Here is a 57,491-nt window from a genome sequence, read left to right on the forward strand (position 1 = left end):
GATTCCATATTTAAAATAAGATCAGAAATGGCATTCCGTTCTCTGAGTGATCCAATGTAGCAAGCACTGAAGTATGATTCCCTTTGTATATGTAGATATCATAATGATGCAACAACTCTTTAAAAAAATTTTAAAAGGGGGGCGGGAATTATACAATTGTGCATACAAGCCAGATGCATGTGTGATGTTTAAAGGAGGGGTAATGGCAAGAGGAGGGGTGGAGATTTGTGGGAGGGCTCTTCTGAAGTGCAAAAAAGCCTCTGCGTGCACTGATATGGTAGGATAATCAAGCGGAAAACCTGCATCAAAAATAAACATGGACCAAAACCAGTCTCACAAAAAATGCTTAAAAACCGGAATCATCACAACCCACTCATGCATGGGAAACTATGATGTGCGTAATGAGTAAGATAGCCCATCAGAGTTCTGTTGGTAGGCCGTCCCATTAAGGACATGTAGAAGTGGCCATGGTATGGGACCAGGGTACTTAATGGACTTATTCCTCCCATACTGTGCTGCCTGGATGAGATCATCACTACAGGTTGTCCTCTGAGCAGAATTGCCATGGGGGTGGGGGAACATTCACTGTGGTTTCCTCCTATCTATTGAATGCTCTCAAGCTGGAAGTCTGCAGATACCCCCACCCCTGGCTTCCATGCATTGGCAGTTAAAGATGAACCTATCTGAGCAAGCATTCAGTAGCGTGTCTCAATTTCTCTTTGGATTTGCATGTACTGTGGTAGCTGATTGCTGTTGACTTTGCTTTTTTGCTGATGGTTGTGGTTTTGCTATGGGGTTTTAACTGCTTGGATTTATTGTAATCCTCCTCAGACACATAGTTGGAGGGGCAGGGTATAAATACTTTAAATAAATAATTTGTCATGTATGGGAGAAAAGTCTGCATTTGGAGATAACATTGGGATGGGGGAGGGTAAACTTGTTCCTTGACTCATGTGATACCAGCCATTTTAATCAATTTTAATTGCTCCCAGCCTGATAATACATCAATTTAACTGATAATTAAGACTGCTTCTATTTACACAGCCTCTGTTCTCTGTACTGGGTGTTCTACAATGCAATGGAATGGCTGTCTTAACTTGTTAGGTACAATGTGTGAAATTGTTTAACTTGTTATGTACTTGTGAAAAAAGGAGAAAGCTGGGACTCTATGGTCTTGAAAAGCAATACCATTAAGTTTGGGTAACCTGGTGAAGATGATTTTGTTTTAATCAGATCAGTTCTTTGCCTCTTAATCTTACTTGTATGAGAGTTTCCGCTGTCTTATTTATCCAAGCTTAGTCTTAATTTTACTTTGTTAGGTAATAACTTTGTGTAGTGTGGTAGTGTTGTCTACTCTAAATGGCTCTAGTTCTTCAGAGTCTTATATGGAGATCTTTCATATCACCTACTGCTTTGTCTGTTCCATTGCAATGCTGGGAACTGAACCAAGTACCTACTGCATGCAAAGTAGATGATCTACCACCAAGCCACAGCTCTTCCCCAAACATGTATATCACTGTGACCTGGATGTACAGGATCAAAGTACAACGAAGTTTTGATTCTTTGAAACTAATCTGATTTTACAGACTGCTTTTGGCATCCATTGTAACCCAAAGAAGTCAGCATGAATATTTGCATTCAATAACAGGGAGAACTAGTAAACCTGGCTTTAGGCTAGAATCTAACTCGAAAAGCAGGAACTAAAAACAGAGCTTTCAAGTCAACTAAGGTCAAATACCTAGAAAATGTATGCTGTCTAATTCCCCCACATTAACCAGCAACAAAGGGAGGTGCCTACTCCAAATCAACGGCTAAACAGTGAAAACACACGAGTAGGAAGCAATTGCCAATTAACAAATTCAAGGATTCAAAGGCATATATTAAATACAAAATATTATCTTCATATGTAGTCAAAATTTCTCACATAGTCAACATAATATTGCAAGGTAAATTTCAAACAATTGCAGTATCATGATGGTGCACCACAGTCAGGAAGAACGTCCCACAGGTAAGCTTCCATGAAAGATTACAAGGTAAGTTGTAAAGAAGTCCTTTTTATAATCAAGGATGCTGACAGTAATTCACTTGACTTCTATATGGGATAATTGACTGGTTGGTGCTTGAAACTGACATTTCTTATTGACTTTTTGTATGGTGGATGTTCTTTTGCCCCTGATGAGGTCATCTGATGAAACTCCGGAGTCCAGCCTGTGTGGTGTGTAGGGCGATCTGACGTGCCTTTGGCTTGCACTGGCTCCACCTGAAAGCACTGCACTTAATTATAAAAAGGACTTCTTTACAACTTACCTCGTGTGTTTTCACTGTCTAGCTGTTAATTCTCCCATATTGGCACACAGTATTGTTGACATTGTTGTCAAAGTTATTCGAAAACTTGCTTTAGCCACACTTTTATGCTCACAAGAAGCCTACAGGGAAAGGTGTAGCCTGTCCTGTAAGAGAGCACTGAATAAAAGGCTGTGGTTGTTGTTGAGCTTTGTACAATATATGAAAAAGAAAGTGATATATTAGAATTCTACTATGTCTTCATCTTTATGCCTCCATGGACTTGCTAACTTTAACAAGAATACACTGTCATATTTATAAAACCCATCCTGCTTAGCTGTGTTCTTCAGCCTAGTTCACCTGGGGAGGGGGTGATGTCAGAGAAATGGAGCAGCCACAAACGTGGTTGCCTTCTTACAGCTGCACTGATTTTCTCTGCTTCCCTTACGCAATTTCTATTATTTTTTATTTATTTACATCGTTTATAGTCTGCCTTCCTCACTGAGAGTCAAGGCAGATTACACATCACCAGCAATGCTGCAATCAAAAATGCTCTATGTAGTAACATTGCCAGAAAAGTCCCTGATAGCACCTCCTGTTACCACTGAGCAATGGACAGAGAAGCCTCTTTATATCACTCATTCAGTGTTGGCAATAATTATCCTGTAGCAAGGAGTCTTCTAGGCAATTGTGAGAGACAATCCCTACAACCTCCCCAAAGGCAAGCAGGGTGGATAAAAGTTTTTTTTTAAAAAATTAAGATCAGATTTTTAACTTTTACAGATGTTTTAGCAATAATCAGTCTCTCTTAAAGTAAATTATTTGAAATGAAATCCAAATGTAATGCAAACATATCTAAAAGTTGAACATAACCTTATGCAGGGCTTTTTTTCAGCGGGAACGCGGTGGAACAGAGTTCCGGCACCTCTTACAAATGGTCACATGGCCGGTGGCCCTGCCCCCTGATCTTCAGACCGAGGGGAGTTTAGATTGCCTGAGCGGCGCAGAGGGCAATCTAAACTACCCTCTGTCTGGAGATCAGGGGGCGGGGCCACTGGCCATGTGACCATTTTCGCTGAGGGCAATTTAAACTTTAAAAAACTACCCCCCTTGTTCCAGCTGACCCAAAGTGATGTCATTGTGTGGTCTTGAGTTCCACCACCTCTTTTCCCAGAAAAAAAGCCCTGACCTTATAAAAAGCTGCTTTTCTTTGTGTTAAAAAAAAACCTATGGGGAAAGAGATCAGGTAACATAAATAGCTTTATTAATGGGAGGAAGAGACTGGCAAGTGATCACAGGTGTCACCTGGTGTTCCAACTGGCTGACTTTTTATTCCTATTTTATACCAATGAACTATCTCCTATCTGCAGTTGGCTCAGTATTTTAATTATAAATACTGATCAAAGAACATAGACATTTACTTTCCATCTCTTGAAGAATACTGATCTGTCTAGTAACTACTACCAGCCCTTACTTCTGGCTGAGATTATTTAGTTTTCTTATGGAATGGTGGAAAGGTAAGGCAGTTATACAGTAAAAGAGAAGAGGCTGGCTAGAGAAGGACTATTGGAAAGAAGAAGTGCTCACTCTTAAGAAACATCTGTTTCCAAAAACTTCTATCTGCATGTTGTAAAAGAAGACTCTGGGATCATGCGCACTAAGCTATCTAAAAATGCACAATGTATTGTATGTCATTTTGTAACATAGTAAAAATATTAATGGTTGTTGTGGGTTTTCCGGGCTGTATTGCTGTGGTCTTGGCAATACAGCCCGGAAAACCCACAACAACCATCGTTCTCCGGCCGTGAAAACCTTCGACAATACATTAAAAATATTAAGTTTAAGAAATTTACACTTAGTTTGAAACTTATACTGCTTAAGTTTATTCCATTTTATACTAATATGTTGCTATGTTTATAGCAACCAATTACTATGTATGCTTATGTAATAGGGGAAAGAGAGAGATCAAGATGGGTAGCTGTGTGAGTCTGTCTGTACTAGCAGTAGCAAAAAGCAAGAGTCCAGTAGCACCTATAAGACTAACAAAATTTGTGGTAGGGCATGAGCTTTCATGAGTCACAGCTCATTTTTTCAGATACAGGATCTGATGACGTGAGCTGTGGCTCACAAAAGCTCATATCCTACCACAAATTTTGTTAGTCTTATAGGTGCTACTGGACTCTTGCTCTTTTCTATTGTAATAGGCAGGGCTTTTTTTCTGGGAAAAGAGGAGGTGGAACTCAGTGGGTTGACCTCAGAGAAAATGGTCACATGGCTGGTGGCCCCGTCCCCTGATCTCCAGACAGAGGGGAGTTTAGATTGCCCTCCGCTCGGTGCAGAGGGCAATCTAAACTCCCCTCTGTCTGGAGATCAGGGGGCAGGGCCACCAGCCATGTGACCATTTTCAAGAGGTTCCAGAACTCCCTTCCCCCACGTTCCCCCTGAAAAAAAGCCCTGGTAATAGGGGAAAGTTTCCCTATAAATTAGGGATTAAAATCAGCCTTTTTCACTTGGAGACTTAAATTACTGGTCTAAACCACCTTAGAGCCAAGGCAACAGTGCAGGTACAAAGTCTGCATTTGACAGGAAGAGGCATCATCCAGTATCATGCTTAAGTAACTGAAGAAAGCAGGAATGGAGCTAGACAGGGAGGAATATAAGTAGGCTGAAGTGGGGCTTGGATTGTGGAAGGTAGCTGGGCCAGACCTCAAGGGAGGGAATAAATCTAGAGCTGTCCTCATCTCCCCAAATTACAGCCATCTCCTTCTCTGTTTGTCAGGCTGACAAGCCATCTATATCTATATGATGTTAGTTTCCACTGCATTCCACAATTCAGCATGACCCCAAAACTTCCCAGCAATGTCTTATAGGTAAGCTGGCTAAGTTCTCAGTGGTTCCCATTATGTTCTATGGGACAAAGCTCCTGTGGCAGGGACAAAATCTACCTACGATGACACTGGGCTGCCAGCACCCCTGACAAGGAACCCCATGTGTCAATCAGAGTCCCTCCTCCACCCACTCTTGCATGGAGGATTTGGATTGAACCTGGCTGCTGGTGGTGGTGGTGGTGGTGATACAGGCTCCAGATCGGGTGGGTGTACCTTGCTTAGGGCCAGGGGGACAAAATACTTTGGACCAGCCCTGGGAAGGAGGCGAGGTCGGGAACGGCCTGTTTTTTTCTGTGGCTTCTAGGTTGGAAGTGTTTTTCACCTCATCCCTGGGGTCTGAAAGCTATAATCAATTTGGAGAAACAGATTGAAGTTTGGAAGAGCAGGCTTGTCCATACACTTCTGCCAGAAGCAAGGGGCGCACTGAGTGAAGGGGGAGTGGGAGGAGTGGGATAGAAGAAACAGGAGTCGAAGGACGGGGAAGGAATGGAACACTCCATTTCTGGCTTTCCCACCTCCCCCGCCCCCGCCAATCAAAACTAACATGAAAAGCAATTAGATCAAGATAGGTAGCCATGCTAGTCTGTCTGTAGCAGTGGAAAAGAGCAAGAGTCCAGTAGGATGTGTAAGATCAACAACAACATTTATAGTAGGGGATGTGCTTTCGTGAGCCACAGCTCATTTCTTCAGCTCATGTATCTGAAGATATTTTGTTAGTCTTATAGGTGCTACTGAACTCTTGCTCTTTTCTACTACATGAAAAGCAATTTTTATCTTTATCACATTGGGCTTCAGGAGTTTCTTACATTAATGAAGAGTTATTTGTTTGGTTCATTTATACCCCTCCCCTTTCCCAAAGGGAGACCCAAATCGGCTTATGTCATTTTCCTCTTCTCCATTTTATCCTCACAACAACCATCATGCAAGGTAGGGTAGGCTGAGACTGTGTGACTGCCCCAAGGTCACCCAGCGAGCTTCTGTCGTAGAGCAGAGATTTGAACCTGAGTCTGGCAGGTCCTGGTCTAATGTTCTAACCGCTACACCACTCGCTTTCAAAGCTATAAACACAACGCAAGTCTAAGATGACAGTGATCCTTCTTGGGTTTGCATGTGAGATTTTACTTCATCCAAATTATTTTCCAGACCACACAAGCCTGAAGTTTGTTCCCAGTACTCCTGCCCCGTCCAGGTCACAGCCTCTTTACCGCCTCTCATAGAAGTGAATGGCCTCTCCAACTCTCTGTGGAAGAAAGAAAGCTCATTATATGAATAAGAATTTCACTTGACAAGACGTGCAATTTTGCCTAACTTGCCAAAACCACATGCTGATGACGTGCAAACTACCATTAAGTTTCATTTCGGTAAAATACAGTATTGAACTGATGTAACAAATACCATGGGAAATATTTACTACTGAGTAACTGCTCCGATCAAGTCTCCAAAGTCAAAATAGGTTGGGGGAAGGGAAAAGGTATTTATGATTATTATGACATTTTAAAAAATGGTTGTTAAAATATTTCTGTAAGTAGCAGTAAGTGTAAATTAAGAGTAGGAAGCTTAGAGGAATTTAGAGTTGATTGTGTTCAGCTGATTCATGGAGAAATAGGATTTAACTCTGGTACTGTGGGGAAGAGGAGTGACTAATCCATTTAATCATTCCCAGACTTTTCCTGGAATAGTCTATGAAAGAGTTGCAGGAAATCCCGGTTGTACTCTCCAGCTCAGCAATTAATACTGGCACTGTACTGGACTACATGTTGTGGCTAGTTTGTTATCTGGGTACAAGGGAGCTTCTTTCCCTAATTCTCCAGCGATTAAAATACATTTACTATATACATAGGACTGTATGTCACATTTGAGTTAATTAGATTTGCATGCAATCCTGTGCACACTTATTTGGGACCAAGTCCTATTGAAATAAAAGGGACTTGCTTGTGAGTAAGCATGCATTGGATTGAGCTGTAAGCATCTTTAGAACAGATGTGTGTTTTTCTTTGTCTCTCGGCTCTTTAACTTCCTCCTCCTTTCTTGTCTTGTTTTTTTTCTTTCTTTCTGGGAAAGAATCTGCAGTTTCCGAGTAGCCTGACAATTGTAAAATAACAGCGACTGAGCTGATCTCATAGGACAGGTCACTCCTCCTTCATGCTGCTGGTGAGATCAGAAGATGCTCCAGGGGGAAAAACAAAACTGATTTATTTTTCTATAAAAAATATCCATACCTTTTGGTTACAACCTTTTGTTACAGGAAGCAAAAGGAGGTAAGCTGAAGGGTCCAAACAATTAACCTTCTAATTTAAAAGTAATGGTCACTAAATTATGGGGCATGTCTCCTTCCGCCTTCTGCCTGGAATGGCCCTTTGAAGATGATACCAGTCTGTTATGTGAACAAGCAATAATGTGTAATTAATCTTCCTCTGAAAAACTTAAATCAGAGCTTAGCCTGGGGGATGAGTAGGGGTGGTGGCATGGTCTTTGAAAACTGTATGAAAAGAAGATCTAAACTTCCCTGTCATCCTTTTGCTATATATTTGCCCTCAATGGGTCTATTCCCTTTCCAGAAGATGTATATATGTTTGTATATACGAATGGGTAACAATAGGAAACATGTATGCGTAAACCGTGATGGTGAGTGGCACAGTCCAGGAAGAACGGGGTTTCAGTGCTATCCTGTCCTACTGCTACACCCTTATGTTCTAGTGTGGCTGCAGCCCGTTCTGTTAATGCCTGCATTGCACACTTCCTCTCATGTACTTGTACATAGGTTTCCTTTTACACACAACATGCATCCTCTTACACCTTGTACACACAGAGGTGCATTCTAAGTGTATGTGTTTGTAGAGTATGGATGAGCAGAGTAAAGAGGGGGACTGGACTCCGCAGCTTCTCTCCCTGCTCTGTCCCAGCTCCCACTCCAGTGGGCATTCTCTTTCCTCTCAATCTTGATTCTTTTCCCTGATGCCTCATCGTACTCTTTCTTTGTGTTATTTATTCTCCCCTTTTTTCTGGTCTCTGCCTCTCTTCTCCTACCCTGACTGTGTCTCCGCTACAGTATCCTTAGCAGCCTCTGCCCCTTTCAGATGAAGTATTTCCAAGAGTCTTCTAGCTAGTTTTACGAGGGAGATTGTTTAAAAAAACTAGCTGGAGAAATCTGTGTCTGTGGGACACCTGGAGTAGTAAGTTTCCAGAGATTAAGACAGCAACCAGAAGGTCACCTAAACTCTCAAGAGTGTGCATGTAACCTGCAGACTGCTGAAATGAAGCCTCCCTCCATTTGATAATTGTTGCATTTTGTTTCTATGGAATTTGATGTGGTGTTGCCACTTGGTTAGTTTGGAACCGAATTGGCCAAATGTTAAGCTTGGTTTCCACCAATCCTGCATCTACATCTGAAGACATTTCAGAGCAGAAAGAAATGCAAATGAGTATTGGGCTCTTTCCCTGTAGGAAGCAGGGCAGCCCAGAGCATCAACTTGAGGTACCAATTTGCTGTGATCTTACTGAGTATTATAAAGTGATTTTGAGGCCTCCTGTCTAAATACTCAGACAGGAGGCCTCAAAGTAAAACCTAAAATAGTTTCAGGCCATGATGTGATAGATGTCAGCCTTCGTGCTCTGCATAACTACAGCCTAACAGTAGGGTGTCGTCTTTTTTGCTATGCACTACATTCCAATTGATGAGATCTAAAGTTAAAGCCTTGCTTGTTTATGGCATTATTTGCTATGCAGTCTATAAGCCACAAAGTGAATACCGCTGCCTTTGCAGGGTGTATTAGATATTTTGTCACCTCTGAGAGCAATTAAATGAACCTAAACTTCTGGACTGAATTATATCTAGAGAATTCTATTGTATCCTTGTCTCTAGAGTGGAAGAGTAGCATTTGTGATTTTTCTGTTCTCCTTCACCTAGGCCGTTTCCAGGTGGCTTACCTTCTGCCGCTCCATGCCACAACGTCGCGGCTCGTCCTGGGGCGAACGCGAAATATCGTGTGAGTTTTGTGCGACGTTGCGCAAAACTCGCACGAGAAAACACGATATTTTGCGTTTTCCTTGGCACGAGCTGCAACGTTGCGGCATGGAGCGGCTTCAGGTAAGCCATCTGGAAACGGCCCTTCTGCCTGTCTTTCTCCTACTAGCAATACTCTCTGGTTTACAAAGAGACATGTTTGCCATCTCTCTCACCATTCTTAGCTAGCCTTCCATGTCTCAGGTCTTCTCATCCCAGTGTCCTACAAACTGTGGTCAGATGGCAATACTAAAATATCTTTTTGCACCCATGCTATCCAAAATCCTGTACTGAGAGAAACTGAATTCTGTAAAACTTATGCTAGTTTCATAAGTTTGCCTAGTGGATATTTTCTGTAATCAGTGGGCCCACTTTAAAAAGGAAAAAAGCCCTCATGGCTCATTTTAAATAAAAAGTATCATGATCCATGTGTGTCCAAAAGTACCATTACAAACAAAATAAAAAAGAGTATACGCTGACATCTGAATGGCTTTGGTGGAACAGTCTTTCCTATTCTTTTTGTCTGCATTGAAACACAGGGTGAAATATCAACATACGCTTTTCCAATGTTAGGCACATCTTTGCAATAACTAGTCACAAGCTAGTATAAAGGACGTAGAACATGGATGGGGTGGCGATGTGACACCACCTTTTGGCTGCTTCTTCTTCAAGGCCGCATCTTTAGTTATGGATGGTTTGAGTATTGTGTTGGTATAACTAAACTGGGCCGTTTCCAGATGGCTTACCTGAAGCCGCTCCATGCCGCAATGTTGTGGATCATGCCGGGGAAAACGCGAAATATCGCATTTTCTCGTGCGAGTTTTGCGTGACGTTGCGCAAAACTCGTGCAAGAAAACGCGATATTTCGCGTTTTCCCCGGCACGATCCACAACATTGCGGCATGGAGCGGTGTCAGGTAAGCTATCTGGAAACGGCCCTGGAGCTAACATGCTGCATACTATATTGGATGCCTAACCTATCACATAGGGTTATTGTGAGGATAAAATGAAGGAAAACAATGTAAATCACTTTAGGTCCCCATTGGGATGAAAAGTGGAGTATAAATGAAGTAAACAAATAAATGTAGACACACTTGGGCACTGTCAATGAAACTCTGCTTTCAGCGCTATCATGTATGGATTAGCGTCCACTGGTAGCACTTTTTAAGTAGTTGCCCCCAAATTGTGAAATAGCTTCCTTAGCCCCTCCACTTGTTTCCTTTGTGGGAGAGGGGAAAGAATTCTTTTTCTCGTCCTTTTAACTGGGATGTCTGTTTTGAATTTTATCCTGCTGTTGTTCATTCTGTTTTAGGTTTTTGTTTGCTTTAAAATTGTGTTTTTAATTTTTTTAAGTAAATTATATTTTTATGTTTCAAGAAGGGTCTGCAGTAGAACAGCAGGATTTGAGTCCAGTGGCACCTTAGAGAACAGCAAGATTTTCATAGAATAAGCCTTTGAGAGTCAAAGTTCCCTTCTTCAGATACCTGAAGAAAGCATCTGACTCTCAAAAGCTTATACCGTGAAAATCTTGTTAGTCTCTAAGGTGCCACTGGACTTATATCTGGATTTTTATGATGTCATCTGCTTTGGAAACAACAGCAGTGTATAAATTTAACAAGTAAATATTTCTCCTTCTCTCACACACAGGGGGGAACGCCTCTTCTCAGATGGTGCCAACCAGGGGTCATTTCCTAGAAAAAGAGCTGGAGGAACTCATTAGCATAAACCATTAGCATATACCACGCCCCTTAACATCACCAGAAATGTGTCATTAGCATAACTGATTTGCATATGCCACACCCCCTGACATCACCTATCCTGGCTATTTTGGACCCAATCCTGGCCATTCAGGGCTGAAATTGGGCCCAAAATGGCAAAAAAAGGGCTGAAAATGGCCAAAAAGGGGCCCCAAATGGTCAGGATCGGGCTGTTTCGGCCCCAATCCAGGCTGAAATGGGCCCCAAATGGCCATGAGTCAGGTGGGTGGGGCCACCTGACATGTGGCCTCTTTGGGGAACTACTGGAACTGCACTCCTGCGCATTCCCTCTCAAAATGAGCCCTGGCACCAACCATGTCACATCCATACATCCTGTAAAGGGAAAGTTTTCACATGCCGATTTAAACAGATTATTGAAACTCGTACAATTAACTGTGACTGTGCTTTAACAATTGACACCAACTCTCATCCTGCTCTTTCAGTCTTCCTATCAAATATATTGTGTTGCATTTGTATATAGTTGATTCTCCCTTTGAAAACAGGTATGAAGAATGATTTGCAGTTCTTCCTTAAAATGGAGAATGGTACCCTGGATGTCAGTTTCAGGTGGGTAGCCATGCTGGTCTGCAGTAGAAGAGCAATTTTCAGATCTAGTAGCACCTTAGACACCAACTAGATTTCCAGGGTATGAGCTCAAGACAGAGTCAAAGTTCCCTTCATCCCTTCCCTGAAGAAAGGAGCTTTGACTCTTGAAAGCTCACACTTGGAAATCTAGTTGGTCTCAAGGTGCTATGGGGCCCAAATCTTGCCCTGAATGAGCATTCCACTATCTCAGACATCAAGGAAGATACTACATTGCTTTGTACCTCTCTTGCAAATTGGTTGAGCTTAAGGTTCATAGATGAAACAGTGATTCTTGTCTTGAATACACACGCCACCTTTCATTCTGATTTCTCAGCTTTGGATACTAGCCTGGTTGGATGTGAGGTCCAAGCTGCATTTCATACCCAAAACACAGAATGTCACCCTTGATATGCATATTAGCTTTCATTCCAATATCTCACTCTCCAAGGCGGATACTACGTTACGTTGTTTTATATTAATCCAGTTAATGCAAGGGGTCAGGCTGTGGTTCATACTTGCAGATGTGATCCTGGATGTCAACATTCCAGTGTCCAAAGGAGATATCTCAATGCATTGTATTTTGCCTTCTCCTCCCCCTCCCCCTACTTTAAAAACTATTGTTAGAGCAGGGAGGGGTCAAGCTTGTACGGCAGTGAAATGTGCCCTGAATGTGCATACCAAAATTTGTTGATATCTCAATCAGAATTTGGGGGGTTTCATATTGACAGAATGCCAAACAGCCACCTTAAAGGAAAGGCCTCATACAAAGAGAAGGCTGCATCTGACACAAGTGTTAAATGCTTAACTTGATGTGGAAACTATGGCTGATTGAGATGAGCTGGTTTCCCAGACAAGGGATTGTGGATCTGAGTCCCATCAGAGGCGACTGTCTGTGGCCTTGTGAATGGTCTTGCCTAGGAGTGCCAGGTGCTGTAGCTTTTCTGAAGCAAAGCAACTGTAGACTAGATTAATGCCTCCAAAGGAGACTATTGGGGACCCCTGTGCAAACTGTTCCTTGCAGAGCTCAGAAGAGGAGACTTTGTATGAATAAAAATTAATATACTCAATTCATCCATCTTCCCCCAGACACCAAACTGGGATTGGCCAAAGAGCATACCTGATGCTTTTAAAGGTCTTTAAGGTAGAATTTTATTTGAGATGGAGTTCCACATATTGGCATGCTCAGTTTTTGTTGATTCCCCCCCCACCCGCCTTGCAAGCGGTGTTTTTGCATCCGCTCTGTGCAGAAGCTATAGCACAATAAATGCTGACCATAACTAGCTTCAGTAGCAGGCTCCTGCTTAGCATATCTTTTATTCAGAGGCTTGGTCCACAGAAAAGTTGAGGATTTAAGCCTCCCTTTTCTCCGCCTGCTTGTCCATCCCTTATTAATTAACTCTTCAGTTTGCAGTCTTTTCCCAGCATGCTCGCCTTACCGCTCCTTTAAGTCAGAGAGACAAAACCAGCTGCAGCCCCAAGGTGGTCTCCAACTGTTACAATCTGTGCTTCTTTCTGGCAGTTATTTAGTGCCCCTTTTAGGTTGTTTTTTCCCCTGCCTTTTCCTTTGTCTCCTTTTCTATAAGGCGGGAAGCCCATCTAGGCTTTCCCTAGAGTTCCCTTACTATGTGTTATTACTTCAGCCTGCAAGATCTGCAAGGATCCCTGCTTACAGAGCCTCAGGATCTGCAGTGGGGGCAAAAAAAAATAATGCAGCTAATCAATTCAGAAAATCATTTGGGTGGCAACCCCACTGACAGCCTATTTTCTTCCTTTCCACTTAGATATCAAACTGGCTGAGAAGGGCTCTGGGGAACAAGAGAGGCATCAAGAGCTACTTCTCTGTAAGCACATCTGTGTCTTTCATCAGCTGGGCTCAGGGAATAACCACTAACCAGAGTGGCGGGGAGGGGGGGAGAATCTTTGGAACAGATAGACTAAAGCTCACGCTTTCATTTTGTTGAGTGTGCCTGCCCAACAGAAGAGTGGTAATTTTAGCAGGGTTAAAATATTATGCATCTTCCTAGATCTCAGTTATATTTTTGGTAGCGTCAGAGTATTATTTGGCAATCGCATACCTACCTGCTATTGCAGAAAGGGGGAAGAGAACTGAACAGGAAACAGACAATTACTTTAAGCTACGTTCAAAATTTCTAATCACTGAAAAGGAGCAAGGCTGCAATGCACATTTTCTTTAGAGTAAGCCCCATTGTTAAGTAAGGTTGACTTCAGTGTAAGTAAACACACAGAGCACGGGGCTACATACTGCAGACTTGTTAAGGACAGTGAGATCTGGTCTATCGTGGTCGCTCTCCATCACGTTCTTCAGCTTTGGACTGGGCAAGTAACTTTCCTTCTGTAAAAGTAATTTGGTATCGCTGTTTGGAAACTGCCTTTGCATTTAAATCCTCTTTTGACATATGAAAGCATTAGGCTGCACATCAGAATGTTGTGATGCTGCAGCCCGTGGGAAGAAACAACCCCGTCACATCTGGAAAACCTTGTGCATGGCATTAATTGCTCCCTTTGGAGACCCAGGAGGCTATATGCATAGGAGGTCATCCTTTGGCTGACTGACAGGGAAGTGTCAAGTTTATATGGGCTAAGCTCTTTCTGCTATCCAGGGATGAGATGATTAATGTGTCATTCTAAAGATATTAGGCTGTTAGTGCTCTGCTGGGGGCAAGCACCATTTGTTTCAATGAGGGTTTTGCTCTGCAAAGTAGTTGGAGGATCAAGCTGGCCATCTGGTGTTAAAAGCGTTCTGTTAAAAATGTAATCCTGCCAATGTGCTACAAGAACTAAAGGCATATCTGCACTATAGGTTTTGGCTAGTTTAGTCCCTCTTCCCAGGGAACCCTGGGGGCTGTAGTTCTGTCAGATTGACTAATGGAAGATTCTTGGCAGCTCATCAGACTGTTGCCATAATTATTTGGAGGACACCAGCACAGTTTAAGTGGAATAGAAAAATGTTCACATTGTAGATATGCCCTAACTTCCAAAGTTCATTGCAAATTTGAGACTCTTCTAGATTTAACTAAGCATGGTATAGCCTGATCTCATCAGATCTTAGAAGATTAGCAGAGTCAGCTCCGGTCAGAACTTGGGACAGGAGACCACCGGGGAAGACTGGCATTGCTTTGCAGAGGAATGTAATGGCAAAGACCTCACTTGCCTTGAAAGCCCCTTGCTGGGATTGCTATAAGTCAGTTGTGACTTGATAGCACATACGTAGGTAGCTTTAACAACTCTTTTCTATGATCATTTTACAACTGGAGACAATCCTTCCGTGACATGATAGTATTATTGTCACACTGACTTCCAGGGCAATGAATTTTAGACTGTACACCCCAAAAACATTCTGTTGACATTTTTTCTATTATTATTTCACAATTATAATATTTGTAAGTCACTAGTTTAAAAGAAAAAAATGCATTTTGGGTTGTAACTCCCCTCTTCATCCAACTGAGGTGAAATTCGCAAGGAGTGTATTCCTCATGCAAGGGATCCAGCTTGCCAAATTTCAAGGAGATAGGAGAAAGCATTCCCATTATATAAAATTCTTGCCACCAGAGTGAGCAGAGGCAGACATCTGGCCAGCCAAAAATGAGCTGGGTACAAGATCAAGATAATCTACACTAAAGTATTTCCCATTACTGTGTATGGCTGTGAGTGTTGGACACTGAAGTAAGGTGACAGGAAGAAAGTCGATTTATTTGAAATGTGGTGCTGGAGAATAGTTTTGTGGATACTATGGACAGCCCAAAAGACAAGTAAGTGGGTTCTAGATCAAATCAATTAAGAGCCCCGTGGCACAGAGTGGTAAGCTGCAGTACTGCAGCCCAAGCTCTGCTCACAACCTGAGTTCAATCCTGGTGGAAGCCAGGTTCAGGCAGCCGGCTCAAGGTTGACTCAGCCTTCCATCCTTCCGAGGTTGGTAAAATGAGTACCCAGTTTCCTGGGGGTAAAGTGTAGATGACTGGGGAAGGCAATGGCAAACCACCCCGTAAAAAGTCTGCCAAGAAAATGTCGTGATGTGAGTCCCCCCATGGGTCAGTAATGACTCGGTGCTTGCACCTTTACCTACCTACCTAGATCAAATTAAGCCTGAATTCTCCCTAGAAGTAAAAATGACAAAACGGAGGCTATCATACCTTGGTCACATCATGAGAAGACAAGACTCTCTGGAAGAGTCAATAATGCCAGGAAATGTTGAAAGCAGTAGGAAAAGAAGAAGATCCAAAATCAAATGGCTTTGACTCAATAAAAGAAGCCATGCCCTCCAGTTTGTAAGATCTGAGCAAGGCTGCCAATGATAGGATGTTTTGGAGGTCTTTCATTAATAGGTTCACCATAGGTCAGAAGTGACTTGACAGCACGTAACACATACACACAAACAACTATACTAAGGACTCCTTGAGTATGAGTCTATCTGTTCGTATCTGAAGTGGGGATAGCAGGAAGCTGTTTTTTAAAAATAACTGAGCACATGGGTGAGGGGAGCCAAATCTTGCCTCATCCTAAGTCTTACCTGCCTTTAGTCTTGGATACGACATTTTTTCCCATCCAGGTGCCAGGACTGGAATGAAGCCAGGCAGGCTGGAACTTGCTGGAAGATACAGAGCACAGCAAAGTAAAATGAAGGAGAGGGGACAGAGTTTAATTTCCCTCACCTGCACACTCATTTTTGGTTTAAAATAGAACCTTCACCCCTCACTGCCCTCTGAACAGGACATTGCTTCTCCCCCTCCCCATCATGGCTAATAGCAGGTAAGGGTATGATTTCTGCTGGGGACATGGTGCAAGATGGACAGGTCAGCCTTCTCCCAAATTGCCTCCTGCAGCTGCTTTAAGGAAAAGTAAAGACACTCAGAGATCTCAAGTCCGCCCTTATCGCCAGTCTCTCATGTCTCATCTGGTTTGCCCTAGTCTGTCTCCATCTCTCTGTCACAGATACATCAAGATGGCCCAGCAGATGTTGCTTATTGTGGAGAGGAGGGGAGACATGTCATTTGCCTCCAGTCCTTCTCCTTCACATAGCCTGCAGCACATTAATTAAAAATTAAAGTTATTGATTAAAATATTTATAACCCACCTTTCTCCCATCACCAAAGTAGGGGACCCAAGGTGAGTACTCCTGCAGTGCTGCCTCCTTATTTGCCAGCACGTACAAGTAAAGTGTTTGCTTTTTGCATAGCAGCACAGCAAGAGAGAAAGTAGCAAGCAAACAGGAACCACTATGCTTATATAAAATTGAATTCTGTTTATTTATTTATGTCATTTATAGTCCACCTTTCTCACTGAGACTCAAGGTGGATTACATAGTGTGAGATTAGTACAATCAGTATCAAGGACATTTCCATAAACAATGTCATAAGATTTTACAAAGACATAGCATTAGTAAGGATACAATACAGAGTTGAAGAATTGCTGAAACAGAACGTAATCCATTCTAGGACTGACAATTAGACAACATGAAGTACAGGTAATATATAGGAATACAAATTTAAAGCAACAGATAATATGTAAGGCAATATAGTGGTGAAGTCTATGGTCCCTAACTCATTTGTGAAGCATCTGAGGATCCCCTCCCTACAATACCGCCCTCCTATCTGAGTAAAAAGCCTTTTTGAATAATTTGGTTTTGCGTGTCCTACTGGCATTGTGAGAGCAAGGACAGGAAGGAAGCTAACACCTTGCCACAGTACCTAGACCCAACCCCAGCTGATCTCATCTCAGGTTCTAGCCACCATTGATGGGGCCTTCAGAAGAAGGACAGGAAGCAGCCAGACAGGCACCCTTCCAGCATGCTTGGACTTAGCTCTAACATAGAACTCCTTCTGTGCCCCAAAAATTTTCGATTAAACTTAATTAGCTTTTAATTGATGTTGATTACTGTGAGCTACTTTGGAAACTAATTTTGGCAGTATCACTGGATAACATATAATATGTAAATTAAGCCAGTGAGTCAGAATAGAATTGATGTAAACAATCCTTGGGAATACAAACCTATCAGATCCTGTAACCTGTTTGGTGGCAAGACCTGACTACAATTGCGCTAACTGGTAAACACTGGTTACTTATGTATCTGCTGGATTACTCTTTCCTCACTTCCTCTTTCCCCAGTCTCTTTGAAATTCTTGAACTATAAACCAGACAGCCAGATACCAGAATAACAAATGTAAATGTTTCCAAATATTACTTGTTGCTGTTCCATGTTTCAATTTGGATTAGTTATAACAACAGTATAAAAGAAAGGTGTTTTTTTCCCCATTTGAGCTAATGTCTGACTGCAGTGAATTCACTACAGTGAATTAATGGTCAGGCAGCTGCCAAAATGGCCACTTAGCAAGCTATTAGACATGCATGAAACCTTCCACAGATCTTATTCCTGCCATTAAAACTGAATTGATGGTACACTAGTTGGAACTGTATGGAACAAAGAATAACAACAAATTTTGCATTCTTTAAGAGTACTAGCTAGGAGATGGTTGTAGCTAGATTATGGGTTGGATACTCATTTGAAGGAATTTGTTACATTTTAATGTGTTTTATTGCTGGATTTGTATTGTTTTAAATACATTATGATTTTTTTATTCTATAAATCACCATGAATGAAGTTTGTAATTCCTAATAAAATAAAGTAAAATAAAATACTGCATGCTTGTGTTTTCCTAAGGCAGATGCTCCACCCATTCAGGCCTTTTAATATCCTTTTAACAATGAAGCGTGTCTAACTTTAAATCTGCATTTTAAATGCCTGCCCAGTGTTAAAGTGGACTTGGATGCCTGTCATGAAAGCCCATGCATTTGCTACATTTCATGGCAACGACATGCTTTCTTTGCATTTCCCAAAGCAACTGGTAGATTCATGCATTCTGTGACCTGGGAGGATATAATCATTAGTACATCATTTCCTGTATGTTTATTTGAGCTTTTTACAGGCACAAGATTATTTTTATCCATGTCATAGTTGTTGCTCTTTTCTGTACAGTGTATGGTGTATGTATGGTGTAATATGGCCTGATTGCCCGTTCTATGAAAAAATGACCCAACAATCTGCCCTTGGGAGGTGCTTTCACACTTGAGAACTAGTGTAGTGAAGTGCTTAAAACATTCCACCAGCAGAGCAGCATGTCTTTGTTATGGATGATTTCTGCTGATTCCCAAACCCATTTTGACCCACCCACATGGTTCCTGGGAGTCTGCTGACCCAAAGGAGTACAATGGGGGGGGGGCTGCAGAAGGCTGCAGTGCGGGGGGGAGACAAGAAAGGTGCTTTCCTGTAGTAAAACTGTGCTTAGTGTGGAAGCCCCATTTCAAATCCCCTCCCTGCCATGAAGCTCCCTGGGTTGGCCATTCATTGTCAGCCCAGCCTACCTCACAAGGTTGTGACTGTGAGGAGAAAACGGAGAAGGGGGAAATCATGCAAACTGTCTAGAGCTCTTTGCAGAAAGGGTAGCTTAAACATGCAAGGACAGAGCCATACACTGATCCCACCCTGCCCTCAGGGACTGAGATGGGCCACACCATTGAACCTGCACTAAACATTGCAAAAAAAAAAAAGCCACACTACTTATGAGCAATAATACAAAAATTCCTGTGGAGTTTTGAAGATACTTGCAGTGGAGTGAATGTCCCTGGCCTTAGTTTGTCTACATCACATGCATATTGAAACAATGCTATGTTGAGATGGTCACGGTCATATGAAGCTGCCTTTTACTGAATTAAGACGATTTGTCCATCTGTCCCAGTGTTGTCTCCCTCCGCTGACTCTTGCAACCCTAAAGTATTGTCCCTGGTCTTCCCCAACACTGCTACATGACATCTTTTGAACAGAAGATTCTGGGAAGGCCGAGATCCTAAGAACTCTTTCCTGGGACTAAGCCCAAGTGAATAAAATGGGAGTTAGTTCTGAGACCTGCTTAGGATTGCTCTCTAAACCAGCTACCTTCTAAATGCAATTTATTGCTCACGGCTGAGCTAGTCTTTGCCTTGCTTGGCTCTGGTCATGAGAAGCCAGCCCAAGCAAAGTACTTCATTCTGCACTAAGATGTTCAGGGGGGAGAGCCATCTCTCTTCTTGTGTCTTTGAAGGTGTCCTCAGATGACCTTTTAAGAACATACTGGGAGATAAAGCTGGTGGTGGTCCCTGCTAGGCTTCATAGGTAACAAAGGGCGGGGGATTTGAGTCCATTGGCACCTTAAGAGTTCAACAAGATTTTCAGAGTATAAGCTTTCAAGTCAAAAATTCCTTCTTCAGATAAAACAGAAGGGCTGTTTGGTCATCTCCCTGATATAAACATTGTGCCATTGTTACATCCCCATGCCAAAAAAAAATAAAGGGGTTGCTGCTTGTTGTGCACCTCTTAAAAGCACAGGGGGCTTGTGGCAAGAGCGTTGCCAGTTCCAGGTAGGGAAATTACTGGAGATTTGGGAGGTGGAACCTGGGGAAGGCGGGGTTTGGAAAGCAGCAGGACCTAAGCTGGGTATACACAGTCCACATTCCAGAGTAGCCATTTTCTCCAGGGGAACTGATCTCTGTTGCTGTAATTCCGAGAGATCTCCAGCTACCACCAGGAGGTTGGCAACCTTAGAGCAAGACCCCTTTAGGGGGATGTAAAAACGTTCATTAGCAGCCTTTCTATCTTAGAGGAACTCAAGGTGACTTAAATATAAGTATATAAGTATATCGCTGCTGGAATTCCCCGGTGGTTTGAATGGGGCCGCTTGGAAGCTGTGCCTGTTTCCCAGTTGTGCCTCCGGAAATGCTGCCCGTAAAATGAGCATGACAATTCGCATCCAATCCAGACTGACGCAGACGAAGCTGTTAAGGCGGGCCCTCCCAAAGGCTCCAACTCTACAAAACGCGTCTACGTGGAAGTAAACCGTATTGACTCAAAACGAGGCAGTCCCAAGCAACCTAAGCTGAGATCACTGGTGGAGAAAGCGAGGTTTCCCCCCCTTTTAGGAAGGCGCTGCCCGCTCTGCTTTGCTTTCTTTTTCTTTCTGGGCCGCGCTGGGGAGCGACACTGGGCTCTCCGAGCCTGTCAGCCTCTTGGCAGGAGGGCGCGATTGCAAACGCTGCCCGCCTGAAGCACCGCTCCCTTGAATGAGCTCCTTCGAGCCAGTCGCAATAAATTCGTTCGCGTTAATAGCGTCGCAAGGCGCTTTGTTAGGGGGGCCACCAACCGGCTGCCTTCAAACGCGAAAGCGTGTTTGTTAACGGGTGGGGGTCCAGCTTTGAAGCGGATTTTTTTCCAGTCGAGCTGGAGCTGGCAGGCCGCTCAGCAACTCCCGGCGGAGCGCAGATCCGCGTCCGGGAACTGGAGCGGCCAAAGACTTAGCAGGGAGGGAGCGAGGGGGAAAGGGCTGAACTTGGGGCGGAGAAACGCGTCGGCCTGGCAGGGGAGGCGGGATCGGAGGTGGGAGCAGGTGGCGAGTTGTTTATCCGCTCTCAGGGTCGGAGAAAGAGACAAAGGCAGCTGAGAGGAGGGCGCCGAAACCCAGCGCGCCTCTCTCTCTGACTACAGGTTTGTAAGAACCCTAGCAAAGCCAGCAAGCGGAGAGAGCCGTGGGTTTGGGGCGTGAACGACCAGTGCCCTGTGGGGAAACCTGTTCTGAACATGGTCTCTGGAAGGATCTTGGGAATGCCTTCGGAGGCTCCTTGAGAGTTTTTGAACGTGGTCCCTGGAAGGGCCTTTGGAGTGCCTTCTGGGCCTCTGTGAGAGTTTCTGAAAGTGATTCCTGGAAGGATCTTGGTGTGCCTTCTGGAGTGCCTTCTGGGCCTCTGTGAGAGTTTCTGAACATGATTCCTGGAAGGATCTTGGGAGTGCCTTCTGGGCCTCTGTGAGAATTTCTGTTTTGATTGAGTAGCCATGTTGATCTGCAATAGAACTGTAGGATTTGAGTCCAGTAGCACCTTAGACGCCTTCTGGAGCTTTTGCTGATCTCCATCCATACAAGTGCAATGCTGTTTGCCAGCCAGCAGGACCTTTGGCTGTGCTCCGTAGGAGGCACATTCATTGCCAAATGTGCAGGGAGCATCCCCTAGGGTGGGACAGCTTTGCCTTGTGACAGGAATATGGTTGCTGACCTCCAGCTGGAACCTGGAAATCTCCCAGACGACAGAGATCAATTCCTTTGGAGAAAATAGTTGCTCGGAGGATGGACTCTGTGGCAGTATATCCTGCTCCCCAAACTATGCCCTCAAGAGGCTCCAGCCCCCCCCCCCCAATCTCCAGGAATTTCCCAATCTGGAGTTAACAACCCTAGGTAGGAAAGCATTGTGATGTGTCAGTCTAAGTGCCTTAGTGCCCTTTGGGGCTTGCCCTTTGGGGCTTGCCAGCAGGCCAGGAACTCTGGTCCAGACCAGAGATACCCTTCTGAGTGGCAAAAGCAGTGCCAACTGCAGTTCATCTTTCCAAGATGAAAGCTTTCGACTCTCCCCAGCAAACCGGGAGCTGCTGTAAATGTTATGGCTCTTATTATTGATTTGTTAGGTGGGTTAAAGCCTCAGACGCAGAAGGGAAAATACTTAGTGGAGGCTTAATTTGTTCCAATGGTTTTAGACAAGGTTAATATCATTCATCAATAACTCATCAGTTTTTATTTCATTCTCAATTTAATATTTCAGCAGAAGAGATTTATACCCAATTGCTTAGTGCATATATATATGCACTATATATATATGCCCATAATTGTACTAGGCAACTCCTAACCATTTGGTTGCTGCTTGAAAGCTTCTCTGGTGGTGCTTTCAGTTGTATGGAGAAGTGATCGTGTGTAGCATACCCAAATGTCCACAGCTGTGCTGAACTCTGGGATAGATCATGGAAACAGTGCGCTTTTCACAGGGCAAGAAACTTTTAAGTGATTGCCTGCTAGTATGATTGAAGCCATCACATGGTTAACTTTAGACAACTATGCCACAGGTTACAGATAGAGAGTTTCCGCCCCACCCCTGGCTTTGCCTTATGGTTTTTCTGTACAGCACAGTCCTAAGAAGAGGTACTCCAGCCTAAGCCTATTGAAATCGATGGGCTTAGACTGAAGTAGCTCTGCTTAGGATTGCACAGAGAGCTACTTAAATAAGCTTTCAATTGACTTAAACTGAAGTGCAAAGGACTCCATTGGTTGTCTATCCAGTTGCCGATACGATAGGAATTTGGTGGGAGAGGGGGAGTGGCTTGTTCTGGAGCTATTTTATTAAAGTGGGAGGGGCTGTGGCTCAGCAGTAAAGCATGTGCTTGGCATGCAGAAAGCCCCAGGTTCAATCCCCGGCATCTCCAGTTAGAAGGACCAGGTAGGAGGTGATGTGAAAGACCTCTGCCTGAGACCCTGGAGAGCCCCTGCCAGTCTGAGTAGACAATACTGATCTTGATGGACCAAAGGTCTGTTTCAGTAAGGCAGTATATCATGCGTTCAACAAGTACGTGTTCATGTGTGTCCGTGTATGTGTGAGGGAGCTGAAGTGAAAGGCTTCTTTTTAAATAAAAATTCAAAGTGCAATGCTGTCAAGGGTGGCATACACTGTCTTCACAAATATAAATTTGAACAAAGCAAAAAGAAAGGGGGAAATCCATGAAGGGCCAGGCAGGAACAATGCTTTAGAATGGTGAATCTTGGAGTGATTCCGCACACGTTGGATAATGCACTTCCAATCCTCTTTATAGATGATTTGGAACGGATTTTTTTTGTGTGCAGAACAAAAAATCTACCTCAAATGATTGATAAAGTGCATTGAAAGTGCATTATCCAACGTGTGCAGAATCAGCGTATATCTGCTCAGCCTATGTCTAGCGTTTACCACTTTTTCTTTTAGTTTCAAGAGTTACAAGTAACTCTTCAGTTCTTTTCCTATAAAGAATTAGACTCCTCATGCTTGACTGATGCAAAAAGGAAGTCTCTGGTTTCAAACCCAGCTTCTAAATATTCAAAATAATAATAATAATAATAATGTGTGTGTTATGTGCTGTCAAGTTGCTTCTGATTTATGGTGACCCAGTGAATGAAGGACCTCCAAAATATTACCAAATGGTGTGCGACACAAGACAAGAGGGACGGTGTTTGTTCTCTCTAGCACGAACACCGGTGCACAGTCCACCCAGTACTGGCAAGCAAAGGAAGGGAGGGATTGTATTTTCCCAGTAATAAAATATTTCAGGAAATGCAGTTTATTTGCAGCCCAAGTACCACTTTTAGGAAATGCCTCGAGCTTCTCTGCAACAGCTGAGTGACAGCTGACTTTTTCTGAGTCTGCAAACAGCCCCTTGTCTGAAAAGGCCCTTGCTTTCAGCAATTAACTGCCCTGCATCTCCCAGAAACAGAGCCCCTTCCCAGGGACGCTCCCTGGCTTGTGTGTGCAATAACTTCCCCGAGAAAGGTCACCAAGTAAAACAATGCAGGGTTCATGTCCGTGGAATAGCTCTAATGTGCTTGCAAGCCAGATGTGATCCAGGAAGGCCTGTGCTGTGCAGTCTGCAGCTGTCCTTTTTCCTGATTGATGGAGGTGGCCAACAGGGCCAGCCAGACCTGGCAGACCTTAAGCTAACTCATTTGAAGCTGCCCTGGTGGAATTTTCAATCAGCATCTTTATATGTTTATCAGCCAGGCCTGGCTGATAACTACCTTTGTCATCAAAGTCATAAGACTCTGTTCCTTGACAAAACTCATGTTCCCAGCTCTTGTGCCTGCTCAAGCCCCCCTACATTTACATTTTTGTCTGTAATTGTGATAAATACAGAGCAGGGTTGGGGGCTTTATACTACAGGATTTGGCATCTGAGAACGTGGGGCGGTGGTGGAAACTACTGGGTTAAAGTAGCCAGCACGCTGTTTGCTTTGATATCACCTTACATCATGAAAACTCACTTTCCCAACTGCTTGCTTTTGCAGACATGCCGCATGATTTCTCTCTGTTTTGGTTTTTCTCTTCATTTCTCAGTTGTGCCTGTGGTTTTTTTCAAATTGTCACACAAACTTTCCAGTTTCTCCTCATGTGTCCCACCAACCTCTGTCCTCCACAATTCTGTCTTCAAGGCTCTTCCTAACTAGCTGGAAATTATACTTGCCCACTTCCTTTCATCAGCAGCTTATATCAAGGCTTGGCATTTTGACCATATGAGTATGTATGTTCCTCTTGGTCTCCAAGACCCATACTGCTATCTTCATAGACTGAACTGGGGCAACAAGCAGAGGTTCACAGAAGTCTGATATTTAGTGGCCAGGGCTTTTTTTCAGCTGGAACGCGATGGAACGGATTTCCGGAACCTCTTGAAAATGGTCACATGGCTGGTGGCCACACCCCCTGATCTCCAGACAGAGGGGAGTTTAGATTGCCCTCCGTACCATGTGTGGAGGGCAATCTAAACTCCCCTCTGTCTGGAGATCAGGGGGCAGGGCCACCAGCCATGTGACCATTTTCTCCAAGGGCAACCCACTGAGTTCCACCACCTCTTTTCCCAGAAAAAAAGACCTGTTAGTTAGTGGATAAATGAACACCTCCTTGTGTCAATGGATGCAAAACATTTCTTAGGGCACAGATTATAGTGATAATTTCGAGATTTACAGCATGTAAAAGCTGTGGATTTTGCTTTTCATTGATCATATGAATTCTTTGGGTAATCCTATCAAAGATTCCATGAATTTAGCCAAAGACCTGTCTGATTGTTGAAAGTGGAAATAAAAACTGCTATTGATTTTCACTTGCCTTTATACCATATTCATATTCTTGGGAACATCACAATATTTGTACACTTTTGCACTACACTGATTGCATATAGTTAGGGTATAATGTTGCTTTCAGTCAATGTAGTCAATGTAATGTAGTCAAATACAAATAAAAATGTAGAGGCTTGACAAAAACAACCGCAAGATTTATTTCATCATTCTTCATAACTTTGCTGCTCAGAATAAATGTTATAGTAATATTGTTAAATAACATGTTTGTTAAATGGGTGTCTTTAAACACAGTGAGGTATTTGCTTGATCTTTGTGCTGTAGCACTGGTGTTTCAGTGGATAGAGGGTAGGAATTAGAACTGTGCAAACCAGGGCTTTTTTTCTGGGAAAAGAGGTGGTAGAACTCAGTGGGTTGCCCTCAAAGATAATGGTCACATGGCTGGTGGCCCCGCCCCCTGATCTCCAGACAGAGGGGAGTTTAGATTGCCCTCTGAGCTGCTGAGCGGCACGGAGGGCAATCTAAACTCCCCTCTGTCTGGAGATCGGGGGCGGGGCCACCAGCCATGTCACCATTTTCAAGAGGTTCCGGAACTCCGTTCTATCGCGTTCCAGCTGAAAAAAAGCCCTGGTGCAAACTACATTCTTCAGACACTTGTCTGAAGAAAAGACCTCTGACTCTCGAAAGCATACACCCTAAAAAACTTGGTCTCTAAGGTGCCACAGAACACAAATCCTGCTGTTCTACTGTACACCAACATGGCTACCAACTTAAAACTGCATTTACTCACTTCTGCTGTGGACTCATTCTGATTTTTAAAAAAGGGAATCACCAAACATCCATAATAGCACAATTACAATAATAATATCCCTTTGTGTTTCTATACTATAGCACATTTAATAATAATAATAACAACATTCGATTTATATACCTCCCTTCAGGATGACTTAACACCCACTCAGAGCAGTTTACAAAATATGTCATTATTATCCCCACAACAAAACATCCTGTGAGGTGGGTGGGGCTGAGAGAGCGCCTAGAAGCTGTGACTGACCCAGAGTCACCCAGCTGGCTTCAAGTGGAGGAGTGGGGAATCAAACCCAGGTCTCCAGATTAGAGTCCTGTGCTCTTAACCACTATACAAAACTGTCTCTCCACAGTAGTATCCACAGTAGTTCATGTATATTATCTTAGTCATCATTACAACTGCCCTGTGAGGTAGGGTCAGTATATTCAGATGTAGGTGTTAAGCCTAAGAGAAAAGAGTGGCACATCTCACGTGTTCATGGCTGAGATTTGTGTTGGATGCCCCTGGCTCATAGCTTACTCTGTAACTTAACTGAGGGCATGACCACTAGGGTTGCCAACCTCCAAGTGGGTCCTGGAGAACTCCCAGAATTACAGTTGGTCTCCAGACAGCAGAGATCAGTTCCCCTGGAGAAAATGGCTGCTTTGGAAGGTGGACCCTATGGCATTATACCCTGCTGAGGTCCCTATGGCATTATACCCTGCTGAGGTCCCTATGGCATTATACCATGCTGAGGTCCCTATGGCATTATACCCTGCTGAGGTCCCTATGGCATTATACCCTGCTGAGGTCCCTATGGCATTATACCCTGTTGGACTCCCTCTCATTCCCAAACTCCACACTCCCCTGACTCCACCCCCAAATTCCCAGGAATTTCCCAACCCAGATAGTTGTCAGATAGTAAGGAAATGCTTGACATAATCCATTCCTGCTGAACAACAAGTGGGGACTGGAGGTAAGAGAGATTTCCCCCCCACACCTCCTCCTGTTCAGCAGGAGGGCCTGTTCACATTAAAGATGTCAATTGGTTTTATATCCTTTTAATTATATTGTGCATTTTTCAAAGAACCTTGGGAATTGTATTTTGCTGGAGGTTTGGAGACTGCCGGTTAGTCATCCCATCACAAAACTCCTGTTCCCAGAGAGTAGAGGGGAGCGATGCACTTTGAGGTGGTCTTTGGTTTATACAATCATTTGCTTAGGTGGGGGCTGGGGGCTGTATGCATGCCCTTCTGTCCTTACCTACCATCTCCTTCCACCTTAAATGCATTTCCCTTTCAAATCAGCAGCTGGCTAGGGAATGGCAGATAGGATGAACCACTCAAATGTGAAAGCCCAGGGTATGAGGGATTCCAATCTGATTGTTGACTTTGATTGAAATGCAAGGCAGGGGGATTGGGAAGGGTGGGGGAGAACTATTCAGTCAGCCTCCTCCAGGCCTGGCTGCTCTAGGGCAAGCCCATCATGTGAAAGAGGCCTTTGTGTGGAACTCCCCTGGCCCTCTTGTGCCGCATGCCAGCAGGTAGCAATTGTTATGATCCCTTGAGCAGGGTCAGAGTGGAAGGAGGCAAAACTGACTTCTCTTGAAAAATACAACAGGAATGTGCAGAGGTCCTCGTCTATGGCAACAGCGCTGCAACCGCAACTGGTGCAGCTTAGCTGCCTCTCAAAGGAAATGTTGTTCATTGTTAGCTTCTTCTGGGTGGGTGAAACTCTTGGTAGCTGCTTAGAAAAATAAAGCACAGGCTCAGCATAAGAGAGGACAATGCAGCTTATCTAGTTCCGCCTGTTGGCCTGAAGCAAGAAATGACATCACTGAAGAGGGCATAGCCACCGAATGAAGATGATTCAATAAAAAGGAATCCCCGAGGCACAGAAGAATTGTGTTTGTTGCAGCAAAACTAAAAAGGAGTTCAGTGGCACCTTAAAGATTGACAACATTTAAGCAATGGGAAAGGGCTTATGAAAAAAGAGAAAGGAGCTTAGGTCCTTTCCCTTTTCCTCCTGCCCTTTTCTGTTGCTTTGTATAAATTCAGCTCCTTTGGATAGACTCTCTAGACATTTGATGAAGTGAGCTCTGACTCACAAAGGCTCATGCTAGAATAAATGCTATTAAAGGGGGATTGCACTGAATTCCTATTTTCACATTTCATATTTTTCATGTATTATGCTGCTTTTATTTTGGTGGTCTCTAATTGTGTAATCTAGAGTTTTTGCAGTGTTTGTTGTATGTGTTATTAGGGGCTCTGCCAGTCCTGTAGCTCACTGAACTCGAGTAGATAGAATACTAAATTGGCAGGTGGTCAGAAAGCTCCCGCTCTCCTGGTTTTCAGCAAACTGTGCAAAACTGAATTATTCAGGAGGGCTTTCTACTGAGATTACGAGACCCACAGCTCTCTTCATCAGATGCATCATGCATCTCGAAAGCTTATGCTACAATAAAGTTGGTTAGTCTTAAAGGTGCTACTGGACTCTTTACTGTTTTGCTACAACAGACTAACACGACTAACTCGTCTGGATCTCTACCCAGATTACGAGACTGTGTCATAAGAAGTAGCTCAGAGAGATGCCTTGGTAAGGACAGGGACTAAAAGCTATGCTACTGGGTACTGTCTGCTGATGTAGATAATAGATATGTGCCTGTTAAGGAGTTTCCACGCTTCTAAACATGCCATGGATATTAATTATGCTTTGTTTCAGATAGATTTCATCTCTCTGCTCGGCTTTATGCTTGTTTAAAAATTTTCTGCTACAATTTCCCTATTGTATCTCTTTCCCTGAATGTCCTAACTGTTGTTCATTATTGTACATTGTGCAGTGAATGTCCTAGCTATTGATTATATTGTGTTTTCACTTGCACTGTTGTAATCTGCCTTGGATCTCAGTAAGGAAGGCAGACTATAAACAAACAAAACAGTTGTAGCAATAACTCCTGAAGCAACTGTAAGAGCAATCATCCTTTTAAAGAACCATAGCCAAAATTAGATTTATAACAAATGTTATATCCACCTTTCTCTGCAATGGGAGCTCCAAGCAGCTTGCATTGTTCTCCTCTCTGCTATTTTATCTTCACAACGACCCTCTGAGGTAGGTGTGACTGACAGTGTGAGACTGGCTCAAGATCACCCAGCAAGTGTTCCCATTCCCTTTATTTTGGGCACTGCAGCTCCCATGATCACACTGAAGTAAGCAGCCAATTCTCAAATGCCTAGCTTTATTTTTGTGATGACTTATGCCTGCCACAAAAAGAGTACCTTAGTTTCCATTGCAAATTGCAAGGGGATTGGCAGTTTGCTGCAATAACCTGGGCAAAGATGCGCCAATTCCCTTCAGGTTGGCACAGATGATTTCCTGATCATGGTGAAGCTGGGGGCTAATCTTGTAATGGCAAGCTTTATTTTCTCATGAGTGATGCCTGCTTCTAAAAGACAAGTGTAGCTTCCTTTGCAAATAGTGGATGAGTGGGGGATTCCTGGACAGAACCTATGCCAGGAGACTCTGATTTAGTTTTCTTCTGCTTTGGCACTACAGCTCCCATCATCCCCCTGAACTTGGTGGTCAATTTTCAAATGCCTAGCTTTATTTTCTGAGGAGTTGTGATTTCCAGAGGCAACCATCGCTTCCAATGCAAAAAGTGGAGTGCTGGGGTTTTTGGGAGAGTGCATGGGACAGGATGTCTCATTTCCCTTCATCTTTGGCAGTACAGCTGTCATGGTAAGCAGTTGGCCAATTTTGAGACTCCTAGCTTTATTTCTGGATGAGTTATGCCTGCCGCAGCCAACTTGAACTTCCTCCAGGGGAACAGATCTCTACAGTCTGGAATTCCAGAATTCCAGAGTCCACCTGGAGGTTGGCAACCCCAAGCAAAGCTTCCTTTGCTGCCCTGGGGATTTCATTGTAAGTATATACTGTATGTGTGTGCACAAGAGTTTGCCCTCTGTAAAGTCCAGTTCATGCCAATTTCCTGCACGTTTACTTAGAAGTGAGACCATTGAATTTAACGGCAAGAATGTATGCGTAGGGTTTTCTTTTTTCCTTTCATGCTCGTGCAAAGAATTTTGGTATGTCCTTAAAAATAGGCAATTTAAGTATCAGGTTTTCAAAGTGTAACAGGAAGTTTGTTTTGTTCTTTATGAGCAAAGGCAGTTCTGTATCGTCACCCACACCAGACTGGACATTTCCAGAGGTGCTTGGATTTATTTATTTTTTGCAGTTGTTAGGAGTGCGGGACACAAGGAAGGAACAGTCAACAATGAATGAACTGCTGGGGTATCTTTTCATGAGGTTGTCATGTAATATATGACTGTAATCAAGTTTTCTTATTCGTACTTCCTCCTAAGTCAGTTTTCCTAGGGCTATTTGCGACTGCATCCAGATAGAATGCAGAATAGGCAGGTTAAAGTAACATTATTGTTGTAATAATAAGTCACAGGAAATATAAAGAAGGAGCTCAACTCAACTGTGGGGGATGCAGAATATCAGATAACCGCTTTACAACCTTGGTCCTGTCTCTCTTGTGTGTAGGGGTGCCAACCTCCAAGTGGGATCTGGAGATCTTCCAGAATTACAACTAATCTCCAGACTACAGAGAGCAGTTCTCCTTTGGAGGGTGGGCTCTGTGGCATTGTACCCTGCTGAGGTCCCTCCTCTCCCTAAACTCTGTCTTCTCCAGGCTCCACCCCCAAATCTCCAGGAATTTCCCAATGTGGAGTTGGCAACACTACATGTGTGGTTTGCACTGTCACTGGTTACTATACCTAAATACACACCTAACTTTGTTATCGAGGGGATTTGTGTTATGTACTGAATCGTGTGTTGCTTTAAAGAAACAGTTTTAAATTGTCATTGGGCTGCAAAGTTTGTAAGTTTGCCGTCATAAGCTCTCTTATTCTCCTATTTAACTCAGTAGCTCAAGTGACTTTATGGATGCATTGTTATGAACATTAAGGTCAGATATCTGTGAACAGTTGTGCTTGCAATGCAATCAAATATTCTGGACTATAAGAAGCATATGCTGTCTGAAATTTTATGGCCCATGTGTTGAGTGTGTCCATGTGATAGGGTTCTAGTTACTGTTTTTTATCTTGAAATGTGTAAATTCAGCACTGCATGATCTTGACTCTGCTGGAGACTGACAAGAGAGAGATGGTTTGGGGTTGGTTGATCACTTGGAGAAGAAAGTCGCCTATTCTTAAAGTATTTAATGTAAGGTGAAGAGTATGTTTATCATCTCTTGTGATGAGGAGCTCTGTCTCACTTCATTCAATTTTTGTGCTGAAGATGATGAAGATTTTGTTTTCAGCATTTGTCTTTGTGGTGATGTTTTGCAGCTGTGTCAGAAAGATGTCTCAAGTTCTTCGAAGAAGTGAATGGGAAGCAATGCTCATTTTCAGCTTGGTTTCCCTTTGTGTATCCCTACCGCTATGGAGTGATCGGGACTCCCTCATCGAAGAGGAGAATGCTCGTCGGACTGGGGCCAACCTTTTGCTGGGGAAATATGAAGAACGTGTGAACAAGAAGCTGATGCGTCTCAAGGAAGAGGAAGTGGCCGAAGCGATGCACACAGGGCTGTTTCCACCCAGCATGCATTTCTTCAAGGCCAAAGCCCTCATTGATCAGAGCGCTGTGTTCAATTTCTTAAAGCAGATGCCAAAAGGTAACAATACTGACTTAGAGTTCCTTGGGCGTAGGTAGGTTTTGTGGACTGTGATGACTAAAAAAACTGTATAAAGAAGGTACCAAATTGGCCAGACTAGTTGGTGCACATACCTACCCTTTCTGCTGCATAGCTTTTACTCTCAGTGAAGCATGTGTAACCAGCAGAACCTTGGTTTCTTAGAACTCTCTCCTACATTTTTCCAAATGGAGAACTGATAGGGTTGACAAACTTCCAGGTGAGGCTTGGAGAATTACAACTACCAGATTACAGAGTTCAGTTCCCTTGAAGAAAATGGCTACTTTGGTGAACTGACAATATGTGTGTATGCATTTGTTAGCTGCAGCTTATTGTATTGTAATACTGTATGGTATTATTCCCTGCTGAGTCCCCTCCACTCGCAAATCCACCTTTCCCAGGCTCCACCTCCCAAGTCTTCAGGAATTTCCCAACCCAACAGTGGCAACCCTAAGAACTGGGGGATGGGTCAGGTCAAGAAATGAGAGCACACTTGTTATCATAAACTTGAAATATAACAACATTTCAGCAACAATAACTGCACTTATATACCACTCTTCTGGACAGATTAGTGCCCCACTTAGAGTGGTGAACAAAGTCAGTGTTATTATTTCAGCTGGGGAGCTGGGGCTGAGAGGAGTGGCTTACCCAAGGCCACCTGCTGAACTCATGGCAATAGCACGATTTGAACCAGCAGAGTACTGGTTCACAACCCAACCACTTAACTACAATGCTACGGCATACAGGTGTTGTTAACATAGCAACCTTTCTAAATATGGGGTCCTACAGCACTGTTGGGGGGGGGAATCAGGGAGCCAGGTGAGCAGCCAGCAGAGGTAGCAGCTGACGTGCAGAGGGCCACAGGAAGTTCTTCTCATTTCCAACCCCTCAACGTGATAGGGTGAGGTGGGTGAGGCCACACTGTTTGGTGAGCTGGCTGGCTAGCAAGCCTGCACACAACAAATCCCATGAAACATGACTTCAGTGGCCATGGGTTCATCTGTCACATCTGTATCTGATGCTTGAGTCTCAATACAGAACAGGGATTCTATTTGTGTACCACCCATTCCACTGTCCGACAGTATCTCTGCCTCAGAGCCAAACTACAAGTGACGCCTGACACAGGTTGGACACTTGTCAGCTTCCCTTAAGTTTTGATGGGAAATGTAGGCATCCTGGTCTTGCATCTGTAATGGAGAGCCAAGCTGTAAAACCAGGATGCCTACATTTCCCATCAAAACTTGAGGTAAGCTGACAAGTGTCCAACCTGTGTAAGGCGTCACTTGTAGCTTGGCTCTGAGCTGATAGTCAGGAAGCTACTTATCTGCTGGGGGAAACAGCTCTTCCTCTACCAGCTCTTGTTGTCTACTGGTGCTCTACTAGTCAGCAGAAGAAATTCTTGTTGGTATGGTGGCATTACATGACTTCTAGTTTTACCACAGAGTTTATGGTGATTCCTAGAGCAGAGTGATTTCACTTTCAAGTTTTCCATGGAAGTGATACAATACTGTTCACTGATGTGACCTCTCATGTGCCCCCTGCCCAGCCTCCTGCTAGTTGCCGGCAGCTGGCTGGTAACCCTAGCTGACAGATACAGCCTTGGTATCGAGGACCCCAAAGTTTGTTGTCGTTGGCAACTTCAGTGTTCCTGCTGAGGGGGCTCTGACAGGAGCAGCTCACAGGCTCATGGTTTCCATGACAACCACAGGGATGTCCCAGAATGTTCTAGTCTTTACACATTCAGCAGGTCACATGCTTCATTTGTTTCTTTCTGGGGACAAGGCACATGTCTTGGTAACAAGGGGATCTTCTACTCTGCCCTTGTAATGGACTGACCATTACCTGATAAGGTTTAAACTCATGGGCACCCGGAACTTCCACAAGGGTGAAGGGCCGGTTATGGTGATCTAACTTAGGAGACTGATGAATCCTGAAGGTTTCCTCTGTTGGAGATTTTTCAGTCAGCAAGATTGATGCTCCTGTCACAGCCCTAGTCGGCCTCTGGAATGCATAAATGAGGTAGACAGAGGATATTATTGCTTCTGAGTTCCCTTTCGCACTCATGGAGTGAAGAATACCCCTTGTTTTACCATTTCCTCCAGGGGAAATTATCTCTGTAGTCTGGGCATCAGTTGAAATTTTGAGAGAACTCCAGGTGCTTCCTGGAGTTTGGTAACAAGGGCTGCCAGTTCTGGGTTGGGAAATTCCTGAAGCTTTGGCAATGGAGCCAGGAGAGGGCAGGAACTTCAGCAGAGTATAATGCCATAGAGTCCACTCTCTGAAGCTGCCATTTTCTTTGGAGGAACTGATCTGTGTAGTGTAATTCCAGGAGATCTCCAGTCCCCACCCCCAACCCCAGAGGCTGACAACCTTACCCCCTCTGCTTTGTTTGGTCTGCTGCCTACTCCAAGCTCCTTCTCTTATAGGGTGTTGCATTTGTCTTTTGCTCCTTAAACTGATCTGCTTTTTCTCTCTAGGATTACTCATAAGATTGCTGCTTCTTTGCCTGCCCCGTCTCTCCATAGCATTAGAACAGCACGGCTGGTCACTGCCACCGGACTTCATCACCACCACCACCAAATCCTTTGGTACCTTGATTGTGTTGTTGTTGCTCTTTTCTTTTTGTTCACTCTGCAGGTGGTGTTTTACACCTGCACGACTATGCCATTCTTAGTGCTGACTGGCTGGTGAAGCATGCCAGCTACCTTCCTGATTGTCACATCTGCTTCTTCCCTTCGGGGGATGTCCGTTTCAAGTTCTCGGAGTCTCACCCTCCTAAGGAAGTGCTGCCTGGTTGCTCTGAGTGGATATTGCTGGAGACCTACCGCAAGAATCTGAACAATGTGACGGAATTTGATAACAGGTGGGTGAGAGACTGTGATTTTCATAGGGGAATTGCACTGTTATGCAGCCCGGGGCTTTTTTTCAGCTGGAACAAGGTAGAACGGAGTTCCGGGACCTCTTGAAAATGGTCACATGGCTGGTGGCCCCGCCCCCTGATCTCCAGACAGAGGGGAGTTGAGATTGCCCTCCGTGCTGCTCAGGGGCATGGAGGACAATGTAAGCTCCCCTCTGTCTGGAGATCAGGGGGCGGGGCCACCAGCCATGTGACCATTTTCTCCGAGGGCAACCCCCTGAGTTCCACCACCTCTTTTCCTAGAAAAAAAGCCCTGACGCTGCCCATCCTTTTAGTGCAAGAGGATTTTATTGTTGTTGTTATTGTTATTAATTTTATTCTTGCTGTTGTTTTTTATTGTGTGTGCTACAAGTTTTAACCTTCCCATCTAACCTTCCTCTTAGATATTTATTTTATTTAAAACATTTCTACGCTGCTTTTGCCAGTGGGGTGTAGTGTTTAGACTGCTGGACTAGGGTCTGGGAGACCCAAGTTTGAATCCCGACTCTTGCCATGAAGGCTGCCTGACTGACCATGGGCCAGTCACACACACTCAACCTAAACCTACCTCTCAGGGTTGGTGTGAGGATAAAATGGAAGGGAGAATGATGTATGAGTCCTCATGGGGGGAGAAAGGTGGGGTATTCATGAAGTAAAAAAGTTAAAAACAAATAAATAAATAGGGTCCCCAAGGCAGTGAACATTAAAACATTTCAGTATTAAAACAATGTTTAAAATAAATAATTTAATAGAAACATAAACATACATATATTACTGAAAGCATCATAACCATTTTGTGAAGAAACCCTTATGGTGAAGTTGTAATATAAAAGTAATAATTACTACTTAGCATGTTTCCCAACTAGCCAAAGTTCCTTACACCATTTCGATAACCAGCTTGGTGTAGTGATTAGGGTGGTGGGAAACCCAGGTTGGTATTGCACTGAAATTGCAGGAGGTAGAAATCAGAGCCAGGAAAAGAGTGCCCCCCTCTGGAATCTTCTGCCCAAACCAGTTGCATTATGTTGTTTCATGGCAAGGTTTTAGGGAGTGACTACTTTAATCTATTAATGCAAACATCTCTTTGTTTCTTCCCTCCACCCCCATGTACCTTCTTTTTCAGTTTGAGTGCATAATGAGGTGAGAACCAGAGGTTTTTGATTTTGCAAGTATTATGAGGTGTGAAGACTACAGAAACTGAGCAACTTAACACAAAAACTTACTAGGGTAAATTTGGCACTAACTAGGAGGAAGTCTTGTTGATCATAGGGAGACTTAATTCTGAGTGGAGTAAATATAGCAGTGTGCCTAGACCTTGTACTAAACAGCATACGTCGTTCATTCAGCCATCTCCACCAGCAAAACATTTTCCTATCAACATGGGCCCGAAGAGCCCTTGTAAAATTCCCACCCTTTGGCCTCCTCTTGTACTTTCAGATAAGTTTGCCAAAGATTCCTCTTTGGCGCTTCATTCATTCCTGGTTTCTAGGGTGACGCTTACTATGTCACCACATAAGCAGTTCTCTTCAGAATGGATCTGCAATGCTAGTTACTACTACACATAAACTAGCACAAAATGCTGCTGCTGTGTGCGCTTCTCTAGCTATGGTTCATTTCCTTTCCATTATGTTGCATTGTTTATGGAGTAGTTTCTTGCATCGGCCCGATCTTTTGTGTGCTAATGTAACGAAAGACCCCTATTGTCATGCACAAGAGGGCAGAGTTAACGTTGCTGTGGAAACCTTAACTCTGAATTCCATGACTGGTGGGCACATAAAAACTCACCCTGGATGTGGCAAGACTATTTGATTTGTAGTCTTTTTCCTCACCCTCCCCTACCCCTTTAATAAAAGTAATAAACAACCAAATGGAGTGAGAAATAACTGTAGCCCAAAGCACAGAAAGGGACTCCTTAGGTAAGATAACAGCAGCTGGCATATTAAATGTGTGGCAAACAGACTCCATTTTGTGGTCTCCCATCCCATCTGCTGACCAGGCCCAACGCTACTTTGTTTTATGAGAATTGGCATCGCTGCCTCTTGCAAGCTGTAGGAGAACCATTTTCCTGATGAACAATAAAGATTTCGACAACAAGATAATAAGTATGAATTCAATCCAGTTCTCACATGTGTAATGATGTGTACTTTTAATTGGCGAGGCTGTGATTAGGCAAGGCACCAAACATAAACTAATCTTTGGACATGGTCACTGTTGTCATAGTAAAGGAACGAGACTTCGACCCAGAGCAAGCAATGGATTAAGGGCCCTGACGGAGAGACAGCGCAAGCCAGAATGTCACACAGATGTAATTTGCATATTTTGTCACAGATGATGGGCAAGTTGTTCTTGTTCTTGACGCCAGCATATTCTGAAATGGATAACCCCAAGTGTGAAAGATCTTGTCACTGAATCTGAGCCAACGATGTAAAACGGGCATACAAATCAAGAACATAAATAAATTTAGTTTGGGACTTCCTCCCTTTTAAATATCTGAATATGTGGTATTTAATTGCGATGTGTTCAAATTAGCGCTAATATATAAAAGGCTAACCATGTTGCTGATGTCTCACTTTTTATCCCCGCACATGAGCAGTATGCGGCGCATGCACAGTACGCGGGGATAAGAAGCAAGTGGGGGCAAAATGGTTTACGTCCCTGCTGCCTCCTTGGAGCCTCCACAGGCCCAGAAAGGCCCAGCACAGCAGCAAGAAGGCCCGGTGCTGTGGTGCTGGGCCTTCCCGCTGTCTCGGGGCTTTTGGAGGCCCAGGAAGACCTGGGCTAGCGAAGGGGAAACCCAGCACTGCAGCGCCAAGCCTTCTGAGTGCCGAGGAGCCCAGCACCCACTGCTGAGGAGCCTGCTGTGGCGGGCCTGCACGTTCCAGCGGCCTGCTGTGGTGTGGGACTGCCCAGTCTGGTGGGTTGCTGCAGTGCAGGGGGCCCAGCCCTCTGCAGCACGGGCTGCCCAGTCTGACAGCCCACTGCACCTCAGCCCCACAGCCTGCTGCAGCACAGGGTAGCCTGGCCCAGTGGCCCACTGAGGTGTGAGGCTGTCTGGCCCGGTGGCCCGTTGCAGTGCAGCATGGCCCAGCGGCATGCTGCAACATGGGGCTGCCCTGCCCTTTGCAGCACGGCCTCGTCTGGCTCGGCAGCGTGCTCCAACCCGTGGCTGCCTGGCCCATTGCTGTGCAACCCAGCCCGGCCCTGCAGTATGCTGCAGTGTGGGATTGCCTGGCCCATTGCGGTGCTAGTCAGCTCAGATGGGCCTGTTGCAGCACTCAATGGAGGAGTGACGGAGAAGCCCACCCGCCGCTCAGCTAGGCAGGGAGAAAGCTGAGCAGTGGGCACTCTGCTGCTGCCCCCCCTCGCCCATGGATCAGCTGGCCCACAGGCAAGGGGGGCAGTGGTGGAGCATCCACCCATCCGCTGCTAAGCTGAGCAAGGAGAAGGCCCTGCCTGGAGGCCCGCTGTGGTGCTGGGCAGCCTGGCCGGCAGCCCGTTGCAGTGTGGGGCAGCCTGTCCCGCTGCAATGCCGGCCAGCCTGTCCCTCCAGAGGCTGTTGCAGTAGTGGGAAGGCCAAGCAAGCTGGCCTGTGCCATTTTCTAGGGCCTGTTTTTTAAAAAACGGGCTCTGTTACTAGTTTTCTATAATCATTAACAGGAACCAGTAAGCAGAAAAGTTAGAATTACTGGTATGAGCTGTGCATCGTGTATTCAAGAGATACAAGAAAGACTGTACTCTAAAGCAACAACCACAGTGCCCAGTTTGAGGACTTACCACATACAACAACATGACTCAGACAATCACTATAGAAAAGGCCCTCTCCCAGATGGCCATCTACCATACTTCCAGTGAAGAACCTCTGCTGATAATCGCATGGTTTGAAAGTCAGTTTGGTGTAGTGGTTAGAGGTGTTTGACTAGAATCTGGGAGGTAGGGTTGCCAGGTATGGGTTGGGAAATTCCTGGAGATTTTGGGGGTGGAGCTTGGAGAGGGCAGGGTTTGGAGAGGGGAGGAGCCGCAGGAAGGTATAATATAATATAATCCACTCTTCAAAGCAGCTGTTTTCTTCAGAAAAACTGATCTTTGTTGGTTGGAGATCAGTTGTAATTCCAAGAGATCTCATACCACCTGGAGTCTGGTGAACCTACTGGGAGGCCAAGGTTTGAATCTTTGCTCCTCCATGGAAGTTTGCTGGGTGACTTTGGGCCAATCAAATGCTCTCAGGCTAATCTCTCTCACAGGGTTGTTGGGAGGATAAAACAGAGAAGAATAATAAAGGTACCCCTAGCTCTGACTTCAGGCTGTGTAATCCTTGTGTACTTACTAGAGAATGTCTCTTCAAACATTACAGTCTTTACTTCTTAATATGCATGTTTAAGTGGGGGTAAATAATACATTTTTGTTCACACATGGTTGGTTTAGTTAGTAGGAAGAATTTAGAATATTTTGGTATTTTCTGTTGAAAAAGGCAGAAGTCATCCAACTATTGTGAAACTACAGCTCTCTCTGCCCCCTCCTTTTCTTTTGCCAGCTTGTTGAGGAACCTGACTCTGGTATCAGACGCCCCAGAGGTGACCTATCCATCTCAGGCTTCCATTTGGAGCAGATTTGAAAATGTCTTCATCACTGCCTCTGGCCTTATCTGCTACGCACCTGTGTTCAAGGCCTATTTCTATCAGGGTCTGTTGGAGCTCTATGAAGATAACATACAATATGTGGAGATCCGAGCCATGCTGCCACCGGTAACACATTGTGGTTTCTCTGTTCTTATTTTAAATCATTGATGCCCATAGCTGCTCTTCTCAGCCTGGGAACCAGTACTTGAGAAATACTATTGTACTGTTTAGGGACAAGAAATATTGTTGTTTCAGACAGGAAGCTATACTAGTTTGTAGCAGAACAAAATTCGAGTCCAGTAGCACCTTACAGACCAAAACTGTTATCCAGTGTACAAGCTTTCATGAGTTAAAGCTCGCTTTGTCTGATACCATATCTGATATAATGAGCTTTGACTCACAAAAGCTTATAACTGAAAAACTGTTGGTCTTTAAGGTGCTATTGGACTTGAAGATTATTGTAGATACTGAAAATGAGCTAAAGTCAGTTTTGTAGTTGCTGTGGCAATAAAATCCCCCTATAAGTTTTGCTCTGACCTTGTTCAGATATCATTTAAAACTAATGGGAAGCAGTTAACCCTTATAAACTGACTTAGTGTTTCCCAGAAATTCCATATATCTTCAGACATGATCTGCAGTTTACCCTCAGGTCAAGGTTTCTGTCTTGACCTGGATAGCTCAGGAGAGTCTGATCTTGTCAGATCTCAGAAGCTAAGCAGGGTCGGCCTTGGTTAGCAATTGGATGGGAGATTTCCACCAAAGACCCAAGGTTGCAGAAAAAATGGCGAACCACTTCTGTTAGATTCTTGCCATGAAAACCCCACTAGGGGTCGCCATAAGTCAGCTATGATTTGAGGGCAGGATATCATTTCAGAGGAGTTTCTGCCTAGGCCGGCTCAGTCCCCTGAATTTATGGGCCCCAGTAAAGTGTACCCCCCCAAGGTCCTGCATTCACTACTAGCTGCTTATGTAGCACAGTGCTATTACTTGTCATGATTTATTCCTTAATTTATCTACAGCATTTTAGACCCATTTTCCAGCAGTCAGAGTAGCCTAGAATCTGTAAAAACAACACCAGAAAAGACATTGCAAATCCATAAAACAATATTTGTAAAAACATCTAGAAAGTGGTGTAGAAGTTAGATTACCGACCTAAGGGTTGGGAGACCCAAATTCAAATTCTCACTCTGCCACGGAAACTTACTGGGTGACTTTGGGCCAGTTGGATCATTTGAAAATCTGAGGTCCACAGTGATAGAAGCCCGGCTTTTCGCTGCCACAGTTCTAATCTCTTGCAATGAGGTCATATAAAGTTGAGTTTGAATATCTGTCTGCAACAGGCAAGTGAGCTAATACATACCATAGCTCTGGGCCAGATTCTCATCCCTCCACCCATCTCCTTTCTTAAAACATTGATCTCCTGTCTTTTTTTTAATGCAGAAGGCAGCTTACAACTTAAAACATTTGCCTTCTTCTGCAGCTGCACCTTTAGTATTTCTACCAATGATAAAATCCTGAGTGGAAAGATAATTAATCAGGAACGTCTCCTGCGTAAGGTCCCATTGAAATGGAGATCACCTGTTCTTGCGCAAGACCCATTCATTTCAGTAGATCATGCATACAAATTGCTCTTGGTGGATAGTCCCTTTTCTCCTTGTCTGCCTTCCCACATGGCCTTACCTTTATGCCTGTCTGCCCACAGCTGTATGAGTTGGATGGAACTCAGCATGACAATGACTGGTCTGTAGCAGCATATCAAGATGTGGCAGAGCAGTTTGTCAAGGACCACCTGGATTTTGTTGGTGCAAAGATTATATATTCTGCACACAGGTGAGGGATGTCTAGACCAGTGTGCCACATAGGATGAGCCTATAGGGAGTTTGAAGTCTGTCAAAATCATAGGTCACTGGAAAGAGCAGAAAGGGGAAAATAAATTCAGAAAGATTATTTTTAAAATGTAACAACAAATGTAATAACAACAGTTCATCATGTTTAACCAATGAAACCAATCTATTGCATTAGCATCTAAGAAGATTTGACAGTTTAGCTATACCAATGGCAAGAATGGATCCTTAGAGTATACTTAGAATATTATACTGCTAGCACCAGTGAGTAAAATATCTAATCCATGCTGCCAACTGATCACTGTCAGATTTTGACCTTGAACGTCATTTTTAACAGTTTTGTAAACGGGACCGAAACCCTTAATGACTTTCCTTTCCAGTTTACACTGTCTTGGCACATAAGGGGTTTTTCTTTAACTTATGGCCCAGTACATTGAGACCCAACATGGTGTAGTGGCTAGAATGTTGGACTAGGATCTGAGAGAAACAGGTTCGAATCCCCACTCTGTCATGGAAGCTTTCTGAGTGACCTTGGGCCAGTCACACACTGTCTGCCTAACCAGTTTGGTGTAGTGGTTAAAAGTTTGGTGTAGTGATTAAGAGTGGCAGGACTCTAATCTGGAGAACTGGATTTGATTCCCTACTCCTCCACTTGAAGCCAACTGGGTGACCTTGGTTCAGTCACAGCTCTCTCTGAGCTCTCTCAGCCTCACCCACCTCACAGGGTGGTAGTTGTGGGGATAATAATAACATACTCTGTGAACTGCTCTGAGTGGGCGTTAAATTGTCCTGAAGGGTGGTATATAAATCGAATGTTATTATTATTATTATTACCCTACCTCACAAGGTTGTTGTGGGGATAAGATGGAGGAGAGATGAATTATCTAAGCCACCTTTGGAAGAAAGATGGGGTATAAATGAAGGAAATACACACGCACATACACAGAGTTAAAGCTTTTCTGAGAAGTAACTCTCAATACGTAAAATACAAATTTTATGGTATAGCAGGACTATATATGGAATCTATGCACAAAGCATCCAGATTAGCTCTGTATTTAGCAGCATTCTTACATTTATATCTTTTCCTTCCACAAAGAAGCTCAGGATGACATTCACAGTTTTCTTTTCCCCATTTTATCCTTATAGCAAAGCTGAGATAGAGTGAGGGTCTCAAGCTCACCAAGTGACATTTATGGCCAAGTGAGAATTTGAATGCAGCTCTGCCCAGTCATAATCCAATACTCTAACCATTACACCATGCTGACTCTTTTGTTTGGCTAAGCTCAATATGGGTAGCTGGTTAGTTTGTCTGTAGCAGTAGAAAAGAGCAAGAGTCCAGTAGCATCGATAAGACTAACAGAATTTGTGGTGGGGTATGAGCTTTCATGAGTCACAGCTCACTTCCTCAGATACCTACACTTCTTTTGTTAGACCGTTCATTAACATTAACAAATGTCCTCCCCATTACATCATTTGATGACTTACTGTATGTCTGCCCTAGGCTTCCGATCCCTGCCCATGAAAAATAATATAAAATTTCTGTTTCTTTTAAATGGACTGTTTTAATGAGAGCTTTTTAGCTAATGAATTTTACACACAACATCTGTATCCCCATCTATTGATTCAGAATTTGCAGGCAGCCTTCTTTAAACAGAGCTCTGAGGTTAACAGTATCAAATGGACCCTGCGACTACCGGTATTTTTCCTCCTGTAATTTTCTTTTTCTGTTGATTTTTCAGAAACCTGAACATTTCCCAGATTAAAGAAGCTGTGTATACAGCCATGTCACTCAGGGCCAAATTCCCAGGCACTATGGCAGGTTTTGATCTGGTAATCTCCTGTATTTCTTGTTTGGCTTTGTATTTTATGTTGGGAGAATCACAGGGTTTGCTGAGAGGCTTACTTGAGCTGTGGTCCTATCACACATGAAGATGGCATGTAACGTAACTTTGATTGTATGTCTGAATATCTGACAAATGCTGTAGAATAGCAAATCAATTAAGTGGTTGGGTGCAAATCAGCACTCTGTTGGTTCAAATCCCAAGGACCCAAGGTGGCCTTGGGTAAGCCCCTCCTCTCAGCCACAGCTCCCCAGCTGTATTGTAGGGATAATGATAACACTGACTTTGTTCACTGCTCTAAGTGGGGCACTGATCTGTCTAGAAAAGCAGTATATAATCACACTGTTATTTTTATTTTATTTTATTTTCAGAACAAAGAGGGGTACAGAAGAAGAAGGGGGAATAACAGGGTCAGAGGAACATTAAGATTTTGCACTACAAGAGTTGTTACAATAAAATACAGAGTACACAGAACATACCTTAATCAGAGTTCATCAATATTATATCTCCTATATAATCACACCATTATTAATATAATAGCACTCATTCCTAATTCTTAGGAAGTGAGAAACAGAATAAGGTATGTGAGGTCAGTCATTGCCATGACCTAAGCATCACTCCTTCCCGTTAAGCCACATCATCACAGTTCATATGTGCCCGCAGCTGTTCACCAGGCACAATGAACACGCATGAAACTGCCTTATATTGAATCAGACTATCTGCCCATTAAGGTCAGGATCGTCTACTCGGACTGGCAGGGCCTTTCCAGGGTCTCAGGTGGAGGTCTTTCACATCACCTACTGCCTGGTCCTTAACTGGAGATGCTGGGGATTGAATCTGGACCCTTCTGCATGCAAAGCAGAGGCTCTTTCACTGAGCCGCAGCCCCTCCTCTTGCCAAAGGTGTTGGGCAGCAGCCTAATTCACATGGGAAAGTCTCATTGAGATAAATAGGACTTGCTTCCATATAAATATGATTAGGATCAAGTTATCTGTGATCCTCCAGAAAGTTTCCCTATGCACAACTCATTTAATTTTTTGGCTTCCATTCTGGACCCCAAAGGTTATGTGACAAAAAACATGTTACTTGTACAGCCCATTCCTTTTTTTTAAAAAAAATTAAGGATTATCAAGTACATAGTCCAATTCAAGTCTTACTTTTACATTCACATAACAATAACTTATTTACTAGTTTTACTATTAGTGCAGCCCATTCCTGTGCATGTTTAAGTGTGTATAGGATTGCTGTTATTACTGATGAACAGACCTGTGATTCTCAAAAGCTTATGCTACAATAAAGTTGGTTAGTCTTAAAGGTGCTACTGGACTCTTTTTGATTTTGCTACTACAGACTAACACGGCTAACTCCTCTGCATCTGTTATTACTGGGCTCTGTTGTTGCTGTTTTTTCCGCCAGCAAGGGAAGCTGACTTTGGTAATTTAAAAATAATCCAGGTAAAACTATCACAACCATATTACATTGGATTATTTGAGTTGATCTAGAAATTGTTCAAATGAACAGGGAATTTTGTGCATCCCACATTTTGAGAATTACTGAAATAAATAGTATAAGAGAATCAGGATCTTTTCTGGGGAATGTTCCAACAGAGCTAGAGTGTTAAGTTGTATGGCAAATCTGCTTAACCCACATTGTCATTTCAACAAAACCACATGTACAATTCCCTGCTTCTAAATTATGGTTCCCAGTATACCTCCTCCTTATTTGACCAAGTATCTAGTATTTCTTTTTAAAATTAAAAAACAAGTTGCTATCAGGACTTGAATGCAAATCCTTCCTGTTGATAAAGGCAAGTTTTTTTGCATTCAGTTGCTATCCAGAGTAATTTTCTTTTCAGGTTGGCTGGGAGGATGGTGGAAAATCCCTTTGGGAACTAAAGGAAGCTTTGACCATTCCGCAATCTCTAGGAGATAATTTGCCATACTTCTTTCATGCTGGTGAGACTGGTAAGTAAGAATATTGCACACTGCTGATGCAGGGACAATAGAGAGGAGACGAAGGCTACATTCCTGTGGTCACTCACCTGTAAGTGTCATTCAATAAACTTGCACATGGCTGGTCGTTCAGCTATCTTAGAAGCCGATCTCATTTAACAAGGGAGTTGGCTTCTGCATGAAAATGCCCATGTTTAGAGTTTGATCTACCCACAAACCAAGTAAACTACAGTTTGGCCCTCAGATTAAAGGGCTTTTAAATGTTTTTTTTTAAAATGCTGTTACAATATTACACGTTTTTTGGGAATGCCATAAGGCCTCTTATATTTAACATAGTTAATTTGTTTATTTCATTTATACTCCACTTTTCTCCCCAGTGCGGGGGGGGGGGGCAGCATGTCTTAATACAGTCCTGCCCACGTTGAACCGGGAACTGTGCATGCAGAGTGGATGTGGTGGTGTACCCGAATACACACCCATATTGCAATGCAGTTCAGGATGCAAGCCAGCCAGCACAATCTCTGTCTTCAGTGTGCATTGTGGATGGGATGTTGTTTCCATCCATGTTGCAATGTAGACATGAGTTATAAGTGGGATTGTGGTGGGGAAGTGGTTTGTTTGTTTTAGTGCAATCCTATGCAGAGTTAATATATTGTCGAAGGCTTTCACAGCCGGAGAACCATGGTTGTTGTGGATTTTCCGGGCTGTATAGCCGTGGTCTTGGCATTGTAGTTCCTGACGCTTCGCCAGCAGCTGTGGCTGGCATCTTCAGAGGTGTAGCACCAAAAGACAGAGATCTCTCAGTGTCACAGTGTGGAGAAGATGTTGGCAGGTCTTTTGGTGCTACACCTCTGAAGATGCCAGCCACAGCTGCTGGCGAAACGTCAGGAACTACAATGCCAAGACCACGGCTATACAGCCCAGAAAATCCACAACAACCTATCCTGTTGATTTCAATGGGTTTAAACTGGAGTCGTTCTGCACAGGACTGCCCTAGTATCAGTCTGTTTGTCTACTTCATTTATATCCCACCTCTCTCCCCAGTAGTAACTAAGTGGTTTACATCATTCCTCCATTTTATCCTCACAACAACCCTGTGAGGTAGATTAAGGGTGTGTGTTTGTGACTGGCCCAAAGTTGCCAAGCAGGAGAGAGTGGGGATTGGAACCTGGGCCTCCCAGATCCTAGTTGGACAGCCTAACCATTACATTCCCCTTTGGCAAGAAAGCATTCTCATTAGCCCATTGGATCCTTCCTCTCAGACCATAGTATGGGCTGAGCTCTTGTTCAGCATTAGGGAACTTGCCAGGGAGGGAAATGTGTTCACGTGATCATGTTAGTTAACTTTGTGTACTGCAGCCTCTGAGAGCCAAACTGCAAGTGATGCCTTACACAGGTTGGACACTTGTCAGCTTCCCTCAAGTTTTGATGGGAAATGTAGGCGCCCTGGTTTTACAGCTTGGCTCTCCATTACAGCTGCAAGACCAGGATGCCTACATTTCCCATCAAAACTTGAGGGAAGCCGACTAGTGTCCAACCTGTGTAAGACGTCACTTGTAGTTTGGCTCTGAGTGTTGCATGCACGTTGCCCCATATAGCTTTGGACTGAGATTGTATGATTGAGGGAGGAGGAATGTTTCCATCACTGAAATTGCCCCCGCAGCTGCTGTTAGCAGGGGGGGAGACAGGTACAATAGAGGTGCTTGTCTCTTTCCCCCCAGCAGGCTGGAGGAGAGGGGCAATGTTCTCAGTGTCTGGCAGGCCAGCTTCTATGGACAGATCATTCTGCGCTGAGTTTTTGCCAAGATGTGTCTCAGGACTTGCCAGACAAGATGCTCAGTTCACTGAAATTCGCAGTCAACCTTGCACAGTAATAGTGCAATGGCCTGTGTGGGTTAAATGAATTTAGTGTCACTGTTAAACTTTTTCCTCCAGCCTCACTGTTCACAGCATGAAGTATAACCGGTGTTAGCCTTTCCAGTCAGCTTCTGTGGAGACTTTTCTGTTTTGTAAAAAAAAAAATGGAATTGTGTGCATGTGAGTGCGTGCTTGAGTGTGTCAGCTCTGCTCTCTTGTTATCCCTCCTGAGTCCTAAGCTTATTGAAGCTTTGGGACAGAAAGGAGGCTTTTATTTATTTAGAATATTTATACCTTACGGTCTTAGTCATTATACTTTGTCAGAGCTGCTGCTCCTGTCACAGCCTGTGTGGCTCATTTGCATAAGCACCCCCAGAACGCCTTGTCAGAGCAGCCTTTGGGCAAATACTGCAATCCATCTGTGCTGCAAGAGTGTGCTCCCCAAGGACTTTGGCAAACTTCAGCTCAAATGTCATCGTGGTTTCAGTTTTTACCAAGACGTGACAGAGGAGCTGCGCAGGAGAGGGTTCAGTCTCAGAGACGTGGTTGTTAGCCTTGCAGAGTGAGAGTGCCATAAGCCATGATGTTAAACCGAGGTGCAGTTATCGCTAATTGAAAACTTTTCCAATCTGGCCGCTGCTGGTAATTCTGTCAACTGCTGCAGAGGCTCTTTTCATTTAATGGCAAACCCGCCCAAAAAGGGTATTCTCAGTATTTTATTGGGGAGGGGGAGGGAGTTGATTTTGAGGCTCAGTGCATTCCAGGTTCCTTGATGGATCTTGAGCTTTGTGTGAAGACCTCCTTTATAATATCTCTTCTGACACCCTTTCGCTTCAGCTTACGGGAGTGCTGAGTAGCAAGTAACATTATAGGATACTATTTCACTTTATTTGTGTCTGCTCAAAAAAATTAAAAATATGTTACAACAGAAAAATGTAAAATCTTTTGCCTTATAGTTAAATATCGCTCTCCCTTATGCAGATGAATAAATCTACATGGCATACAGGGCTACGATAGACAGAGAGAACCTCTTAAGGTATTTTTAAAAAGGTAAATGGAATAAAATACAAACAATGTTGCCACAAAAAAGGGAATGAATGGTGCTCTGGATTGCCCAAGACTACCATTGCAAGTTCTCAGATGGTATTTTAGACTGCCTAGGTAACACCAGACAACATTGCCGTGTTCAGGATCAAGTGTGCTGGGGAGATTGGATTGGATCTAATCAGCTTTTCTATTTGTGAAAAAGGAAGGTGGGGTTATTGACTATGATTATTATTAACAAAAATTTTACCCTACAGGACAACCAAGATGGCGAACAAATTTTAAACATAAAAATTAAAATATCATCTTAAATACCATTAAAACCAGCATATAAACCAGATTTTAAAAGAAATACCAAAACAAACAAACAAACCAATTAAAACATTGGGAAGAGAGGAGGGATCAGTAAGGGAATCCCAAGCAGGAAAAAAAGATATTCACCAGCTGGCAGGAAGACACACTGGTAATAGAAGGGGACAGGCAAAATCTTCCTGGGAGAGAGTTCCAGAGTTTTGGTGCCACAACTGAGAAGACACTGTCACAGGTTGCCACCAGCCTATTCATAGAAGGTGAGGGCATCCAAAACAGGGTCTCCGAAAATGACCACGGTTGTCGGGTCCGTTCCTAAGGGAGTAGGCAGTCCTTTAGGTATGTTGGTCACAAACCAAATAGGGCTTTAAATGTCAGCCTTGAAATGTGCCTGGAAACAAATTGGCAGCCAGTGTAGATAAGCCAAGACTGGAGTGATATGTTTCCTGGAGCCCACTCTAGTCAACATCCGGGCTGTAGCATTCTGTCCCAAATGAAGTTTCCAAACATTTTTAAGGGCATGTACCTGGGCATGAACCACAGTGGTTAGATCATTCCTGCCTAGGAAAAGCCACAGCTGCCTAACCAATTGAAGTTGGTAAAAGGCACCCCTGACCACAACTGCCACCAGTTCCTTCAAGGGGAGTGCAACCCCATCCAGAATAGGTGACACCTTAGATCCCAGGTCAGACGTCAGACCTTCCTAGGGCTGCCAGCTTCAAGTTGGGGAATTCCTGGAGACTTTGGGGGGTAGAGCTTGGAGAGGGCAGGCTATGGAGAGGGGAGGGACCTCAGTAGGGTATACTGCCATACAGTCCACCCTGCCCCCAAAGCAGCCATTTTCTCCAGGGAAACGGATCTCTATGGCCTGAAAATCATTTATAATTCTGGGAGATCTCCAGTTACCACCTGGAGGTTGGCATCCTGAGGCCTTCTGCTCAACACTAGCATTGCAGACTTGTTGGGATTAAGCTTCAGTTTATTAGCCCACATCCACTCCAAAACTGCCTCCCTTGGACCACCAAGAAGACAGTAGGGGATTATCGGATCTGCATGGATCAAAGCCATGTTGGACTAAGGACGTAATAAGGAGAGGATCTGGTGAGGATGGGTGACAATGCTGGCTGGATCCAACCTGTATGTATCTGAGATTTTAGTGAGTACCGTTTTGTGATTATATACTAACGTAGCAACTCTGTGTGTCGTTCAGACTGGGAGGGCACCCCTGCGGATAATGATGTCTTGGATGCTCTGCTTTTGAACACCAGCCGAATTGGCCATGGTTTTGCCCTTGCCAAGCATCCGGTCGCTAGGAAGCTGGCCCTGAAGATGGATATTCCTGTGGAAATCTGCCCCATTTCTAACCAGGTACCTCTGAAACAAAAGGCCCAGCCCTGGGAGTTGTTTCCCTTGCTCTATGAGACGTACGTAGCAGCAGTAAAAAATGAACATGTACAGAATTACAGGCTACTAAGTAAACAAAGTCAGGTCTCTGAATTAGGAGCCAGGAGGTTTAGGTCAAGAGAGTAATAGTTAGTAAAGCACAAAGCGAAACCCACAAATTCCAGCAGGAGAGATTTGTTGACCAGTGCCTTCTATGGGACTTACTGCCAAGTAAATGTGCACAGGAAAGCAGACTGCGCACATTTATGTGGAAAAGAGTACCATTGAACTCAATGGGACTTAGTTCCAACGAAATATGCATAGGATCAGGTTGCACAATTGTGTCTTACTCTGTCTGGATTGTACTTTTTGTCTGCAGCCCACAGGAGGCAAATAATGCAATTTTTGAATGAAGTGACAGTAACTTACCTGTGTTCTGTATCTCTTCTTTAAGGTCCTGCAATTAGTATCTGATCTGAGAAACCACCCTGCTGCTGTTCTGATGTCGGAGGGCCACCGTATTGTGGTGAGTCCAGATGATCCATCAGTCTTTGGAGCAAAGGGTGTGTCCTATGACTTCTACGAAACATTTATGGGTATAGGAGGGATGTCTGCTGATCTGCGTACTTTAAAACAACTGGCTCTGAACTCACTAACGTAAGTTTTATGTTTCTTATATATATTGACATGTTTGGACTTCGTGCATATGTGGGCACTCTCCCTTACATAACATTTGGGTTGGAGGGCCGATAGAACATGAGCTAAAGATCCAGATTTGAAAGCCATGGTCCATTCTGTGCTAAGAGATCTGTCATTTCTGCACAGCCACATGCTAAAGTTTGCATCAAGGGAGTTCCTCTTCTGAATGATATCCCGGTGTAGGAAATAAAGCAATGGTTCATAGAATGAAGCAATGGTATGTAATAGTATCTGATTCTGTCTGGGAGAACCTACATTTCCATCCTATGTATCAGCTTGGAATAGCACAGATGATGGAGAGCACAGGGGGAAGAATCTGGAAGGATGATCTTTAGGGGCTTGCTAGGAGAGGAATCAAGGGACTGCTGGAGAACCCTAGAACTTGACATTCTGGTGCCACAGGAAGTTTCAGCTTGAATTCTGATCGGAAATCTAACTCTGCAAAAACTCCATTTTATAGACTGCAGACTAAATTTATAGGATAGCAGGTGTTCTTGGAATCTGTTACCTAAATATAAACATCTGTGTATGGGAAATGCCAATGTAATTTACTTTGAAGTGAGGATATACATGCTTTACTTGGGAGCAAGCCTCATTGAATTTAGTAGGACTTACTTCTTAAGACTGCCACATAAAATTGGAAAACATGTTTGAATCAGCATGCTAAGGGTACTGCCAGGTCTGCAGCTTTTGTATTTGATCTAGAGAATCTCTCCTATCACAAACTTCAGAGACTGAACATGAGAGCCAGTTTGGTGTAGTGGTTAAGAGCGCGGGACTCTAATCTGGAGAACCAGGTTGGTTCCCCACTCCTCCACTTGAAGCCAGCTGGGTGACCTTGGGTCAGTCACAGCTTCTAGGAGCACTCTCAGCTCCACCCAAAACACAGGGTGTTTTGTTGTGGGGATAATAATGACATACTTTGTAAAGCTCTGAGTGGGCTTTAAGTTGTCCTGAAGGATGGTATATAAATCAAATGTTGTTGTTGTTGTTGTTGTTGTTATTACATCCCACTGATCAGGGAGAAGGTGAGATATTATTTTGTAACCAAAATAATCCCATGATGATTCCTATGTCATGGCATCTTGTTTCCCTATCCCCCTCATATCTGAAAAGATTTCTAATTTTTTTTTAATGGCAGCACTCTCAGCTCAGTGTGGAAGCAGTCCCAGGTGAGAGACAGTCCCAGGTGAGAGATAGGGCTTTGTGTAGATTCTTATTATTACTAAAGGTGGACTATAGAGAAAGCATTTAAAAGCTGCAGTTCTCTGCATGCTTACTTGGAAGTAATTCTCATGGAAGGAAGTAAACAGAGTTTCAGTCCTCAGCACACCTGCAAGTGAGTCTCATGAATTCCGAGGAACTTATTTCTTAGGCTCTGCATAAAGAATTAATTCCTCGTTGGCTTTTCATTTCCTGCTTTCTTCTGACTTTTAACTTGGCCATTAGGCTCCGGAAGCAACCTTCCTTACCCTCTGACTCAGCTGCCATTCCTCTTCACAGACACAGCACCATGCTACCTGATGAGAGGACCCAGGCCTTGGAGATCTGGCAAAAGAAGTGGGACCAGTTCATCTTTTGGGTTTCTGAGACTGTTCCAGAGGAGCTATAGGAAAGAAGAGGTCCCCTCTCTTGAAGCTGGAGTGTCCGAGACACAGCAGGAATCTTTACAGTACAGTCATTTGCTTTGTATCTAGTAGACTGTAGCAACAGATTGTTTTAACACTGCTGTGCTATCAATCAGTTGCCAATTTTTAAGAAGCCTGCTGGTGGAACAGTGGGGGGAAATACAGGGGAAATGATGACTGGCGAAAGAAAGTGAGCACGGATCTCTTGTGTGTGTCCTCTACGGCCGGTGCTGCTAATGCCTCTGCTTCAGAATGGCAGTGACAGAGAAATGGAGTATCCTCACCGAGTGGATGCAGTCCTAACTTCTTCAACTATTTCACTCCTTCCCCTTTCTCGGCACCTGTGGGTACCTGTGGGAGAGGTCCAAGTTCCTTTTGTGCTGAGAAGATATTTCTTTATAAAACGAGCTTTAATATTTTGTGGAAGATACAAATTGCTCCTTCAAAGACATAAAAATGACATGTGCATATTCCACAATTTCATTGTGCAAGTATAGAATTCAGTATGTGGGCACTATATTCAGTATGCCAAGCATCTGAGCGTTCATTTAAAAAAGACAAGTTAGCTACCCCACGTTATTGTTAGGTGGGCATGCCCTACACCTATTGATTTCAATAGGCTTAGGTAAGCCTATCTGTGCATAGGATTGAACTGGTGTATGTTAATGTCTTGGCCATGATCAGTGAAATCTCAAAAGCCTAAACAGCATATCCAGTGACTGGGTTCGGTCTTCAATACCATGCATTGCTTTTTGCTCCTTCCTATGTCTAGCAGAAATAGAATAAACTATGCAAAACAGGCAAATATGGGCACATTTCCATAATTTGCATTGTTGATACGATTCACAGATTTTTTTCCTGGTACAAAATTTGCATACAGGAAACTGTATTATACTGAGCTAGACCATTGGTCGATCAAGGTCACTGATTTCTATTCTTACTGTCAGTGGCTCTTCAAGGCTTCATGAAGAGGTCTTTCATATTACCTCTTACCTGAGCCTTTTAACTAAAAATGCCGGGAATTGACCTTGGGACCTTCTGTATGCAAAGCAGATGATGCTGTACTGCTGAGCCATGGTCCCCTCTCATAAAACTATGTTTCCTTTGCATAAAATGTTTATTTTAAAAATGCTTGCATTGTGAGGTCTGTCACCAGATTAAAGAAATTTTATTCATCATGTGATTTTCAAAAAATAGACTAAAGCTATAGCTGCCCTGACCTAGATAGCCCGAGCAAGCCCAATTTTGTCAGGTCGTGGAAGCTAAGCAGGGTCGACTTTGGTTAGTAATTGGATGGGAGACCTCCAAAGAAGACAAGGGTCACCATGCAGAGCCAGGCAATGGCAAACCACATCTGTGAATATCTTGTCTTGAAAATTCTGGCGGGGTCCCCAGAAGTCAGCTATGTCTTGATGGCACTTTTCACCACCAAAGATGTATACAGTTACACAGCAACTGTTTTGAAGGGGGGGAAAAGAGCCTTCTGCCTTAATTCATAGATGATGCATACACTTCCTTAAGCAGGCACAGTCCTAGGAGAAGCATTCCTTCCTGTGTGTGAAAGAATGCTTCTTCACAGATGGCACCTGTTATGTTTTTTGTACATACTTGAACTGACGATAATTATTTTTTAAAAAAATGCTACCCAGTTAATTGGGGCATCTTTTTAATTTATCAAAAGTTTTAAAATCAATTAATATAACTAATTAACCTGCTGTGTTGAGGGTTGGCAGCCTTTTTGGCCTGAGTGCTGAATGAAGTGCAAAGTTTACTTGTGATGGTATTGGTGTGCCAGCAAACAGTAGCAGAGAGAGAGATAAGCATTGCTCTGGCTGTAGTGACTGAGGGGGGAAATGATTGTAATGACTATAATGACGGATTGCTCTTGAAAGCAGGTTTTCTAAGTGCAGCAATCAAAGAGCTGGGAGGGAGGACTTAACTCCTGCTTGGAATAGAAAGCTTGAGTGACAGATTGCTCTCTCCTCTCTGATTGGCCAGTTAGAACCCAGCTGAAGGACTGACAGTTGGTTTTCTGACAGGATTGTTCAGTTTGTGATTGAGTCTGACAGGAAAGGTTAGACAAGTTTCCCTCTGGAGTGAGAGAAGAGAAATCTTTTGCCTTAACTGTAACATCACTGTCTTGAAGAAGAATTCAATTTAAGAATTCTTAGTATAAGTGTCAGTAGAAGCTGACACCTGCTTGACACAGACACTATAGAACTGGGAGTGTGTTTTGGCAAGAGTGATTGGGTAGTAGGTTAGACTCCCTTTCAAGCCAAAAAAGGGTTATATCTTCTTAGGAGAAGAAGATTAATTCCTGCCCAGTTTCTAAGGGAGGACCCCAGATCTGTTGTGAAGGGAAATCAGTTTTAAACTAACTTCAGGTAATCGGAGCTGTAGTAGGAAACTCTGAAGAAACACTGTTGCTGTAACTAAAGTATTAAGTAAAACTCTCACTGCTAAGAACCAAGAATATAAGAAACAAGCTTCAGGAAAACTATTTTGCCTGTTACTTTATTCTGAACTATCAACAACATTTTACCTCAGCACTTTCATTCCCTGACTACACCTAGTCAATTCCTGCCTGTTAAATAAAGTTATTTCCTTTTGAACATTATACAGTCTCCCGTGCCATTTTCAACAAAGAGGGTTCCAGCTTCTCCCCATTAAGTTCCTGAGCTAAAGGAACTGGGCTAAAAGGCCAACAGATCTGACAGTCAGGATGGAACAGACAGACTTTCAAACCACAAGGATTAACATGCTACTTGGGGCTGCTCAGCCAAAGCAGGCAAACTGAATTTTGATGGGAAAACCTGACTCACAGTGGGGAAGTGAAAGGCAGGGGCGTAGACTTTCCAATTTCCGGGGCTGGGGGGCTGGGCCAGAGGCATTGCTATATCCGGTCCTTAAAAGAACTGGGGTCCAGTGACATCATAGGGAGCAGCCAATGACATCACATAGAGGGGCTTCCATTGCTACCATCTATGGAGGCAGGGCCATGGGGGATTTAGGGAGTGGATACCCACAAATTTAGGAGGACCTGGGCACCCAGGGGGACCCCCTAACAATGCCCCTGGTCTGTGCCAAACCTAGGAAAAGGTTGGCCAGTGGTTATAGTGCTATCTCAGTGATCTCCTGCTGTGTCCTGTTTTTGAAATTCACTTTTAGGATAGTCACTTTAAGATCTACAAATATACATACCATGTATATCGGACAAACGAATGGTCACAAATTTGACACTAAGAAAGTCAACACAGAAAAGCCTGTAGGGGAACATTTTTAAAGTTTTCCTGAACATTCATTTACAGGAGTCTTGAGTCTGCCTTATTCACAAGGGTGACTTAGTACTGAAATTTACTAAATTATGGCATCGCAGGTGCCTTCATTTGGTAAATGTGGGGCTTTTTTTCTGGGAAAAGAGGTGGTGGAACTCAGTGGCGAAACTCAAGACTGCACAATGACGTCACTTTGGGTCAGCTGGAACAAGGGGGGAGTTCTTTAAAGTTTAAATTGCCCTCAGCAAAAATGGTCACATGGCCGGTGGCCCCGCCCTCTGATCTCCAGACAGAGGGGAGTTTAGATTGCCCTCTGTGCGGGTGGCGCAGAGGGCAGTCTAAACTCCCCTCTGTCTGGAGATCAGGGGGCGGGGCCACCGGCCATGTGACCATTTTAAAGAGGTGCCAGAACTCCGTTCCACCGTGTTCCTGCTGGGAAAAAAAGCCCTGGGTTTAACTTACAGATGGTAAACAGTTGTGGACTGAAAAAAGGAGCCCTTTTTGAATTGTTTCACAATCTTTTTAATCTGGAGATCACGCACTTTTTCTAACTAAATACAGTTACATTTATCCCATGTCCCTTGGAAATTACACTTAATATGATAAACAGGAGTCTAGTGACTCCTTACAAACTAAGAACATAAATTTCCAGCATGGATTAGAGCCCAACACTAAGGGCTTGCTTTGCCAGCATACGCTTCAAAGATAACTTGAAGCTGAATGCAGACAAGACTGACGTGATAATGATGATGCACAGTTCTTATATGATGGGGCTAAAAGAGCCCCCTCCCAGGGAGTTTGTATCCCTGGTTATGACAAAAGCTTTGCTTTCAGTGTTGGTGTTGGTGTTTCCACAGTCCCCATGTAGTGAGAAGGCTGTGACAAACCAGTTATCTAAAAACTTTCAAGCTTTTAAAATCTCAAACGGCTCTGAGATCTCCCATGGTCACATGTAATTTGGCCAGACTGCTCAAAGAAGCTGCAATTGATGTAGAACATGATGGATTGTCTTATGGGTAGGTTGGCAAAAACTGTGTTCCAGGAGTGCTCTGACATGTAGCTTCTTAAGCAGAACTCAAAGGGCATACATTCCGAGATGGCCCCTATCTCTGACACATCCGGAAGATTGCTGTTTTTATTATATTCTCTTGCAGTTTCCTAAGATTTACTGAAAGTCCTGGGTAATTATTACCATTCTTGTGCTCAAGCCAAACAACAAGAATAGATAAAGGGGCACTCTCAGAGAGTCTTTGTTTTCACATTTGGGGAACTGTTTTCCCATAACAACTCACCAAGTTCTGAGCATCTTCTGATATCTCTGTAACACTTTTCTGTTTGGCTTGTAAAATAACGTATTAAATTTTGTGTAGATATTTTATTTTGCCATTTGTATTTCACCCATTTTATAAGCATTGTTAACGTAACCTTGAGACTGAAAGAATAAAGATCTAAAGGAAATGGAAGAAGAGACTGTAAAGACGTCACTTAGATCCAGTGGCTAAGCTTCAAATCAAAAATTGCTGCTATCAATGAGATTTGCATGGGCAAAGGGAAATTCTATGCATAGTCTGCTGGCCACACCGTGACACTTTCCTCAAACCCTCTCCCCATCTTTTCTAAAACAGCAATGACTATCCTACACCTCAGTGAGCAGAATCCATTAATATAAAAATTAACATAACTAAGGCTTGCCCTTGAAACTTGAAATAGTTTTGATCATGCACATTTTTCATATAAACTGATAAATTTCATGTTGCTAACTGTAGATGTTTTTACAAAGATTATTTTTCACAGAAACAAGGAAATCAAGCTAAACTAGTTGATAATCATTTTTGAAATTACCTGTGAGCTTTATAGACATAATTGCTAGGACAAGGTAGTGTGACTGCAGTCATTGGCTGAACCCCTTAAGCTCACTTATATCTGAAATTCATACTCCAAATATAATGAAATATATATATATTTCATACATACACACACACACACACACACACACATATACATATATATATATAATGAATACTTTGTTTAGTGTGTATAATGAAAATGTTTTGTTGAAATTATCTTTATTATAAAGTTATGTTTGTGAGTATTTATATAATTATAAAATTATGTTTGTAAAGTAGGGTTGTCAACTTTCAGGTATGGCCAGCAGATCTCCTGGAATTACAACTAATCTCCAGACTGCAGAGATCAAAAATGCCTGCTTTGGAGGGTAGACTGTATACCATTATGGGCTCTAAGGTTCCTCCCCAACCCCCACTCTCCACCCCCCCCCCCAAACCCAACCCAAAGCCGGCAATCCTGTTATGAAGATGTTTCAGTCTACAAGCTTGCAATACAATACTGCATACAATATCAGTTTTGATACTTCTCCAGAAAAAAATAACATAATACGTAAGTCATGGTGGTATCCAGGGCTTTTTTTCAGCTGGAACGCGGTGGAACGGAGTTCCGGAACCTCTTGAAAATGGT

At 43.5% G+C, this 57,491-nt stretch overlaps 1 protein-coding gene across 1 annotated transcript; it reads left to right on the forward strand.

Moving 5' to 3' along the window:
* Positions 1-20,962: 20,962 nt before the first annotated feature.
* On the forward strand, positions 20,963-54,358 carry ADA2 (adenosine deaminase 2). Its single transcript, XM_054989260.1, has 10 exons — positions 20,963-21,044; positions 31,329-31,654; positions 34,310-34,535; positions 39,100-39,310; positions 40,887-41,014; positions 42,768-42,858; positions 44,725-44,833; positions 49,242-49,399; positions 49,869-50,071; positions 51,617-54,358. The coding sequence occupies exons 2-10, from the start codon at positions 31,342-31,344 to the stop codon at positions 51,723-51,725; spliced, it is 1,548 nt and encodes a 515-aa protein (XP_054845235.1). The 5' UTR covers positions 20,963-21,044; positions 31,329-31,341; the 3' UTR covers positions 51,726-54,358.
* The last annotated feature ends 3,133 nt before the right edge of the window (positions 54,359-57,491 follow it).

This window comes from Eublepharis macularius, chromosome 9, assembly GCF_028583425.1.
Source record: "Eublepharis macularius isolate TG4126 chromosome 9, MPM_Emac_v1.0, whole genome shotgun sequence".
Classification (NCBI taxonomy): Eukaryota; Metazoa; Chordata; class Lepidosauria; order Squamata; family Eublepharidae; genus Eublepharis; species Eublepharis macularius.

Coding starts and splice junctions, on each gene's coding strand:
- ADA2 (XM_054989260.1), top strand. CDS start 31,342: ATGTCTCAAGTTCTTCGAAGAAGTGAATGGGAAGCAATGCTCATTTTC. Junction 39,311..40,886: donor TCCGAGCCATGCTGCCACCG/GTAACACATTGT, acceptor GTCTGCCCACAG/CTGTATGAGTTGGATGGAAC. Junction 41,015..42,767: donor ATTATATATTCTGCACACAG/GTGAGGGATGTC, acceptor TTGATTTTTCAG/AAACCTGAACATTTCCCAGA.